This window comes from Gymnogyps californianus, chromosome 15 (assembly GCF_018139145.2).
Source record: "Gymnogyps californianus isolate 813 chromosome 15, ASM1813914v2, whole genome shotgun sequence".
In the NCBI taxonomy this organism is placed as follows: domain Eukaryota; kingdom Metazoa; phylum Chordata; class Aves; order Accipitriformes; family Cathartidae; genus Gymnogyps; species Gymnogyps californianus.
This window is the reverse complement of record NC_059485.1, coordinates 4,726,992-4,798,325: the sequence shown is the minus strand read 5'-3', so window position 1 is coordinate 4,798,325 and position 71,334 is coordinate 4,726,992. Positions and strand designations below refer to the sequence as shown.

Below are 71,334 nucleotides of genomic sequence, written 5' to 3'. Positions count from 1 at the left end.
CCTCCCTGCACCATCCCCAGGAGACGACGGGGGGATTTGGGGCCCCAGTGTCTTGTGCAAACCCCAGGACCAACGCGCAGGGACGAGCTCTTCCAGAATAAAAGATTTTGCCCTAAATCAGGTCACTGGGAAGCTGGACCATAACCCTCTCATTTTCTGATTTCTATTATTCTTCCTCTGCGGTATGTTCTTACAGCTTAACTGTTTTGCTCCATCTTAAGGTTGTACCAAGAAAGGGAGACTGTTCGCTCTTTTAGCAGAAGTTAAGCCGATATTTCTGTTTTCCAGCCCATTCCACAGAGCTGTGCAGCACTCAGTCTCAAAGAAGCAGGGCCACATCAATTCTCCTGTCTGTTCTAAAACTATTGTGTCAGAAGTTAGATCCCTATGGGGTGCTTATTTACCTCCAGTATCTATACATTTCTGTAGAAAATGACAATATTCAGGAGGGGTAGTCAGTCTGTTCTAGGAATACAGCTAGAGTTTTCTGTCCAGATTAATTAAAGGGCTGGAGAGGCTACAAATGTGATTACCTCTTCTTATCTTGTTCCAAAGGCCATGCAATATCTACAGTGTTTCAAAGTTATATATGTTTTTAAAAAAATCAATAGCAGTGGAGTTCTCATTATCACCAACCTACAAATAAAGTTGTATGAGAAGCAGAAAAGGGAAAACATTGGTGTGGAAACAGCCTTCGCCTTTATGTTTGCGAGTGGATTTTCCTCATAAGAAAAACTATTGAAAAACTCAAAAATTACTAATGCAAAACAAAACAAAAAAAACCATAACCCACCATCATCACCTCCTGTAGGTGAGGCTTTAAAAAGCAGTTGTCTGAGTACTCAGGATCAGGTTCTTGAGGTGAAACAGGTGTTGGATTTTGGCTTGGCTACCAAATTCCAGCCTGCAAATTCTTCTGTATCTTTTTCTCCATGGACAAGGACAGTTTAATAGTAGGTCCCCACAGAGGACCTGGTAGGACCTCGAGAGATAGAGACGAGTCCGTTCTTTGGCCCCAAGAGCTGAACACAGATACCTCAAATCTTCCCTTCTCCCAAGGCATGTGGGTCTAGAGTAATTGCTGCTATCCAAATCACTCTCATTAATTGGAAGTGTAGCATTTGAGATGAGGGGAGACTTTATACCTGCGAAGGATGCTTTCTCCCATCCATCTCACAGGGCACTCGCCATCGCTCCACTTGTGCCCTCCATTGCTGCCACCGCCAGCCGGACCTTCGGACCGAGGAAGGCAGCTTTATTTTACCCAAGGGCTGTGCTGATTTGGGGCATCTGTTGGTGGCTCAGCACCAGGCTGGTGGGCTGGGCTGGTACCCTCCAGCCGCAGAGGGGTTCAGGTGTTGCCTCTGCCATCGCTTCTCTTCCGAAAGCCACCGCCACAGCCCTGTCAGCTCCAGGGCTGTCACGCACTGCCATCTGCAAGCAGCAAGGTCAGCAAAGTTGCTAGTACCCCTTTAGCCTGCTGTGATAAACACACAGTCACAAAGGTTTTATAATACAGCTCAGAACAGGATCTGCCCTTTGTTATCCAAACGAGGTCAAATTTGTGCCAGCACATAGCTATGAGTCACGGCAGGTTTCGATTGGGATTTCTGATTCCTGAACAAGGACTGATGAGGCTCCCCGGTAGCTCCCATTAATCTTCTTCCCTGTGAGCTCTGCATGGCTGCAGCGGAACAGGTTTTGTGTTTGCTCTCATTCATTTGCACAAAAGGTGACGGTGCAACGGGTCTGACAGCCAGGACACAGACGGGAGGGATCTCGTCTGGGTTTCAGGCCACAGATTTCACGGCGGTCCTTTGTCATGTCTCAGCAGAGCCTTGGAGAAATGTAGCTGCAGGGAGAAGTCTCGGGCTGTGCTTGTGAGACGTGGTGGCTCAAGCCAGCTTCTCCAGGGATGAAGGGGGCTGCTTCTCACCGGTGGGGGCCAGGGCGTCCCATCCCTGGAGAATTTCTTAGCATGACAGCGGTGCAAATGACTGCCCACCACACCGATACCAGTGTCCATAAGCAGCAAAGTCAACCATGCTTCCCACCTTGGGAGGCTTCCTGCTCAAAGTTGTGTGGTTTAGGTCTCTCCTCAGTATTTCAGGAAGCTTTCAGACCAATTAAATCTTTAATGATCACCTCTCAGCTCTTTGTGCAGTGGCTTCGCTTCTGCCTTTGTTGCAGACTAGCTGCGTGCCTGTGTATAAACTGCCTTAAACACACCCGGGACAAGAAAAAAATTCATCTCCCTGCACCCCTGCTCTCCTCCCCAGACCACACTCTGCCAAGGAGAGGAGAAACCAGCAGCCCTGAGTTCAGAGTCCCGGGAAGCTGAGGGAATTAGTTTTCTGTTGAACCTTTCATTCTCCAGATATCAAAACACTTTGTGAAGTCGGGGCCTGTAGGGAAGCAGAGCTGCTATTTATGTGATCAATAAAAAGTTTTACACGGAGCCTTGGATGCTCACAAAAGATGGGAAAGAATGTAGCTGAAACAGCTCTTCACATGAAAACAAGATGTTTATTGGTATTGAAACACCCTGCTAGGCTGAAATCAGATGCCAAGCAATGTGAGTTCAAGCCAGGATGGTTCTCGTTGGGGAGGGGAGAGGAGCAGGCTGGCTTTTTGCATAGAACTAGCTAAAATTTCCCTGTCATTATGTGTAATAATAGAAGGATAAATGCACAGCATGGTGAGACGATTGAGGTTGGAGCCAAGGGGGATAGAGCCAATAACATTTTATATATTTTCCTGCCATATGAATTCTTCACACCTTGAACTACTTTTCCTTGATTTTCTTCTTTTTTTCTTTTCTTTTTTTTTTTTTTTTGAGGCAACAGCCAATAAAAGAAACTAATGGGTTAGAAACCACGTAAGCAATCTCCTACTGAGCTTTATTCCCCACAGGCTCATTGCATCAAAGGGAAGGCAGCAAAATAGGGCGACCAAATACTACGTAACAACGAAAATGAGTTGGCTGCTGCCTGCTCTGCCCCACGCTCGGGGCTGGTCACGTTGCCTGCAGGGGCTGTTGGACTCGTGGGGACCATGGCAGCCGCCTTGGCCGGGGTGAAGAGGACATTTTGGGGCTTTACACAAGGCAGCACAGCTCCTGCCTTTGCTCTGCATTCTTCCTTCCCCACTCCTTCAAATGCAAATACAGCTCTGCGGCTGCCCCACTTCTTCCTGTGCCATCTCCACGCTCCGAGAAGAGGTTTCTTGCTTGCTGCGATTCCTCTCTCGCTGCGTTTGAATCCTGTTTTCTGGCTGGGAGGTGCAGAGAGACTATTTATCCCATACATCTCCTGCCTGCCCCTTCATCAGGAAGGGTCATTTCATCCCACTCACAAAGTCTTCCTTTCCTCACCCCACCTTACTGACCTCAGCAATGTCCAATTAGCAAATCTGGGCCTCCTGTACGCAGCAGATATTACTTCCACCTCATTTCAAGTTTACCACTCCACTGGTTTTTGTTGTGCTCTTTCCAGCACTTGGTAATTTTGCTCCATAATAATGGGATCAGCATCTCATAATTAGCGCAAACCATGGTGCTACATCCTGGGAAATGAGACACGGTGGGAAAACACTGACTGTCCCCAATGCTTCCTGGGAGAACCCTGAAGTTTCCAAGCAGTCTGGAGGGGGCAAATGCTGGTTACTGTACACAAATGTAGCCTGTGGAAAGTGCGGCACTAAACCTTATGCTCTGGGTGTGAAGCCCTGCGGTCAGCACTGAGCAATAGCAGCAACATGATACACAACTTTACCGGGGGCTCTGAAAGTTGGAATATGAACTTTATGCAGGATAAACTCAAGGCTTTTTGTAAAGGCTCATCCTTCCCCTAAATCCTGCTAACTCCACAGCCGGTGCGTTTGCTCAGCGGGGTGGGCAATGCAGCTCAGCGTGTCCTGCACCCGCCGCCCAGGCACCACATCTTACCTGTGCTTCTCTCCGGAGATCTCCTCTCCCACCCTGTGCAAGCCACAGTTGTAGAGCTGCTCTTAATTTCTGCGTTACCTAGCCACAAGCAGTGCTGCCAGTAACAAGCTCTGAAAAGATATGAGGAAAGAGCACTAGGAGATAATAAGTCTTATTTACAGCTTGGAGAATCTGCATTTTAGTGCGAGACACTGTACTTAAAAATCAGGAAAGACAAAGGGGCACCTTGCAAAAGTGAGTGTTGCCTGGGCAACATCAGCATCTGCATCCCCGCATCTCCCCAGCCCTGTGCTTAGCAAATATCTTCACCATGGTGCTTCCGTGCACGCTCAGACTTACACCTCGCTCCCTCTCACTCGCGTCCGCATCGGCTTCTCCAAGGTGAATGTGCAGGGATTGGCACAAGAAGTCTACATATGCCGCTGGCAAGAAATGAATCTTCCTTCAGTCTTTCAGCTTGTCTCGCCTGCTGTGCTCTGCAAAGCCCCAGGTCTGTGCTTGCACGCAGTGCGGGCTTCACCCCACACACGTGCCTTCAGCTGGAGCCGGGTGCAGTTGTGCCCTCTCTGTTTAAAGCTGAACCATAGATCCTGTGTGTCTGGCTGTGTCTTATCTCAAAGTTACATTTATGTAGTAGTTCAGCTTGAGGACAGATGTTTTTCCCCCCCCCTGCTTTTTTTTTAACACTGTAAAGGAAAAACACACTCATCTTCCAGAGTTGGGAGTTGTCCTGACAGCAGAACAGCGTGACGGATGTGCCAGGGCATCATTTCATCAGAATATCAAGCCATGAGGTTGGCTACTGCCATTCATTCTTGTCATTTGAATCCTCTCGATGTGTAAGATCACATTAAAATCCTGTAAGAGAAAAGTGCTGCATATCTCCTTGTCAGAGAGGGCTACGCCAGTTCATCCATCCAGCCCCAGGACAGCGCAGGTGAAGGGGAGCTCTTCGTCGGACCGTTCATTGAAGGTGAAACAAAAAAGTCTGCTGGTACCTAATCCCGATCCAGCTCCATTTTCCGAAGGAAGAGAAGGACAACTGTCATTGCATTTATTGTTTGCAGTTTTTCTCATTAAAAAAGTTGGGGTTTTCCTTTCATCTTGCTAAAGGCAAAAGGAATTTGTCTTTCTTACGCCTTTTACTCTTCTCTGATTTTTTCTTTTAACATCTTGAGCAGTGGGCTGGTGGCCAGATTTCTGAAGTTGTTTAAGCATCGACAGATGCAGCTGGGTACCTGGAGGGATTTTTCAAAAGCATCTTGCTCTAATTGTTTATGATATTCTTCACTTCCCGTCATGATCTCTTTCGTAGCATCCTTATTCCTGCCAGCATTGCATCTCCTATTGCAGAACTGAGTTGGATTTTGCTTCTTTTCTTACTTTTAGTCCCAGAACTCCAGGGAACTGTACAAAGGGAGAACAAAATGGGCAAAATTTGCTGCAAATGGTTACATTTGGGTAGATTTTAGTGTCCTTATAAATACCAATGGGACGATGAGAAGGTGCACGCTTTCATTTACGGCAGCAGAACTGCAGTATGAGCAGAGTCTTTTCATAGATGTGATCTTGCACTGAGAAATGTACAGGGAAATCAACTGGCTGCTCCCTTTGAAATGCAAAATATTCCTGTGTTGCAACATCATGGCCAAGTTTGCCAGTGGATTTTGAGCATTTGTGTGTTTTCTTAGAAGCAGCAGTTAATTTGCAGCGAGCTTCCTTGTCACTTTGGCCCGCTGTAAATTCTGAGGGTCACGTTTGTGTTGTTATTAATACCCAGATAAAAAAATTGAGTGAGATTTGCAGGCAGATCTGCAGAAAGTAGTGATCTGAGGTTGGCCTCCGCCGCCGGGACAAGCTGCAGGAGCCATCGCAGCCCAGGGTTGTTTAAAGAGGGAAGGGATCTGCAATTTCCATCCTGCACTGCCATCTATAGCACAGCGCTGCGCACAGCAAACAGCACCGCAAAAATCAAACCAGAAGCCAAAAAAAACCCCAACCGAGGCAGCAGGTTGTGAGAAACCTTAGTGCAATTAATTAAATTGGCAATTTAGGGACCATGGCCCATGCTGTGTTGGACTGGACGGGAGTGGAGGAGCTTGGGGTGTGAGTCCCACTGCCCTCCTGTCTGGGCATCCCTAATTTTGGGGGGTTTGCAACACAATTTCATCCCCTCCACATCAATACAGAAATGGCCAGCTTTCTCCAGGGGACAGCTCAAGATATACTAAATCAGAGGCGTGAAACCAAAACCCATTTTGACTCTGATGAGCAAAGGGAATTGCTCTTTATTTTTGACTTTTAAACCAGATGTTGCTTTCATGCTCTGAAACCTCCGAAACAGCTGAATGGATTTTCTTCAAACTCCTCACACACACAAAAATTCACCTTTGGGCTGTGAGCAACCTTAAGAAATTGCACTGTGAAGGAGATTATTTTTTTCCCCTCCCCTCTTCCTCTTTTTGATTTGCAAAGTTAAAAGGATCCTAAAATAGAAGCTGAGAATTGGATTAAATGTCCCTCTGTTAACTCTTAGCACTGCTCCAAGTCTGCAATTATCATTTCTTAAGGTGCCTGGCTCCCATCCTTCTTACACTTCCAGCTGCCAGATTTTTTATTAAAATAACTGCTAAGATAACACTGATGACCAGCCCATCTCTGGCACAGTCTGAAGAGGGAGCTTTGCTGAGAAAACTAAGAGAAAGCCCAGGTTTGGTCCAATTTCACGTGCCTCCAAAATTGACGTGTGAAATTGGGGAAGGAGATGGAGGTCGCAGGAGCTAGGGAGCCCTAAATCAGAAGAAACCCCTCTGTGTTCCTTGTAGAACACAGCATCCTTTGGCAGGAGGGGCAGAGGAACGGCATGGCAGTGTCAAGTGCTTTGGCCTGGCCATTTGATATTGAAATATGTATCATGAGACCTGGGATGCTAACAGAGCAGAAAAATAGCACAGCCAGTTCACCACCAGCAACGGATAAATATCTCACAGGCAGCATTCCTGACCTAAGTCTAGCTAGAAAGGGACATGAGAAATAAAAGGTGTAGTTATATCATATACATGCCATATGTAGTTATCTTATAAACCTTGTAATACTGCGGAAATCTGAGGTTTGTTCCCATCAGTTCTCTGTTTTTCAAGATCAAGCTCAAGAGCAGCTTCCAAAAGAAAGGTCATGCGGAATGCCTGATCCCACCAACAGCCTTATGGTAATATTCATTAATGGTCTTGGGAAATGCATATCTAGCTTATTACAGTCCCTTTCTGTATTGTATGGGAATATGTAGGAGCGCTGGACGCTTGCAAAATGTTTTCATCGACAAAGGGTGGGCCAAAATCATCAGCTCCTGCTCTCACCATTAATTTTTAGTGACCCCCATTTGCACTGACGAAATGTCTTGCATAAGTAACTACGCCCAGTCTGAACGTGGAGCAGACGAAGCCCTGTGTGAGTACGGGAGGAAAGCTGGGTGGGCTTTCCTGAATAAGGGATTTCAGCCACCCAAGAGCACTGGAGATTGAGGGGGAGCCGTTCGTGACCTCTGGAAAGGATTTGGTGAGAGCAGCCCTTCTCACGGAGGAGCCGGACAGACTCTGTGCAGATGGATGCGTTAGTCAGCTTGGCCACTAGCTGTTTTAACAGAAAATTATATGCTAAATCAAGCACTGGGAAACAAATTGCACACTCAGCTTGACTGGAAGGCCAGCCTCTGGCACAGACAGCTCTTCTCAGCAGATGCACGTCCACCTCCTGCGGGACCCGCTGCCAGGACTCGCCTTTAGCAATGCTGGACGGATGGAGAAAAAAGCCAGAGTCACAAGGGCAGCTTCAGCACATGGGTGCTGTGTTTGCTGCCAAAGTCTGTGTATTTTTCCAGCTTTTCCACTAAGGAAAGTACAGCACGGGGCTGCCTGCTGGAGGTTTGGCTTGGGGTGGAAGCAAAGCAGGAGGCTTGCCCAGGGAAGGGCTGGAGCCTGCTCGGCTAAAGCCCTTTGGGCAAGACAAGATGCTCCTGGAGGCATGAGATGCAGATTCATGTGCCCTCATGAAGGGGCAGCATCTCCTGCTCCTGAGCTGGAGGCAGGAAGGGGTAAACCAGAAACTCCCTTTAGCCTCTTAACTAACAAAATCAGCAGTAAACCTCCCCTGTTTACACCTACAGTAATTCCTCCCCTTGTTCTTGCAAGCCTAGTTCAATTTTCATTTTATTCTTGTGCATGTATCTGCAAATAGCCGATTACTCGTGTTAGACCCTGCCAATAAATTGTATGCTTTTTATTGTTTCCCTTCCTTCCGGAGTTGGTTTGCATTAAGTACCACTGCAGCGTGCAGAAGGGGTTGAGGCAACGCCTTGGTGGCCACATAAAACAAGTTATTATTGAGCATGGCCCTCTTTCTCGCAAAAGGAGCCCTTGGAAGATGCAAGCAGCTGGAATACGGGTATTTTCCTGACCACAAAAACTTCATTTGACTTTTGTTGCTATTGAAAAGCCCTGGATAGGTGCATATCTCATCCAGCTGATTAATCTGAGGTTAGAGGCCGCTGCACCAACAATTACACAGATATGTACCTTTCTGCATGTGGAAGCAGTGTATCTCAACCTCTTTCTGAAAGAAAATCAAAGGCAAAGTGTTGCTAGCATGGAGACACAAAGAATACCCTCTCTTTTTCATCTGAGACTCCAGCGCAGGCTCGCTACGCCCACTTAGGCTCCTTTCAGCTCCCAACATGCTTCTGGGTTGCCTAGCAATCCTAACAATATTTTACGAGGCCTTATTCCAGAGGCACATTTTGCTAATGCTGAATTTTAGCTAGAAGCTCCAGGAGAAGCACAGAGGAAGCCTGAGATAGCATCACTCCAATTTATTACAGCCAGGATACAGGGGAAAAAAACCAAATTATCATGATGGGCATTTAGCAATAAGCTCTTGCATCGTCCCCCGTGAGCCAGCGCGCTGCCAGGGGTGGCCTCCGTGCCATCAGCCGGCTGTAGGAACACAAACACGTATCTGTAAATGTGCCGAGGCTCCGAACAGGCACCTCCGAAAGGAACCGGCTGCTGGTGGCCAGCGTGCCTACTGCAGGCTTCTGAGCAAACATCTAACGGAAAGAAATGATGAGGGAAAGCAACTTCGGGATGAATGGGACAGAAAGGATTCAGTACAACCAGTTGTTGCCGTCCTAATGTTGGGTCCCGCCAGGGAAGCCTGCCTCCATCGCCTGGGGTTGCGCCCCAGGGTGAGTGATGCTGGGAATTAAATGGGCTGAAGGGACCGTGGGCTCCAGCACGGCTCGGAGAGCGTGGGGGAGCTGCGACCCCTGGTCCCCCACTGCCTGGGCTGGTCGCACAGCTCCACCCTGGCAAGGCCCTTGGCACACGCGCAGCTCCCCAAAATCAGTGGGTTCAGGGTTGTGGGCTCCCAGGTCCTGCAGCAGCAGACCCTGGGGTCTGCGCTTGTCGAGGTGATGCATTAAAGACGCACGACTTGGATGGGACACCCGTGGTAAAAATCATGCCGGCTGGGCTGTGGCACTGCTGATTGCAGGGTCCCGCCTGGGTGGCTGGTTCGCATCTCTGCACAGCAGCAAAGTTCAGATGCTGAGCGGGGATGGGACGGGGACAGGTCTGCTGGCGGAGCGGCAGGCAGGTGGAAGGAGGCTGGTGGGAGATGACATCCACCAAATTGCTTTCCGCTCTGAGCTATACGGAAAATAAAGGTACCAAAATGCATAAATCTGTTTCAAATCACATTCCCTTGGTTTCTCCCTCTCTAGCCCCAAGCGAATGTATAACCCAGGCACAAACGAGCCCTTGGGGTTAGAGTCAACGTTTCTGAAAGCTACAGAGTTCCTATTTTTATCTTTTAGTTTGGCTAATGCAAACTTTGTCCAAGACCCAAACTTTCTATAAGTTACTTTTAATGGTTGGGGTTTTTAAATCCTACCTTTAAAAAGAAAAATAACACCCTTAATTTCATCAAAGATTACTCCATAATAGTAATCTCTTGCTAACATAAACTGAATTCAATTCAACCATTAAACTCTTACATGATCATTATTTTGTTGATGAAGAATGACCTTCGGTTAAATTCAGCAACTGTTTCATTTCTGTAAAACATGTATTTATAAAAAAAATCAATAGACATGTTTTCATGCCTTCTTATTTCTCTCTCCCTGTTTTTGGAGGGTTTTTATTTTTTTCAATTTCCCAGGTGCACAGGGTTTTTTTCTAAGCAGGTAAACACATCCCCTCCTGCCTACAAAGCAAGCGCATTAGCATGAGGGAACTGGTAAGTGAAAATTACTCTAAAGAAAAGTGAGATGCATTTCATTGATCTTTTCACTGGCCAAGCTGAAGGACAAGTAAATCGGATTTTTAAAATCCTTTCACTTTTCATACTGTATGGTATTATTAGTAACGTAAGTAAGTAAAACTGTTTATAGCAGATGTTTTTCTAAAGTTGACAGTGTGCCCTTAAAGTGACACGTGATTATTGTAAATCCAGGGTTTTCCAGCACTTGCAGCAAATGCCCTTATCGCACTAACGTATCTAACTAACGCAACCAACTGGAAAGGGGAGCACAGAATGGGAAAAGGAGAGAGTTTCACACTTAATCCAGGATTTGACTGGGAACCAGCGTTAGTACTGGAAATATAATCAGAGGTTAGGCTTGCTCAGTGCTTTAGAGGTGTCTGCAAAACAGCAGGACATTTGCAGGAGAGTCCCTCCCCCAGCATCTGCTCCCTGCTGAGAGGCTCCAGTGATCCCAAAGGATGCTCAGGACCCACTGAAGCAAATACGGTTTACAAGTGCCTTTGCTAGTCCCTGCTTCAAGGATAACCTGTTGACGGCCAAAGCCAAGAATAGGTCACAGCAACTTCAGATTTCCTCTACTGGGATGCTACACAGCGGCTGAAGTCCAGGGCTGTTCCCACATGGGTCCCCGGACACCTTGGCTGGGTCTGTGTCAGGGCACTGTCCTCTTCACCACTGCCCTTGGTCCCCTGTCCCTTACTTGAGAAAAACCAAAGCCACACGAAGACCAGCCACCACATCCTTCCTCTAGGTCTAGCCCGGCTGGGAGGGTGTCCACTGTGTACGTGCATCCTCGGGATGCTCCAGGCCAGGAGCCCTGAGCAGGGCGACAAGGGCTGAATCCAGACCTTTTCCTCTTTTCCTGGCATGGCTTGGCCCAGTGGGTTTTTTTCCCGTTCAGAAGGAAAGCTTTTGGTATCCAGCTGATTAAAAGAGAAAAGGAGGCTGTCCATTTCTGGAGGGGGAATTTGTTGAAGAAGCACTTGAACGCAGCCATCTCCGATGCCCACGATAATGCAGGGTCCAGGCTGCTGGGTCACGACATAGGGGTGACGTAGCAAGGAGGCTGTTTACACACATAACCTGCTGGTTATGGATCTGATTCCAGATTGCCCTGACTTCCCTCTGTGGTTTATGCCTGTGAAAATATAGGAAGGAAGTCAGGATCAGGTGTGACCACTGTGGTTTTGGCAGCACGTTACACTGGCTGTATATCATGATAGATACATCATCATAGGTGTGAATCATGATATAAGGTTTGGGACAGTAAACACGCAGGTCCTGTGGTTTTTGTTTAAATGTTACGTAATAATACAGGGAAAATTCTGTAGCTTTACTGGCTCCTCCAGCTTCTCGGGCAGGTTGTAAAGCAAGATATTTAAGATCAGCTGCTTCCAACCCTCCAGACAACGCATGGAGCTTGTTTTCAGCAGCGACAGGCAGTATATGCTACAGTTGCTCATAAAAGTCCAAAACCGTATTCCTTTTGGGCTGAAATGCTTCGTGTTTGATATCAGATTTTATACTTATTGGTTCAGTTGTTTTTAGCTGTTGAAAAGTATGTGGGTTTTTTTTCCTCTGTTCGCATTGATGGAAAGTGAGAAAATGAGATCATTCAAAAATGACTAAAGCAAATAATTCAGACCTGGCTTATGTTATGTATTTCACTGAGGTCTAAGTTTCAAGCCAAAATGAAAGTAAGTTAGCTAAGCGGGTTTAAAGCTCCAAGTGCACAGGCCAGTGTAAATTCTATGAATTATTTTAACTGCAACCCATGAAATGGTATTGCTTTTGTAAAATTATCTCGACAACAAACGGTCTTGTTCAAGGCTTTCCAAAATGGGCTATCATACATCAGACAGGCTCTGGCTTGGATTCTAGAAAAGCAACAGCATTTCTGCATGGGGAATGAGCAGATCATATAATATCTTAGGGAATGGCAGAGTCTGGGCATCAGATGTTCCTAGGTCTTTATTGTATTTCAGAGAACTTGCTGTGAAAATACATTCTTGATAAGTGTGATTTGAAAAAAAATCCCTGTGAAAGCTAAATAAAGTGTGATAGAAACATTTCTAGCATACTGGAGTTTACGGTAAACAAGATCACAGCTGATTTTAAAATGAAAAAAATTCATTACTATAGAAAGAACAATCTTTCCAGGCTGTGCTGCTCTTGGGAGGGAACTAACAGATGCAGCATCTCATTTAGCCCCAACTCGCCAGGCACCGAGGCCGCTGCTCAGCACCCAGCACAAAGCACACAGCACCTTGCAGAAGGCAGCCCTGACCGAGCAGGGTTTAAGCGATGCCCCCCTTGCGCTAGGTCCCACTGTCTGCATGCCTTTTTCTGTCTCTGATACTGCTCCCTTCAGCATAGCAGCCTATTGGCATTAGGAAAAAAAAATGGTGGGTTTGTATCTTTTGTGAGCTTTCGGGACCATGAGCGCTCCCACCACGTTTCTGACTCACTGGTGGTGTTTTCTTCAGCTTCTGCTGATTAAAAGCTGTGCGGGAGAAGAAAGAATTCTGCTATCAATGTATCACCTCCTCCACAGGCCAACCCTTTCTTATCAGGCCAGCTGGATTAAAACCTGGCTCAGAGCTGCTGTGAAAGATTTGTAAAGTTGTTCTGATTGAGGAGGGGTATTTACGGGTGTCCCAGATGGGATTATGGCTCCGCAGTGCTCCCCAGACCCTCAGCGGCAGGTCGCATCCTCGATGCCGCTGCGAGCCTCGCAGGTGCCCTCCTGGTCGGAGATCTGTGTTGTGGATGCAGCTTCTGCAGGCAGGCAGATTTATACGGGTTGCCCCAGGTCAGGACTAAGGGTTGTCACTGGAGAGACATAAGGATGGGGGTTAAAAGCACAGATCATGCAACAGAATTGAGAAAACAGGTAGAAATCCCATGGGAGGCTGAGTTAGACACTGTGAGAGTGTGTGTGTGCGTGTGTGAGACTGATACTATCATGTGCCTGAATATGTTTCAAAACAATGAATTTTATTTAACTTCTTGCAGCCGCTTGGTTAAGAAGAAAATCCTACCAGTACCAGATGTGTGTGTGTGCAAACCCCTTTTTGCTCTGGTGTCACAGCACTGTGATTTCCCTGCGACACAAAGCAGAATTAAAACCCACCCAGCTGGAGAAAGAAGTGAGGCTGCTCCCGAGCGCAGGTGCATAGGGGAAAGTAGCTCCACAGATACAGGGCATATTGTTCGTCGCTTACGTTGCTTCGAATCAGTTTGGACAAAAAACACAACAGCGTTTAAAACCTACTTGATGGCTGAGGGAAGGGAAAGGAAAAAGGGTTGCGGGGAGCTGGACAGGAATTTGAGGGAACACTGCCCTCTTCTCTTGTATTTTATCTAAGTATTTGTGGGATGCAGGTCCTGAAGTCTCTGCCCACTTGCTAATGATGCACACTTTACATCAGTGGAAGCCCTATTGCCCTTAACCCCATCAGACTGGCACTGTGCTCAGGAGAAATGCTGGACTGGGCTAGCATGGAGACAGCAGAGTCTCTTTTCCTTAGAGTAATTGCTTTCCTTCACTCTTCTCCTCCTCCTTCCCTGGGTCAGGACTGTGCGCATTAGGCTAGCTTTCATTGTGAGCATCAATGTGTTGTCTAGCTGCTGGGTAAATACATCAAGCGGCTCACACCCAGCATGCAGCTCACATCGTTCCTTTCTGTCGAAGCTGCTTTTCAATTACGCTTTGGTCTAGGGGTAGAACAGATTTCCTGCGGTGTCGAAGCCGGGCAGCTTCTTTGCTGAATTGGGGCTTGATAAATATGTATTCAGTCTCATGCATCAAAATAGTGAGCAACAGCCGTATGAAATGCTATAGAAATGTAGCATTTCACTTACAGAAACTAAGTGTTTTTAAGCAGACGCCATCCAGCAGATAAACGCAGAAATGTACCCTTTTATCACTGTTTTTGCAAGATTTGTGTTTGCCCAATGCGGTGGTATCTGGGTGACCATAACAACCCATTACATTCATTTGCCCACAACTGATAGCGCAAAACAGATTCCTGCCATATATCGCTGTATTGAGACAGTCAGCAATGACACACTGCCAAACAAATATTTGACAAAGGACAGTCAGGTTTTGCACCGCTCTCTGAGTAATGTGGACTCTATCCCAGCTACTTTCTGCTCTCGCCGTCCCCTTCCCAGCTGCTTTGTTTGAATGTTTAATTTCTCTGCCTGGTTCAGGTTGCCCTATTGCCCAGATGTGGCGGAGCAGGGCAGCATCTCGAAACGGCTCAAGGTGTCTCTAAAAAGTGCCAAGAGGGATTATTTCTGCATGTGCACAGGCAGTCATACTTGTACAGGGTCTCGGCGTCACACCATGCTAGTGCCTGAGCACAGTCCTGGCTGGAGCGAGCTCACAGCTGGCCGGTTCGGGTGGCTGGGGATGGCCAAGGTGCCATCCCCGCATCCGAGCGTTGCACCAGTGCCTGGGCACATCGCAGGGGTGGCACATGGACCGTGCTGTCCTCCCCACCCTGGCCCCAGCTCCCGCCGGGGCTGGTCCCCACCTCGGCTCCCCGCAGCTCGCGGTACCTGGCTGGCAGCTCCTGGACATCTGAATATTTTGGTAGGCAACTTGTAGAGTCAGGAAGTTTGGCCACACCTGCAGACATATCCGTCTAAAACCCTGCTGAGGAAAATGAACCACTTTAAAGTCAATCCAGCCATACGGGATGAGATTAATTTAATTCAAACAATTTTGAGTGCATTTACATCAGGCATTTACACTGGGGCAGCCAGCTTGACTTTAAGCAGGATTAGTTGACTGGAGGAGTGCAAAGCATTTCCTTGTCTGAAGGGCCCTTGGTTTGATGCTGTTGCGAGGTGGATTACAGCCGAGCAGAGCGTTGGAGGCTGCCGAGCAGAGCGCTCTGTTCCGCACAGCACAAGGAGCTTAGGCAGACGGGCTGGTGAGACACAATGCTAAGCACAACCCATCAGGCAGCTCGGAGGAATCCTGTTTCTGTACACCGCTTGATCACATTTTGCATGAAGCTGGGATTTATCTCAGTGGCGGTACTGGCTTAAGCACCAAATTCCACTCAGAAGACATTTCCAGGCGGAAAGAAAAAGACTTGTTAGAAGAAGAATCTCACCGATTCATGCAGCGGGAGTGTCTCGGTGGCTGCAGAGTGACCGTGACACATGCGGACGTGCCCATCGGCATCCCCAGCTCCGCAGCCCTGGAGCAGCAACGCTGCGCTGGGTCTGCCCCAAGCACTGGGGAAGCCTCTGAGCAGCGCGAGGATCTTCGCAGCCGGCCTCATGTGCCAGCCCTGGGGTTATTCCCCGACTGGAGCTGCAGAAATCCGTAGCCTGTATCCAATGTGGGAGAGGTAATGGGACCCAGCCCTGGCAGCGACACGCCTCTTGGCCCCACATCAGACGGGTCCGCAGGGCTGCCTGCAACTCCTGTATTTAGAACCACCGCCCCGCTCCTGCCCATGCCGGGGTTGGCTCCTGCCTTGCCAGCCAGCCTGCCCGCAACGCATTTTCCCATGCAGCTGTGGAAACATTTACTGACAAAGTCTGGTAACGGCCTCACCCTGTTTCTGATCCTTTCAGGGTCCTTCTGGTGAAATGACATGATTTTGGGTTTTAGAAAAGCCTTAGACATGAACTAAATTCTCTCTGGAGCTGCTTTCTCTTTTTTTTTGACAGGTCAAATGCTGCTCTGATACAAGGTCTCATCTCGCCTGCTCCCACACACCTGCCTACCAGCATGGGTCCATTTTTAAGCACACTTAACAGCACTCTCATCCTGGTGTGAACGGGAAAAAAGGCTTGAGCTAGCTCTCCCATCAAGCAGCGTGCGACTCTGGCTCTCAACTACCAGATGGCCACATTTTATTTTCTGGCCACGAGCGTTTGCTGATGCTGAGCAATTTGGGGCAGGAGAAGAGCTCAGGCAGATGGGTGCGAGCAGAGCAGCTCCCCACTGGGGCCCAGGTTACGCCGCTGCTGCGTGCCGTGACCCCGCTTATTCGTTCCTCGCCATCTGAGAGCACTATTTCGGCTGTAATTTAATTCCAGGTCTCCAGGATGGCCACTTCTTGTGACCACCTCCCTCCTCCCCATGCCCCCTCTGGGGATGCCTTTTCTCCCTCCCCTGCCCTGGGAACTGCAACCTTTCGCTGTGCCCAGCTTGGCCGAGTCTCGCTGGAGAGCAGACACTGCAGCATAGGAAGCAGTATTGGTGTTTTGTTAGATGGTACTTGTCTTTCTTCTTCTCGGTTGGTATTGAACTGTAGTGGCAAACAGCACTCTTACTGAAGATGATGTCTCGGGTGAGATGTCTAACTCGGGTCCCGACTGCTCAGCAGTCATTAAACATCTCAGGGAAGATGTTCCAGGAACAGGGATGTTAACCTTGTGGTCCTGGACCGATTCCAGCTCGTTTAATTACAGTCTTCATAGCTGAAATTTGCTCTGCACTTTTGACCGGTTATGGGATTTTTTTCCCCATCTCCTCTAAGCTGTTGAGAAGCCTTGCTACGAGCTGCCACATTCCCCACATGAGCCGAAGCAATAAGCAATTACGGCTGCTCCCTCTCCCAAGATTCTCAAATTCATTGTATTTTCTGGTTACTTAACAATTCGGGATTCTGCAAAGTATCACCAGCTCACCTATACAGAAAAGTTTTACCTGTTTAATCTGGATAATCTAACCAGTACAGAGTATACATGATCTAAATATATGCTATTGTTGCAAAGAGCAGGACCTTTATCATTCATGTAAGTAACTCATATAATATAAAAAATACGAAAAGTAATATTTGAAGTAAGAAATAACATAATGCAAGCTAACCAACCTACATGCACTCCCTTATAACAAAAAACTATATGAGTATAAAGCTATATGAATATAAAAACACTATATGTGTATATACATATATATGAGTGTGTATATATATATATGTACTCTGTAAGTGTATTAAGGTGTCTTAAACTCACACCTTTGTGTATCTGGGATAAATCTCCCCCTTCAGCAAGCCTTTGCAAACAGTCCAGGGATATTAAAATCGTGTTGCGATTAAATCCCCACCTAACAGCGCGGTGGGGTTTGGGTGTAACGACATGAAGAGGCAACGAAACGCCGTCTCACCCGGCCTAAGTCGGTTTGAAAACACGGCAGCTCTTTACCGAAATGGGGTGGATGTGCCCCTGCCCCACAGAAAGCCCCGAGCGGGGATGGTTTTGGGGTGGGGGCACCCCTCCAGCGCGGGGGGGGGTGGGGGGGTGGGTGTCTTTCTGAGGCGATTTAACTCACGGACCCGGCAGAAAGCCATTTTTCTGCCAGGTTCAGGGGCGAGGTGGCGGGAGTCCCCCTCAGAAGGGGTCGCTCCCTCAGCACCTGCCCGAGGAACGGGACCGGGGACCGGGGCCCCGGGCTCGGCGCCCAGCGCAGCCGGCCCGCCCGGGCCTGCAGGCGGCGCCGCGCCTCCGCCGAGCCCGGCGCTGCCAGCCCCCGCCCCGCGCCATAAATCGCGGCGGGGCGGCCGGGCCTGACGGTGCTGCCGGGCAGGCAAGGGAAGGCGGCGGCGGCGGCGGCTGCGCTGCGGCGGGCTCGGCTCCCGCTCCGCCCCGCTTCCCCCCCCACCCCCGCCCCGCCGGCTCCGCCCCGGAGGCCGGCACGCTGGCTCGCTCCCTGCCTGGGAACATGGCCGAAGTCGGGGAGGACAGCAGCGGGGCGCGGGCTCTGCTGGCGCTGCGCTCGGCGCCCTGCAGCCCCGCCGCGGCGCCCCCTCCCGGGCCGCCGCCCCCGGCCGCGCCGCCCGCCGCCGCCTCCGCCGGCCCGGTGCTGGCGCGGCTGCAGGGCCGCGAGTTCGAGTTCCTCATGCGGCAGCCGGCCGTCACCATAGGCCGCAACTCCTCGCAGGGCTCGGTGGACGTCAACATGGGGCACTCCAGCTTCATCTCCCGGCGGCACCTGCAGCTCAGCTTCCAGGAGCCGCACTTCTACCTGCGCTGCCTCGGCAAGAACGGCGTCTTCGTGGACGGCGCCTTCCAGCGCCGCGGCGGCCCGGCCCTACAGCTCCCGCCGCAGTGAGTGCCGCCGACGCGGGCCGGGCTGGGGGCGCGGGGGCGGTGGCACCGCAGGGAGGCGGCGGGGGCCCGCGGGGCTGGGCCCGCTCCGGAGGGAGAGGGAGAGCCCGCGGCCTGCGGGGAGGGACCCGGGGAAGGGCCTCAGGGGACGGAGAGGGACCCCTCCGCCCCGGGGAGGGGACGTGGGTTTGGGTGGAGGGGGGCGGAGAGGGGCCTCCTCCGAGGAAGGGGACGGGGAGGGGTCCCTCGGCCCCGCTGAGGAGACAGTGAGGTGCCTCTGCCCCACGAAGGGGACGTGGGTTTGCCAGGAGAAAGGCCTGAGGTGATGGTGAGGGGTCACTGCTGATGAAGGGGACAGTGAGGGATTCCCACCTGCCCACAGAGGGCCTGAGGGGACGGTGAGGGACTGCCTCTGAAGAAGGTGGCCTTGAGGCCCTCCCCAGACCACAGAGAGCCAGAGGGGATGGTGAGGGGCTTGAAGCTGGTCACGGTGGGTGAGAGACCCTCTGGGCAACGACAGAGTGACCTTCACCTGATGGAGGGCCCGAGGTGGCGGTAAGAGAGGTCTGCCTGGTGACCAGCCAGTGGATCCACCTCAACATCAACAAGGGACGTCCGTACTCTCCCAGCCTTGCTGCTGTCTGCAACTGAGAAAGGGGATGATGTTCATCAGGGCCGGGGCTGCTCCCTCTGAGGGAACCATGGCTGGGGAAAAAGTGTGAGCCCCTTGCCGCAGGGCGCTCCTCCAGCGGGCTGTCCGCCATGGTCGTTGTCCTCCATGCCTGCTTGCCAACAGACTCATGTTCAACTGGTGGCCCTTAAGGGGCTTCCAAAAGATACGTGAGAGAAGGACTCTTGTCAGTGGGCTAAAACTTGCTACACCCAGGGCTTGTCTTCCCTGGAAAAGATCTAGTGGAAAAAGTTGGAAAACCACTTTGCCAGAGTACTTATTTTAGGGTTGGCAAGTTGGACGACGTTCCTGGTGTCTCTCTGGGGCAACAGAAAGGAGGGAGTCGGGCCAGGCCAGGGCTGATGTTGCTCACCAGGACCCCCGGAGAGCAGGCACCCAAGGTGTCTTTGCTTCGTTGAGGAAGGGGAGAGGGCTGCAGAAGGGTTTTCTGTGCTAGCAGGGAGGTGGTTGTCTGTGCTGCGTTTTAGATAAACTCTCTTGCAGAAAGAAGAATGAGGTTGACATTAATCTATTTCTTCCTCTGAAAACATTGTTTATGGTTGCTGAGCACTGTCCAACGACTGCAGTGCTTCACCCCAGGGGTGGCAGCGTGGTAGTGGTGGGTGATGTAATTCCTGCGTGCATCTCTTCAAGTCGTACCAGACAGACTGTGTCTAATGCCATCTTTGAGTGAAAACACGCTGTAAAGGCAGGAGATTGGGGTTTTTATGATGTTCCACTAGGCTTTTTGTTGTTTGTATAAAGCATCGGTTTTCATCTGGCAGTTTTTGGCTTTGGTACCGTTTACCTCCAGCACCAAGGGTCCTGGAGTTATCCCTCTCTCGCCAGCCTGTTGCTCAGGGGAGGGTTTTTTAATTACTCATTTCCTCTGCAGGCTGCTTCATTTTGTACTTAGTAATTTAGTTATAACTCCCTAGCTACTCACTCTCTGAGGCATTTTGGTTTGTAACATGTTTCATTTTCTAAACGACATGTCCTTTAGTGTCTATTTAATTAATCTTGCTTTGTAAAACAAGACCACCCGAAGCCTAGGGCATTTCTGTTGTCACTCCCTCTGGCTCTGTGTTTATCTGTGCAAGCTCTCTCCTCCCTGTCATTCTGTTTCTTCAGTTGGTTAATCATAAGCATTGTGCTCAAAAACTGTCTCAAGCAGCGACTTGGTTGCTTATTTTTCTCCCCTTCCGTTTGCTCGTGACTCCTGGAGTGGGAATGGCAATTTTCCATCTTCATCGCTTTAAAAGGAGGAGTTTAATGTACAGTTATGAACTCTGCACAATAAGGCATCCTCTTTGGCTGCTGTTTGAGCTACATAAATAAACTTGATGCTCCTCCCTTTCTGACTTCCAGACTAGGAAAATGTTTTGCATCAATCTAAAGGAATTTGCCCCCTTGCTTCTAGCAGGTAAACAACTCCTTGCCTTCTACTGGCTAGTCAAGGGTTTGTAACCCAGACCAGGAAAAAAAAAAAATCCTGTTGAAGCTTGGTATACACAGCCTTGATTGAGGCTTTAAACTGTTCTCCTGTCCACTGTTATCTCCACTCTTGAAAAAATCAGACAATTCCCTCCCAGTCATCCCTCTCCACATGCATACACATATGTACACAAATCTCCCACCCCCTTCAATAAACAAAACAAAGCGCTGGTTGGTGCAATTTCTTTTCTGTAGAGAAGCCTGTATGCTTACTGCTAGCCAACTAATATTGTCAAAAGTAGGACAAAGTGAAGATAGGTTGTAGTACACAGACTTTACAGTACAAACCACAATTTCTTCTGAATATTATTTTATGGTAACACTACTGCCCTGTTTGATACAGCCACACCTTTTCCACGTACCAGCAGAATGTATAGCTTATGCTAAATTTCAGGAATTAACGGCCATTCCATTCAATGATTTAGATGGGAGGTCCTTGTGATGGGGGGAGCTCTTGCTGGTAATCTTCTAAGAATCAGTTGTTTGAATAGTTGTCTCCCCCCCCTTTTTTTTTCTCCACCTGTAAAGGATACAGAAATATGCAAAGTCCTGTTTCTTTTGGACCAATGCAGTCACTGCTGCTGTTGTGTTACAAGCAAGGGAGATGCTTGTGCATCATGAGATCACAAATGGAAGCAGAGGATTCCAGGAAAAAAGTGTCTTTCAGATGTAATTCATACTATTTGTTAAAAAAAAAGATCCTGGACTCAGATTCTATTTCTGAGGTTTCTTCTCACTTCACTTTTTCTGTGTAAAACTTCTCTGTTATAAGCCCTCTTCTAAGTTTAGAAGTAGTTATTCCTAAAATTTACAGAAGACTTTGTCAGGAGGGGTGGGGAAGGGAGGAAAGAGGAAGAGTTTCTGAGACCTTTCTTGAAGACTGTACGTACCTCCTAACACAATAGACCTGTTCAAAATCAAGGGCCTTTGAAAAGTTTTGTATCACTTCCTCCGTCGACATCATGTGTATGTATAATCTGCTGTAACCAGAATTTCACTGCTGGGCGGGAGTATCTCATTTCACAGCTGTGTTGTTATGGAAGATTATATTTCACAGATGTGATGACATAACTATGAAGTGTAATTAAACAATGATGACCAACAAGGAGGGCATTTCCTAGAGGTTAATGACAGTTAGAAACAAAGTGGGTAGAAGAGTGGAGGGCTCGCAGTACAGCTGAAGACCCCTTAATCTAATTAATTAACATGAATGCCACACTACAGCAGGCATTACAAATGTAAATCAAGATGAAATTATGGAAGTACTTACATCAAAAATAAGTGCTTTAAATCAAATTAAGGATTGCTAGGAACTTTTTTAGCTGTGCTAGTGGAAGCTGGAAGTCTGTGGGTAAATATCTGGGTATTTTTCTATAAAAATAGAAATTCAAGACTATCAGTAGGATATGCACTAGATTTTTAAAACTGTTCATACAATTAAAAACATGGAGCAGGAACCATTAGCTGGAGTACTTTTTCCTGCTGAAGACTGTAATTTCTTCAAATTTACAGTGTAATCAGGTGTTTACAGGATCAGAATAGTGCTGAATTATTAACTTTTTCTTTGTTATCTTCAAATTTGACTCAATTCTTAAAAGAAGTGACAATAGCAAGTTAGAGACTTCCAATAACTAAAATAAGCATTCCCCCCCCTCCCTGAACCGAAGGAACTGAAACAGTTGAAAGTTAAGCTTGCTAACCCGAATTTTAAGTAGCTATGGGTCAGGTTTTCAAATGCTCCTAAGTACAAAAGTTCTATTGACTAAAAACTGCAAATGTTGATTGAGCGTAGCGTGATAATAGCACTTGAGCTTTCTGAACTGGGAGCTCAATAGATTGGAAAATTGTGCTTGTCTGGGAATATTTCATGGGATATTTGCTTATTGCTTCTGTGACCGTTTTGTGTTTTTGCAGTAGCACTGTTAATGGAGCCTGAAGTTTGTGTTTTTCAGTGTAAATGGATACTTTCAGTACGAGATCTCGAAGTGTAAAGATAAGTTTTTTTAAACCTGTAGTTCTTTTAGCATTTAGGAAATAGAAGAAATAAATGGAGGAGTTTTTTAGTTTGAGCGTAAAATACAATGGAAATAAATATATGGATGTATGAAATTAAATTAAAACAAAAAAAATCTGTTGTGTATATAAGCCCCATTATAAATTGAAAACTTAACTGTGCATGTGAAGTTTTATTAAGAGCATGCTGCTTTATTTATAATGGAATTTTCCTAGGTACTTAATAAACTTGCCAAAAATAAGTAGTCCAATACTCTGAGCACATATCAAGGTGCTGATCCCACAAAATTTTACGCGTGCATTAATTTTCTGTATTGTGAGTACACAAGTTCATGTCGGCGTTTGGGTAGTGGAGGTGTCTCTGCAATTGGGGTTTAGTAACCGAGCGGAAAATAGAGAGCTAGATCCAACAGTCTTTTCACTTCCCTTTCTAAGGAAGATTGTACAGTCTGTTAGCCAGTAACTTAAGGCACTAAAGTAAAAAAAATTGACATAATCTAGAAAAATGGAGATATACACAATGTATCGCAGTGTTTTGATGACCTCGCTAACCACTCGGCCTCCATTCTTGTGGTTAGAATGATGCCATCATGGTGTGTATGAGTGCGGGTATCCTTACATCTCGGAGGGAACTGCAAGCTGTACGTACACATACTAAGGAAATGCTTTGACCACATAACCACGACTACAGAACTAGTTGTTTCTGAAATGCTGCATATGTATGTTGACTCTGATAACTCCTTATGTAGTTTTACTTCTTAAATATTGCATAATCTGCATTTGCAACCATTTTTTTTTGTTCTTTGTTTGAAATGCGTCGTTTGCTTTGCCACAACTTGTGGATGGTGGTTTTACTCTTGGTAGAAACTCTTTAAAGATTTGCTGTCTTAGTGCTTCATCTTACATTTTTCATGCTCTTATTTGATTTCAAAGACTGTCTTTTGAGAACAGGTTTTTTTGTTGCACAGCGAGATGGTGATAAAAGATTACTTTAATTATGGAATTTATGTCAAGTAATAATTTTTGGCTAAGGAGCTCAATTTGTCATGGGTTATATTAAATGTTTAAGGAAAGTTTGTCGTTATGTGAAACTACTGCTCGATTTGTTGATTCTAAAATAGCTGTGCAGGTTGTGAACATAAACTAACACTATGTAAAACTCAATGTATGTTCTCTTATGTATTCTTTTAAACCAAGCTTGGTTCAGTTTAGCTGATGTGTTGATTATGAAAAGATTAATCTAACCAGAACATGCCACACTTGTCTTGTACATTCTTGTGCAGAGTCTCAGCTGTAAAGGCTTAAATGTAGATTCAAGTTGTGCTGGTGTAACTTCTTTGTGTTAACATACTCTCACTCATGACATGTATGCTTAGCTGACTGTGGGATTCTTCCAGTTGGTACTGCTGTGTTTTTATATAAATCTAGGGGATGAATGAGTGTGAGAGTCTTTGCTTTTATGAAAGCAGGAATAAAAATGATGAAATCTGTAGTAATTCATATCTTAGTTATTTTGGTGCCAGCTGTGTGAGCATCCTCACTGCAGAGTGTCTGTTTTGACTTCTGGTAACAAATCAAAATAATGCTTTTTTGCCTTTTTTTTTTTTTTTCCCCTCCAGAAAATGGGACATGCAGTCTTGCACCGAATAACTGAAAGCATAAATGACAACCAGATTAATGTGATTGTTTTCTTTGTAAGCAAGCTCTTAGTAACTGTGCTCTGATAGCCATTTGGCATCAGAGCTGTTCTGTGGGATGCCAAATTCTCTTGCTCGGTGTTGCAGTTTCCTGGAGGAGTAGATGTGGCAACAGGATGTTGGTAAAGAACAGGAAACTACTTGAATTTGCTACTTATGCTATGCAAATAAAGTCTTTTTACTGGCCCATGTGTAGTAATTAGTGTCTGCTATTGACAGAAGTTTTTGCAGCAATTGCGGAGTGGAGCTTGGCGATTGTGTTTAACTGTGTGCTTTGGGGGGCTGCACTCTGATACTGCGGGGTAACAAAGGGGACACAGACTGGTTAGGTGGTTGTTAAACCACTGTTTGAGATTTGACAGTTAGCTCCAGCTGGCTTTCTTATTCAGGGTGGATCTCTACTAGCACTCAGCTCCATATCAGTTCTTCTGATGTGTGCTAGTTTACTTTGAGCTCCTTCTAGCTCTAATAAGTGTCTGAGCAGGCAACGTCTGGGTGTTCTGCGGTCAGAGCCAAGGGGCACCGTAACCAGAAATGCTTAACAGACCAAGCTTCACCTTACTGCTGGTTAGATGTGGATGAGCCAGCTTTCCCTTCCCAATCCAAGTGGAAACGTGGTTTAAAAAAGAAAAATCATGTGCTTTTGAGCTGGCGATGTTAATGAAAAGGGAGAGGAATTATCTCATTTGCTTTTAGTACAGATTCTTTCCTCCTCTTTTTCTTAATAGCAGTCCAGAGCACAGAAGCCTCTCTCACATGTAGCCATACCTAACACCAGCTTTGTTTTATGTGTCTTTGGTTCCGTCCCCATGCATCTAGGAGTTTCCTGAGGTTGCAGACTCACGGCTAGGCTATCCACTTCAGGAGTCCTACTTTAAAGAAGGAAAAGTATGAAAGCTAAATAAGCTGTAGAGCTTAGTCCATAGTGTATTGGGTGGTTAAGATCTTTGTCTTACAGTTGCATATGTATAGGACAGGCAGCAAATGCCTAAGTCCACTGAGCTTGTGCTGTACTTTCTGACTGGTAAACTTAGGTAGCTTTTTAGTGTTGGTTTATGCATCCAAAGTGGCTGGTGGGCCCAGACTGCAAGACTGACACCAAGAAACATGGGGAGTCGGAGGTCTGGGTGTCATTTTGCAGTGATTTTCTTGGACAAATCTGTAAGATGAAAAAGTTGAAGCATTGTTTTGTCTCCTGAACGTATGCTATGAAAAGATGTCTTAATGTACTTCCAGACTTGGTTAATCGACTTATTGTGAGTACAAATTATTGTGTGGTCTTAATGCATTCACTTCAGTCAATAATTCAGTTTTAATCACTGAATAGTTTTTTCAAGTATTTATAAGTCTCCCTATTTCAGTTGACTGCAGACTCCTTATAAAAGCAGACTGAGATGCTTATAGAGCAGATGAGTGTCTCAGGTAAATGTGAGTGAAAATTTCTATCCAATATTATATTCTTTATTCTCATAGTACAGATACAATTTTACTAATGTCTATTCACTCTTTTCCACAAATGTTTTTTTACTAGTAATTCACATCTTCAGTTACTTCAGAACAGCTCAATAAAATGCATGTGTGCATTCCTTCTGCATGGCACTTAATTTTTATGAAATACATATTTTATTGGACAGTAAAACATTTAAGGATCTTAATGGTCTAATTAATACTCTGTATTCACTTCTGTCTTGTGTATTTTCCTCTTTTTTTATCCTTTTTTCATGTCCTCGTGCATTTTTTATCATAAGAATTTCAAGCAGTCTTGAGAGAGCCGTCTGTTAGAAGTCTGTTCTTTGAATATTCAGCAACTCTAAGTAAGATTTGATTGATAGTCCCTTCCCTCCCTACCCAGTCTATTTTTAGTAATTTAAAAGCGAGTTTAGTTTCTTGGGTTGTCGCTTGTTGTGTATGCGCAATTTACTTTGGTGGTTTTCCTCCCTCCTTTAAATGTACCAGATATGTAATTTTCATGTTGTTTGAGGACATCTTGACAGTTTGGGAGAAATAATGTAGAAATTAATCGGGAGCTCTGCCTTAGCTGAGGGAGCAAAGATGGACAGTCTTTGGTTCTGTTAATATATACTGCGTGTTTAGGATAGGAGGGTAAGTGGAAGAAAACTTTACGCACACTGTTACCACTTATTATCCAGTTTCAAGAATCTTCCAGCATAAGAGACTATTTTCATGTACGGGTACAATCCACTCCATCTTTTAGAACAGAATGAGGAGACAAAAAACTTTGCAGAGGTCGTCTAAGCACTGTGGAAAAGGACGTCCCTCCCCTTCTCTCTGAAATATAACATTATAGCTATACCCCTTTTTTTCTGCTTCGTGCCACTTTAAAGAGAGCCTTGGGAAGTCTTCCCACACACACTGTTTTAATCTTCTATCTCCCTTAAGGCCACATACAGAAGCCACCAACATTTTGACTAAGCAGAACTGGACTCCCTGCAGAGCCAGTTTGTGCACTTGCTAAAGGAATTGTTCTTGAGCAACTTAAGGCCTTTCCTCTCTCGAGGACATAAGAACTATGGACTCTTAAACACTCAAAATCCTGATTATGTGGGAGGAGAAAAGGACTAGACACAGAAAGCAAATTTTGTTTCCACCTGATGGGTAGACCAAAAATGTTTTTTCTTTTCATATTCAGTTTGAGGTGTAGCCCAAACTAGTAAGGGTAGAGACTCTTGGTGTGGGAGATGTGCCAACTGCTATTTATTTATTGATCTTTTTCTTTTTTAATTGTTTCATGGCTTGCTTAACATGATGTACCTTGGATTGGCTGCCTGCCCACCATGTGTAAAGGGGTGTTGACTGTCAACAAGCCTGGCAATTGGGTGGCTTTGCCTCCTTCTGTCTTGTCCATTCAGCTGTATAATTACTATCTCTCTTCTACCATGTCTCCCTCAGACAGTGTCTAATGACACAAACCATAATGAAACTGTTTTAGCACTGGGAAGACCTGCAAAGGAAGTCAAAGGCTGGCATGTGCTTTGCTACTAGTGTCTTTCTTTATGGAATGTTAAGGCAAACACTGAAGTTTTCTTCAGGCATAGGAATTCTTAGGAGAAAATTCCTAATGTGTAGTGGTTCAATAAAAGTGTTGCTAGCATTTTTTGTATTATGTGTAAACAAGGCATATGCAAACCGGATGTTGGAAATAGGCACAATCAAGTAGTTTAGACTTGCACATGATCTGTTTACAATTGAGCATCCCAGATCAGCGCTTCACTGCAAACAGAGCCACAGAATGAACCTGGGAAACAAAATTGTTTTGATGGACAGTGATTCTGAATCTGAGGTCTCTTGCTGACAAGTGGGTGCATCCTCTTCTCCAAGTGGTTCACAGTTTCTTCTCAATTTCATCCTGCTTTGTGCTCCACCAGATAGTATTGCAAGTATGAGAATTCTTATTAAAAAAACGTGTAGCAGAGAAGGGCTAGAATCCCATTCCCCAAAAAGCTGATAGTGCAAACTATGAAGTTTGTATGAAGCTTCCAGGTAAGATACATCTGTTGAAGTAAAATGTTTCCCTAATTCTGTATACTATACTGAAGCAAAGGAAGGGGAGCATTAGAATATGCCAGTAGTATGACAAGTTAACTCTCTAAAATTTCCTGATTTAAAAATAATGAAACCACTGTGGCAGCAACTTACGTATGTGCTGTTGTTTTGCAAGAGTTATTGTTCACTTTAGTTGGTTAAACTCCTTTCAAGGAAGAAACCCCTCAGCACAGTCATGTATGCTGACAGGATTTAAAATACTTTAATAATCTTGGGATTGTTTTACATTGTTTGCAATCTTAGCTGTGTCCTGCTAGGTGGTCTTTCACAAGCCAGTCCAGTACATCTCCTTCTCCTGAATCTCAGTAAAATTATTTTCTTTTCCTCTTCTTTAGTAGGAAGGAAGGTTGTGCCTGGGATTCTCTTCTAACCTTTATTTTCAATGTCAGTATTGTCAGAGGCTCTAGGTGGATGTCACTTTGTAGACATTTGTGTGAGAGATGCTCTGTGTTGCCCCAAAATGTTTATTTGGCTGCGAGTCCAGAAGATGTCAGCTTTTAAAACATGTAAATTACCCTCAGAGCTGCTTTTAAAACAGTAATCCTGGCTTCCTCTACAGGGTATCGAATGGATTGTGAAATGTCTTCAGAGGGAGTGGAAAGGACTTGAGTGAACATTTTGCAAAGTCTGACTCCATATGGATTGTTTTTTATAATGTACATAAATAGTACATTAGCTCTTTCAAATCACTTTCTAAATGAACTGAACCAGCCTCAAAGGAAAATACATCATAGTCATGCTTTGCGTGCTGGAGCCCTCTTAGAGAGTCTGATTGAATTCAAAGGTTAGTAACATCCCACATGCAAGCTTTTTCTGGCATATGTATGTGGGAATTAGGATCTTTTCCTGAGCTTTACAGAGGTTATTTTGTTTTGCACAGCCTTTGCTAACGTGTTTATAGGTGGTTCCTTAGATTTGGAAGGGAAAGTCTTCTAGATGGCTTGAGACCTTTCAAGGAGATGGGCTGGCTCCTTGAAAGCAAACCCTACAATTGTGAATGGCCCATTAGAAGAAAGTTGATGGCATTGCAAACGAGATTTACATGAGAATTGAACTGCTGTAGTGTATCCAACACAGATGCTGAAACAAGTGCACCTCTCTGATGGTTATTAGGAGATTTTATGAACTGATCTTTTCAGTTAGTTTCTCCTCCTTCTCCAGGGTATAAAAATTTCCCAAGGATCTGGATACTTGTACTAATAAAGGAAGAGTCTTCCCAAGAAGATGGGAGGTAGGATGAAAATAGGGATAGAATCGAAGTTGCATGTTGCCTGTGGCAGCCGTGGCCAGATTTCTGTGGTGAAAGGGGCAGGATCTGTGGCAAGCTGGAAATTCCTCAGCAGTTGAGCAAAGTTTTAAAATGCTTGGTGTTGAGTTAGATATGGAAATGAATAACCAGTGCTACTTGTAGAGGCCAACTGTGACACTGCAGTTAGTTCCATGCTGTCACTACGTATTTAATTCTCGGTGTACTGCTTAATTTCTTATTGAAAACAGAACTCTTTGTAGAAGCTGTTATAGGGAAGTTCCCCAGAGCGTGGGTGCAGGTGGGGCTTTTTTTGGCACTGAGGTAGGTGTTAATTGTGATTTATGATTGAGGGAGAAACATACTTAGCTGAGTGTTTCTGCCAAGATGAGCAAAGAAGGAAAATAGTTAATATTGACCTTTCTCATTTTAACGAAGATCAGTGTGAGCAACAGAGGCTTGGAAAGCCTCTCAGAAGGGCTCTCGAATTTCGCAGAAGCAGGGGAGGAGTGAGAGATGCTGGTGGTGGCCGTGCTCTGCTGAGTCACTACTTGTGGTCTCTGCTGTGGTAGAATGGAAGCCAGACTTAGGGTCTTATCTTAAGGTTTGTCTTGGAGGTGGGAAAAGCTCAGCACATCATGAATGGGGGCTAGGCAGCCTTTTCTGGTGCAGAAACACTGTGGGCAAATGTGTGTGTTACAGAGCTAGTAGTCACTATTTCTGTGACATCTCTGGAAAACAAACTGAATGTCAGACTGAATGCCAGAATAGCCATGGTCCAGGGGTCCTGAAGCAGCCGGGCCTGTGTGTCGTCATTGAGGCGGAGAGCTGTGGTTTGACAGTACTCCCCTAAGACTGGGGAAAGTGGGAGGTGAGAAGTCGTACAGGAAGGTGAGATGCATCGTACCTCTGAGCCCTTGGTGAGGGCTGAGCAAAACTTACTCCTGATCCAAGGCTGTATGCAGTGTCTGCCATTTCAGTCTTACAGTGGAGAGTTTGCCACCACCTCATGAAGGATAGATGTAGGACAAGGGTAGTGACAGCAGAATATAGAAATAAGTGTCATCCTACTTTGTTTCATACAAGTTGCCTTTCATTGTGCACTTGAATTAACTTAGTGGGACAGCAAGTTAGCATGGGGGTGAATGGAATAACCTTGTTTGTCACTGTAGTGTGTATTGTATTTTTTTTAATAGCATAAAACCTTGGCTGCTGTCAGGCACACACTTGAAGAATATTTATCTCCACAGAGTGCTTTTTTTCTTTTAAGCTTCTGTTCCACTCCATAGTTCTGCCAATTTGATCTGTACATTAGCTTTGTTTAATGGGTATTATCTGGTAGGGTTGGGATTCTGTTTTGATTTGGCTTTTTTCCTTTGAAACATCACATTGGGATCTGAAATGGAACTGCTTTAAAACCAAACACTAGGATATGGTATGTACTTTTTTGCCAGTGTTGTCAGAGTGGCAACCATATAAAATGAATTTGTGTACTCTGTATATGCCCCAAAGAGTTTAAGTGCCATGCCGATGAAGAGTCCTCCAGGGCTTTGTGGAAATACTGGCTTAAGACACATCTTAGCTCTCTGTCAAAGCAGGAGTGACAAGTATGATGTTGATTCTTCTAAGATGGACACTGGCTTGACAGGACTGAAATTCCAACTTCCGTGCAGCCCATTTTAGAGGTCTGTACAGGCCAATAATGACTAGAAGGTGTTCAGAAGTATTTGAACTAGGTTTGCAAGAGCTACTTATTCTGTCACCCAGTCTAAAGAGCTATCCAGCTTCACAGTGAATGCAGTTAAAATCCCATGAGAGGTCCTGTAGGTCCTAAATATACATTTACCACATAAGCAAGGTGGGCTGCACTTGCGGAGAGAGACAATTGATCCTGCCCCAGTGTTGATTTTCGTGGAGCTAGCAGTGTGGTAAGCAGGAGGAGAGGAGTTAATTTTAGCTTGATTAGCAACACAGAAGGGAATCAAGATGACTGCATTGTAAATGGCAGTGGGATGAGATCAATGAGGGTAGTTTATTTCTATGCATCTAAGTGGGTGTTCTAAGCAACTTAATTTTTCTTTTTTTTTCTTTAACAGAACCAAGAATGTTAATGGATTTAGTCCTTGAAATCGTTCTGTGGTTGCAATTCTGGATACTTTAAAACAACCACCATGCAGCAACATTAAATGAACACCAGGTGCTTTTATTCTGTTCCTCAACAGTTCCTTGTTTCTTTGCTCTCTGTTACCTGGTTCAGCAGCAAGTGGCAAGTGATTCTTGGTATTGGACTCTCAGTTTTTCTCCTATTCACCTTTGTTTATATTCTGGAGCATGTTCAAAACTGTTTATGATTAAACATTGCTCAAACAGCCAGGTTAAGATTTATTGACATAAAGGAGGCAGGGAGGAGGGAGTGGCTGGCTGGTCATCTGTGTCTACTTCCAGCTGATAGTGATGTTATTGAAGTTGTGCACATGTCTGTGCAATGGCTGTGGTGTGTCAGACAGACTGCTCTTCAAAAGCACGGTGGCAAGGGACTGATATCTGTCAGCACAGTCTTTTTTCCTTTGTACAGTAAAAGCTCAAGCAAGGGAGTGTATGTAGGTGATGCACTCCCTCTGGAGCTTGGGATTCTGAAAACATCCCATGGCTCTTGAGTGGAGGACCACTAGGTTTCTCTTAGTGGGAGAGGTTTGCACACCACTGGGGAGAGAGATCAGGCTTTGGAACATGCTAATAGGGTTATGACCTACAGGAGTTTTAAGCAGGGATCCTTTTAAAAAAGACACATACCCCTTAAAAGATAATGCTCTTATATGGAAGGCAAGGAGGTTCAAAATGAAAGACTGGAAGGTGAGCACTATTTAGGAAAATAAATTCAAATGGAAATACAGAAATATAAGAATTGGAAAGAGAGTAAGTTCATTAAAAAAAAAGCCAACACCCCATCTTTTCTGAAGCTAAAACAATTTGTTTCCTGGCCCCTCTTAGCTACATACAAACCAGAGGTGTTAAATAGCTATTTAGCTTTTGAAGGAGTCTCTATGTAGCATGTTGGGTTTTGTTTGTTTATTTTAAAATCACAGATATTGATAATTTTCAGGCTTTAGGAAAAAAAAGCAATACTGATAATTACTAAAAAAAAATTAACAGATTGATCAGCCTAACGATTTTTGCAGTTACAAGACTTGATGATAAGTGATACACACTCCCCAAATGTTGCACATGATTTACGTTTTCTCTGAAGATCAAATATTTATTGGCTGGTGAAGAAGTGGCTAAGATAGGATCTAGACCTCTACAGGCTAGAATACCTGATTAGAGCAGCAGTGGTACACAGGCTGTTGTGTGCTATATAGAGTCTCTTAACTATCGTTATTTTTATGTATACAACCACACACACAACAAAATAACATAATAGGCTTGCTGCATGTTACAGATGATATCAGGCGTCCGCAGTGCTGATAGCGAAACTTTCTGGTGCTGGCAGCCAACCTCATTTAAATAAAAGCATCATCTGCTCTTTGTGCCAGCCTACTTCTTTGGTGGCAAACTTTGATATCAAGTTTTTGATGTCAGGCCACTCATTCTGACACTTAAAATACTTCCCTATTCCCCAGCTTCAAAATAAACAGCAGCTTTGTGGTTAATTTTAGATTTTAAGGACTACTTACTAAATGTTCTCCACAGGTAGCTAGCTGTTGACATCCCTGGGAATGCAACTGCAAAGTTTTTCCTCACTCTCATTATACTGAGAGGCATGATAAATAAGATAGACTTTAATTGACTGGTAGAGTGGTGTTGGGTTAAGACATGGCTTACCATATGACACACAGAAAAAAGTTCACTGTATCTTAACAGTTTGCTCAGAGACATGAAGTTGTTTATAGTAAGGATACACAGGGGAACAGAGCAGCTTCTGTAACGGTGTGGTAGAAGTGGGACCAGAGTTCGCCTCCAGGAGACTTTAATAAATAAAAAAATCTGACAAAGAAAAACCCCAACTAATATTGATTAAAAGATAGATGTCACTGATGCTGCAGATTAATTTATATTGATGTAAAATCGCACGTGTTTTTTTGTGGGTGTAGGTAAGACCTCCTAGGCTCAGATGTTTAGCACGTTGGCAGACTTGGGTTAGATCTTGCGATGCTTCAGACTAACTGTACTCCATGTAATCTGCCCTATGTGCTGCTGAACTGCAGCTTCCTTGTTTTTAAAGGCATAGGAGCGCTAGGGAGGGGAAGAGGAATTTGTTTTCTGATAGCGAGCCCTGTGCTCAGCACTCCGGGTTTGGAGTGAATGGCATATTTTGAAGCTGACTCCAATATTTTGAAATGTGAAGCTAAGTGAGGTACAGTTATAGCACCACCTCTGTGTTTCTCTGTGCCTGATGGATGGGCATCAAGTAACTACCATGTTGTCTTGGCCTGCATATTTAAAAGGTGGTCTTTGTGGTGGGCTTTAACAGATTCCCTGAGCGAAGTACCAAAACTCTGCCTTTATGGTATTTGTTATAAAAGCCTGTTAATATTCTTTTGATTATACCAAGGCTTGGTTTCTGAGATCATCTTACGTATTTATAATCCATCTGGAAATTGTCAGGATTTTTCTGGATTAATTTTAACATAAGTGTTTATAGTTGGGGTTTTCTATGTTTTAAATAGGTAAGTGAATTAATACCTAATCAGGTGTGGATTGACTGGTGTTCCACTGAATTTGTAAATAAGTGGTGATAATGATGGTATTTCAAGAATATCTTTCAGCTTTTTTTGCAGGCATTAAAGTGAATGAAAAGACACTATTAGCTGGCTTACAGTGGTTTCTGCTGGAAAAGTTTCAGAAAGGTCACTTGTGAAACTGCACATTCCTGGCCCTTTGCACTCTGATAGCTTTCTGGAGGAGATTGGAGCAGCTTCTGGTAGGGTTTTTTTGGCACTGGACTGAGCAGGATTACTATAAGACCCATCCTGCAAAGCTGGGGATAGTAGGATCTGGAAAAGTCATGTCCATAACGTGAATTTCCCAGGCGGGGTGGTTAGTTCGGAGGGAACCTCCTGCTGTTCCTGCTGGCTCTCCATTAGCTGATTGAAACACCCTTCTCAGCAGTTTCGGTGATTTCTTTCCTGTTCTTCTATGAGATGCTGTTTTGATACTCCGTGAATTTATTCCCTGACCTTGTTGTGGTATTTCGTTACTCTGAAAAAACGGCAACTACAATATCTTATGTGGGTTTTTTCCCTTTCCTGCACTGTGCTTTACTCCTCAAAAAGGAGAATCTGGAAGTGAAGCTGTGCTTGATGTCTCAAATAATTTTCGAAGAGTAAAATCAGAACATTATTAAAGAGATGTAAGGGCTGTAAAAATAAAAATACAGCTCTTGATTCTTCACTACTAATTCTCCAGTGTGAAACAGCCTTGAATGTTCTCACCTGAATGAAAAATCAACTGTTTCTGTCAGTGGTGTTGCTCAATTTATCAGTTTGCTCTGTGACAGCAATTAAAAGGTTTGCTAGATAAGAAATTGTAGGGAAGATGTGTAGAATAAAATGATTGTTGAAGTTTCACAGCATGGTACCGTAGTGCAAACTCTCCTGAAGGTTTTGCTTTTAACATCTAGCTGCTGGAGCCTCAAATAAAAAAGTGCTCATCTTCTCCTGTGCGCTTTTAAAGATGATGTATATGAACCAAACCAGCATTTTGATGTTCTTTGGGTTGGGCTTCTGGTATCTCTTTTCCTTTTTAGCCTTCCTGATCAGCCTAAGGGTGTTTACACTCTTCCCCCTCCACCACCTGCTTGGCTCAGTTTCACTCGCTACCTTTTCCCGGGACAGGCAGTGGCCGAGACCTTGCTGTTCATCAGCACTGTGAGGTGGGATGTCTGCGGAGACTGGAGGGGCTGAAGAAACAAAAATAACTTTTGTGTATGTCTGTGTGTGCATGGTGCTTGCCGGGAGAGGAATCTCAGAGTTTGCCCAAACTTTCCTGTGATCATTGCTGTCTTCAAAGGAGTTTGCTAAAATACCTATTTGAAAATCTGCCTGTGTGTGGAAGTGTGTCTCAGTGTGTTTGAACCTTGATGAAATGGCATAAAGGGAAGCCCTGTGCAACTGAGCTCAATAGAAACATTCATTACAGCTAATTTACTTGGTGCTTTTAAGAGACGTAGCTATTCATAAGTTGTGGTTTTGCCTGATGCTGCTGGTAGTATTTGTTTTAAATAGATACACTTGCCTGCACACGCTCTTTGCCCACCTGAAATCTTGTCTGGCTGTGTTGGAAACCTTGTTTTAAACATGGTAATAAGCAGTGTTAGGCAAATCCCAGTGTAACCTGTGGTGTCTTCTCATTGAAGGAAAAAATCCTTTATCGTGTGTACAGTTCCAGCTAAACAGTAGCAAGGAGCATAAGGAAAAGGTCTTGTCTGTGACAAAGAGAAATGGCAATTCTAATTTTTTCTGAAGCATTGTCCTTGTTCAGCCATCTTACTGCACTTGCTTTTCTCAAGGACAATCAGTGAATAAACTCTGGAAGCACAAAGGTACTGAAAAGCACTTATTTTGCAGCGTGCAGAGCCTGCGTATCCCATCTGAGACAACCACAAACCCACTCCTGCTCCTGCAGACATGACCTGCTGGTTGCTATGGGAGAATTGCCATGGGTACGGGCCTCGGGAAGCACTTGTTGGAATGCAGAAAAAATTTTCGGTCTTTGTTTGGTCCTCTTGCATACAGCTGAGTGACTTTGCATTTGAAATAATTAAGCTGAATCAAAAAAAAATTGTGACTTTTCTGTTTCAGGAACTTTTGAAAATTTCCAGCCTTAGAGCATCAGCATGGTGGCTGATGTGATTTACCTGATAGAACAGAGCTTTTCTCAAAATGAATGAATTGCATTTCCTTTTCTGAAAGGAGAAGGCGGTGTTTGGATCATGTGATGCTTAAATCTGAGACTGTGGTTACATGCTCTGTTTTTTTCTATAATCTGTTATAAATCTGCAACATTTTTGCTGGTATCTCCTCCTTTCCTTCCTCCCCTTGATAGTTGTCCCCTCTGCCTCCTCTGTGTTGGTGTTGGTGCTTGTGTTGCCATGTGGAAGGCAAGGTAAGGGGTCTGATCTGCCTGACAACTTACTCTCAACAAAAAAGAAATTAATTATTATTTCAGCTACCTGGTTGGACTTGCTGTGCAGTGGTTTGGATGGTACTATTGGCACGAGGGTGACATTGAGAGAAAACGGCTGAGGGGAAGAAATGGTGGTGGGGCTAAAGGAAATGCCTCTTACAGCAGAGAAACAGGTTTAGATTGTGTTAAAATAAATCTGCATGAGATTAAGTGGCATAATTGAGATCTCTTTGGGGAGAAGATTATTTTTAAGGCAGAGGAAACCAGTGGGCCATCCACGTGAATCACAGAATTTTACCCAGTTGTCCAGTTACTCATCCCAGAGAGTCCAGGGTGACCATGGGAAGAGGAGGATTTCCAGCTAACTCGGATGCATTTCAGGGAAAGGACAGAAAATCCTTCCAGTAGTCTGGAATTTCAGGCTAGTCAATACGAATTCTACTGGAACTGGGTATGAGGAATTCTTAATTACTTCAGTGTGAGTTTGCCTTTACTAAAACCAGGTTTACATTAGCTCTAGTACAGGAACGATGCCTAAGTGGTTAATGCCAGGGACCCCAGTACACTGAAGTTGAGCTACTTGTGCATCTGGCATAACAGGGCAATGGAAATAGTTGCTGGTACTTTTTTCTGGAAAAAGTTCCCAACAGAAGAAAATTAAAATTCATGAAGTAGAAGTAAGACCACTCTCTCTTGAATTCAACTAATCATTTTAAACCTGAGCTCACTCACATATGCACGCAGACAATTTTAGTTCAGTCTCAGCTGATACATGTACTTCTCTGTATATCTGCAGTGTGAGGCATGACAGTGTATATTAAAGTGATTGTGTTACAAAGCATGCAAGGCAAGTGATTTGTGAGCTCAGGGTAACTGTGAGGTTAGAAACCAGTCCTCCTGATCTAAAGTCATGTTGTGACTTACAGAATAATTATGACCAAACATTTGAATGGGTTGCTCTGTCTTTTCCATAGCGACAGAGATCACTATAGTCCTTTCTTTGCAGATAATCTCAGTACTTTGTAAATCTAGTTTTCCTTCAGTTATGTTAAAAAAAGTCACCATTAGTGTTTTTATAGCTTTTCCTCTAGTTAAACAATAGTGGATAATACCAGAGGCGTTTTTGCAGGGAGCTCTGCAGTTTATTTCCTTGTCCTGCTGCTGTCTGGCAACGTGCTTGTCTTGCTTGTCTTCAGACTGAGTGATTCATTACAGGAAGAACAAATGTGCATTCTGGGCTTCACCATTTATTTGCAGACCCTTTGCTTATCTCTTCATGAATGCAACAAATGATTTTACTGACCATCATGTTACAGATATTTCTCTGATGTATGTTTGATAAAGGAGTTTATGCTTAGGCCTTCAATAGGATTTCTATGTTAAATCTGGTCAGATCAGTAGAGGAATTGAAAGGGAAATAGCAAATGCTGAAAACTCATTACTTTAAGACTGCGGTAGCCTCCAAAATGAACCAAGCACTCTTAAAAACCTGGCAGTTATGCTGCCTGTGTCCCTTAGCCTAAAGAGATGTGTAAAGAAGAGAGTTATAATGACTCTTAAATTGCCATGGTGATAGGTACATGCTTGTTTTGTAATGTGTATTTAGACTTGAGAATCAAATGTATTTGTCTTCGTTCCTCCAGAACTCTTCCTATAGTCTCAGTGCAATTAACTTTTTCATTTGGAATGCAGATAGCACTAGCCAAGTGGATGATATAATTGGTTTCTTATTGATATTGCTTACAAAGTGTTATTTAGGGGGAAAAAAATTCTAGGGTAGAGAGTGGAACAGGAAATGTTGGGTGATTTTATTATTATTATTTTATTATAAAGGAGGAGTGAATAGTACCTAATCTCCTGTGACAGCTTTCAGGCAGCTTTCAGAGCTTGTTGTATGGTTTTATGACATTCATTCAAACTAATATTCATCTTAATTCACTTGTGATTGAAAGGTGGTTTTGTTACTCATGTTTTTGCCCACCTTGCTGCTTCAGACGGCTGTAGTTCCAGCAAAGTAATGATTTTGAGCACAATACTTCTGATGATTATTCCCATCGGGGAGTAAGGGTCTAGTTTATTTTTGTGAAGATGGAGGAAATTGATTTGGTTATTTTAGTTACTGAAATGGGGGGAAACCCTTCTAAGTATTTTGCAGTTGAAGTGTTTTGGTTTATGCTGGTAATGCAGTGAGGCTTGCTGTAGAAAAGCTGAAGTTTGGAAGAGTGTTGCTCTCGCTGGGCAGAGTGCAGCATCACAAAGCAACAAATCTTGGTCAATAAATGTCCCCAGCTCAGCTGTTTTGCAGTGGCTACAGCAATTATCACAGCCTTGTTTTTGAAGAAGTGTGAATCTGAGGTGGTAGTTCTTGTCTCAGTTTGCTTATCTCTGGGCAGACCTTCAGGGCTTAGATATATGTTAAGTGAAGCAAACTCTTACCTATTTCTAACCAAATTTAGTTTGATATTGAGTGCACTGGTGCCTAAACTTTCCCAGTTAGTCTTTTATGTTGTCCAAGGCACCTCCTTTCAGACTGCTTCAAAGTATTATGGGAATCGGGAGTGGATTTACGACTTAATGGGAACTTGATTTTCATAGATGCAGGCATGTGGTTCTTCCCTTAGCTGATTACAGAAGATGAAGAAAATTAGTTACAGGAGGTAATTGAGGCACTTGTCTGTAACGGCTGCTCCGTACAGTACCTGCACATTGATCGTGCCTGAAATGCTGGTATTTATCCTACACCTTGACTGAAAGGGTCAGAAGTATCCACCTGGCCCTCTGGTAAAATCATGTCAGGTACCTTGAAATAACTGGTAATGGTAATAGCCTGACAGAGATGACTGACAGCAAATTCTCCCTTGTGCTGAGAAACCCAACATGTTTTTGGAACTTTGTGCATGGGAATAATACTGTATTCTTCTGGGTGAAGTATATGTAATTGACACAAAACAAACTGGTTTCAGAGAAGTTACATGGGACAGAGAAACAGCTGTTGTGTGGGACTTGTTTGGGATTTTTTCTTTTACAAGGGTCTTTGTGGGCATCCTTGGTCAAACTTTAGCTAGTAATGACATAGTTCTGTTTCATCATGACGTGCTGCTGTAATTAGAGCTCTGGCTGCCCACCTTTGCTGAATCCAAGGTATTTACTGATTGTAGAGATAACTGCCTCACCCTTAAGAGCTGGGCTACTGTCTCCTCGCATCATAGAATCACAGAATCTTTTATGTTGGAAAAGACTTTTAAGATCAAGTCCAACCGTAAACCTGACACTGCCAAGTCCAACCGTAAACCTGACACTGCCAGGTCCACCACTAAACCATGTCCCTAAGCTCCACATCTACACGTCATTTAAATACCTCCAGGGATGGTGACTAAACCACTTCCCTGGGCAGCCTGTTCCAATGCTTGACAACCCTTTCGGTGAAGAAATTTTTCCTAATAGCCAATCTAAACTTCCCCTGGTGCAACTTGAGGCCATTTCCTCTTGTCCTACTGCTTGTTACTTGGGAGAAGAGACCAATGCCCACCTCGCTACAACCTCCTTTCAGGTAGTTGTAGAGAGCAATAAGGTCTCCCCTGAGCCTCCTTTCCTCCAGGCTAAACAATCCCAGTTCCTTCAGCCGCTCCTCATCTGACTTGTGCTCTAGACCCTTCACCAGCTTCGTCGCTCTTCTTTGGACACACTCCAGCACCTCAATGGCTTTCTTGCAGTGAGGGGCCCAAAACTGAACACAGTGTTTGAGGTGCGGCCTCACCAGTGCCGAGTACAGGGGGACGATCGCTTCCCTAGTCCTGCTGGCCACACTATTGCTGATACAAAGTCAGAGTGGCAGAGGGAAAGATTTAGATACTGAGAGTCAGTGGTGTGGAAAAAGTGGCAGTTGCAGCAAAGGGAGACAATCGTGCTTAACTATGGGTTTTTTGAATGAAACCTCAGGTCTGTGTTACTGTTTTGATTCAAATTGCAAAAAGTGTTATTTTTAACGAAGCACTTCCTACAATGTTTCTCACTTGACCTGCATCTCGGCACTGTTTGTAACACAGATGCTACTGGTGCATTTATACCTGCAACATTCAGGAATAACAGGGTTTCATAAATTATGGCAAGATAAAGACATAGACAAAGATGGTACCGACTTGCTGATGACAACGCATGTGTAACAGTCTTCCAACTTACTTTTCTGGTTATTCGCTTTTGCATAATAAACTGGAATAATGTTTATATGTAACATAAACATAATACATAACATCATATATTATATATATTACATAATATATAAATATATCATTCCAGGTTTTATATATATTTTTTCATATATATTTTATATATATGTTTCACCTTGGCTTTTTCATTATTTGTCTTCTCCATTTTGTCACTGTGCTTTTCCACAGTGTAAATGTAAAAACATAAATCTAGCACAGCTTCGTGTCTCCTTTTAAAACCTTTAAATAGCCTTTTCTTGCTCTTATGCAGCAGATCTTAGCAGAAGTCATTCGGTGTTGAACAGCACTCAGGGTGCTCTAACAAAGAAGTCGGTGACTGTAATAGCTTCTGTTGAACCTGGTACTATGTTTTGGCAGATGTGTCTCTGTTTCCTTTGCATCTGTGAGTAAAAGGCGCTTTGAGGAGCGGGAGAGTATGTCTGCTGCTTATAGAGTCATGCAGGGTATGGAGTCATTTACTTGGGTTTTTTACCTAACCATTTTTCCTGAAGTCTGCTTTAGGGGTGACTGTTTATGTAAAGTCTAGTGTTTCTTAGCACTTTATTTTCAGACCTTATGTAGATGAAATGCTTGTGGTCCCTGTCACTGGTTCACCACATGAAGGATGCCTAATAGCATGGGTGCTGTGTTGTCAGTGTGAGGAGCTCATCCAGGAAACCTTTGGAAAATCTGTCTTGTTTAAAACAAACAAAATTCTAGCAATGTCTTTTATATCACTGTAACCATGTGTGGCATGTGCACTCCTCTTCCCCTTGGTCTCCAATGTATATATAGCATGCATTCAGTGAGTGCTGTGGAGTCTGTGAACTCAAGCATGCAGCAGGGAGCCAGCAGTCCATTTTCTTTTACTTTCTGCTGCCTGTAATCTAATAAGGCAAGAATGGTTCCTATGCAGTTTATGGAGGTTGGGGGATGTGTATTTGTGTGGTTTTAGTTTTAACACAAACTAAAAAGCTTTCTATTCTGACTGTCTTGCAGGGCATCCTAGAGAAATGGGAATCCTTTCCCACAAGGAATTCATGTATGCCGCATATTATAACTCTGTATGAGTAGAAGACATGGTTTATATGGCCAGGGATTGCAGGATGTACCTGTCTGTAACAGGTTACCGAGTAAAACTGAGCAGTTCTAGAACTGAAGCAGGTTGCTTCTTGCCTGTACCAAGACCAAGTGATTTTGCAGACCATTAATTTACCCCTCTAATCAGCTGGAAATTTCAAAGGTGCTTAAAAGAGTTGCCTCTTGGGCATCCTTGGAAATACCAGTTAACTTCATTATGCTTTTTATGTTGAGTCTAATCTGTGCTTTCAGATTGATCTTCTTCTCATGATGGAAATGTTAAGCAGTAGTAGTAATTGCTGTGCATCTTTGATAGAAATCATGCAACCTGGATCAAATAGTATAACTCAGTTTAAATAACTTGAAATATATACAGTAATCTTAAGGAATGCATGCTCAGTTCTGCTTGGGCTGTCTGTCTTGTCCTGCTTATCTTCTGTAGAAGTATAATTCTCATAGGCTTAAATCCTGTGCTAATGTGCCTCACTCCTAAATTGGACTACCTGATATAATTTGAGTTTATCCTCTTTTGGTTGGAAAGAGGTTAATTAAGGGAACAATTAGAAAAGCTCATTAAAACTGCATTCAGGTTCAGTGTAATGAAAAGTGAGCTTCCTGTGACAAGATGATTCAGAAATCATGCTCTTCTGATTTCTCATTGACACAGTTCCCCAGTATTAGTGCATGTATGCTGATTTGAAGCAGCGTCTTGGGCTGTGCTGTTGTCACTGTTTGCATTACTGTGGTGGTTGTGATAGAGACTGGAACAATAACGTTAATCCCAGGCACCTTCTCACCCCTGAGGGAGGGGAGGAGTTCTGCAGGAATTTACAATCTATTTTACATTGCATTTCCATTTCTTGGGTCCCAGGTTTTTACAGCAGTAAAAGGATAAATTCAGATAAATTACTCCACCTTGGCTTTGCAGGCAGTGTCAATACTGGAAGCCAGCACATACCAGGCTGCAGAAGCCTTCTAAAGCTGTGTGAGCACCCTTGCATATATCCACTCTCTGATTTTTCTGGGACTGGTTCCTCACAAAATGGCCATGTACTTGCTAGCTAGCATAATCTGTGAAAGCTAGTTGTATGTCCTGGGTTCTGCTTCAGTGGATTGGGAAGCCTGTCTTTCTAAAAACGAAATCACAGCAGCCAACAAATTGTTTGCTTGTGTAGTCAGCCCAGCCCAGCCTCTCTTTCTCTCCCCTTGTTCCAGTCTGAGATTGCGGGTAAGTCACGTGGCTGAATCGGATAGCTTTGGGGAGGCTCTCAAGGAAAAGCAATGTTAGAGGAGCCTTTTTCAGCACACATTTACTGGGTTAGTTTAGACTTCGTATTTCAGGTTGACTCATGATTTTGGAAAAGTGACAGATTTTCTTAAGATTGCCTATACTCGCAGACTCACGGGACTGCCTCACAGTGTTTTGGGTGCAGGTATCACCTTATCTACCATTGTTACAGCATCAGGAAGTACGGTAGAGTTGAGTTACTTGCACCATCACCTGGAAGCAGTAACGTGTAGCAGATGTGGATCTTGCATTACTGGGTCCTTCTGAAAAGGAAGACTTAAGTGGCAGTAGGATAGAGCTCCTTACTGGTATGAAGCTGCAGTGGGGATCTTCTGGCTTCAACAGTGCTGCAAAACTGCCTTAGGGCTCTGTGCAGTCAGGCCTATTGAGATCAACAGCAGGTTGGAATTGCACTGAACACTGTTAGATGAGGACTGATTTGTCCTTGACTCAGATGTTGAAAAATGCTGAGCACCTGGCATTACAGCAGAGAATTCCATTGCTCTGTGAAAGAAAGCTCAGCTTTTCCCTGGTAAGGGCTTGAGAAATGATGAAGCTTTACTCATACTGGTATTGAGCCTTAGTCCATGTGATGCTCATTGCAAACTTATGTATTCTCTGCTTTTTTTCTGTAAGCAAATCCATGTAGCAGTATGAAAGCTTAAAATCCAGAGTAGTGGCTCAACAGCCTTGCTTCAGGTTCATCTCAGTAAGCTGTGTGCCTGCTGCTGGCAGACGTTGCAAGGCACAGACACTCTGCTGTTTTGAATTGTGCATTTGTATTGAGTCTGCAGGGAACCATGTTTAGAAGGGTTAGATAAACACAATTAGGCTGCATTGTCAGCAATGATGTTCTTATTTAATGCATTAATAAGTGCAGGTGGCAGGACCTCTGAAGTGAATTAAATGCAATGCAAACTCCTGCTGTATGTAGCAGAGTCATTGTGAGTCCAAGCTGCTGAATGCTGAGCCAGCTCATTTGAGAGATGAGGTGGGAGATGGGAATGAGCTTCCCATGCCTGAATGATAATTTTGCACTCTTCATGGCAGGTTTCTGAACGTTACCTTATAGCAGAACTAGCTTGTGTGGAAGAACCAAGAGCAAGAGAGTATGTTTTTAGAGCTGTAATAGGATGTTTCTCTGCATTTCTATCAATAGCAGCATTAAGATAAGGTGGTCACAAATATGGATTTACTTGCTTGCTGCAGTGTTCTGTGACCTGGCAGGATTCAATAATGCACTGGTTAAAAGAATTATGTTCAGCCTACACCAGCACTTACAGTGCTAGAACAACACTGTCCAAGTCCCTTTATTTCCTGCTATAGGCAAGATGCTGGAAGCCAGCACAATTACTGTGCTCTGCTGGCCTTTCCCACAGTGAAACCTGGTTTTTATTTCCTGCTGCTTTAACCTTAGTATCAGTGAAATGATCCCTGGAAAGCTTGTATTGATTGCACATTATTGTCTAATTAAAGCACAATAAGAAGAATTGCAGAACACTCGCTCTTACAGCCCTGTGCCTGTTGTAGACACTATAAATTAGAAAGCTTTCTGTTCAAATATGGAAAATGTCAGTGTTTATTTCCTTTTTGAATTTCCCAGCATCTCCTGAAGGCTACACTTGTAGATGTGTGATTTATTTTTTTTTCCCTAAATAACAGTTGGAAAGAAGTGTTATTTGGAGAAGAAATGAGGCCCTATAGGCTTGCAGGGGCCCTGTTCTGACCCTGCTAGCTATAACCCATGTTGTCTAAAGGGAGGTACTTTGAAACGAATGTATTTTAATCTGAAACCTGCTAGATGATCCTTTAGCATCATGTGCAGAGATATAAATGGGTATTAGTTAAACACTTGCCTCTACATATTGTATAAATAGTGCTGTCTGGTCTTACCTGGAGGCTGTTTGTTGCTCTGTTTTGGACTTTATGGCTCTCTTGCTCCATGTTACTTGTGGTTTGATACTTTCTAGTAACTTGTATCTTCCTTAGTTATGTGCACGGAGCTAATAAAAGATAAATCCTAGTCCTTGATATAGCAGGAACCCAAGAGTTTGTCATTATAGTTCTGCATCTTGCTTAGTCGTTGATTGAATACATGGCCTTGGGGAAATCACTTAACTTACCCAGACCTTCAGCTTGCATCTAATCCCTAGGTGATACATGGTACATGTACACTATGGTACATTTACAGAGATTTATGAATGATCAGTAATTCTGCCCAGGACACTGGGCAGAAAGATGCTATAGAGAATGGTGGACTTCTGTGCTATGAATGAATTAATGATTCACCAGTTGCATACAAAAACACTTAAATATGTTTAGTATCATGTGTGAAACTGACTTTTCCCTTTCTTACCCTTACAGATGTACTTTCCGATTCCCTAGCACGGTTATAAAGATTCAGTTCACATCTTTATACCATAAAGAGGAAGCAAAAGAGGAAGCCTCATCGCCTCCCCTTCGGCCACTTTACCCTCAAATATCGCCTCTGAAGATCCACATCCCGGAGCCGGATCTCCGGAGCGTGGTCAGTCCCCTCCCATCCCCCACAGGCACTATCAGGTAAGATGTTAACTATCCAAAGTGTGCTTTCTGGAAACTCCATCTGTGTTCTCTGACCTCAGTCTGTCAGCCCTGTTTTGTTTGGTATACTTGTGCATGAAATGCCCCATTAAAAATAACTAGTTAAATATCTTGTGTTCAAAATGAGGGAAGACTGCTAAAAACTGTGTTATGGTGGCTGGAAGTAGGGCACCAGGGTTTTGTTTAAGAGCTCAAAGGATTCAGGGAGGAAATTGAGTGTTAGTTTCACATTATACAGTTACTAGTCTATCTTTGGCAGTGGAATTAGAAATATCAAGAGCTACCTATATGCATGGAGAAAAGAAAGCAGGCAAATACTTTCTATGTTAGGACTGCCTGTTTTATTTTTATCTCAATAATATTCTGTTGTTGCTGGGTGGTGCCAGTGTTATCTGAAGTTAGGGACAAGGGTGGCCATTGGCACGTGGTTTCCTGGGAATAGAAGGAAATGGGGGTAGGATGCTGACCATGTGCTGAGGGGCTGTAGCAATCTGAATGTACATCTGTCCGAGTATCCTGTTTTGTAAATTATCTGATTCATGAATGCACAGTAGAAATAACCTGAATATCAAGTTACTGTCTAGAGTATTTTCTTTCTTTCTTTCTCAGCAAAGAGTTGATGTTACGGAGTTGCAGTGTCATCTCTTTCAACATTGAAGCTGTTATTTGAAGTAGAATAGATTTTATAGAGTAAAGTAGACTCATGGATGATGTATTAGAGTTTTAAAACGTGCGGGCCTCAGAGTAGCAAGAGTGTACCTGGTAATAGTAGTAGCCTTTGGTTTGTTTTCTTGTCTGTACATTTGTAAAAAGGTATAATACACAAACATCTTGTGACAGTTAGCACTAATTCAGTGAGTAGTATTCAAATTTATGTGGCTGAGAACGACTTCAGTGTCACAATGAAGCCAGTTTGGTTTTGCATAGATCTGGAGGCGCTTGCTTGTTTGGGTTTTTCCACCGGTCTTGCAGAGCTGCACAGATGTGCAGTGCAGATATTCTAGAAAGAGGGGGCTGGAGGTAGTTGTGGTTTTAGTCCTCTGTTCAGGCACTGCTTTTAGTTTATATTTAACCTTCTCTTTTTAGATGAAGCTTGTTGCTGGGAGGGGAGGGGGATGGTTTCTTTGCCAACATATGGTAGTTAGTTTCCATTCAGTCATCTTGCGCAAAGCAGCAAGCACAGTGTGGTTTGTGTTACTAACAGAGGCTGTATCTTTTGACTCTGGCATATGCCTGCAACTGATATTTGACTCCTGGAGAATGTTTCTTTTGCATAAGGAGAAAGTGGAAATAGTAGTGTTGAATTGTGCTCAGCCCCTAACGGAGTGTTTACTAAGGATGATTAATGATTGCATCCGTTTGTCTTGAGCAGAAGCTAATCCAGCCAAGTCTTCAGAAAACCTCAAAAGACATCTGAGGTTTCACTTGCCAAACCCCTTTTGTTTCCGAGTTCCTCTTACAGAGGAGGGGCTGACACGTTTGTAAACATCCCTGCTCAGCCCCTTCAACCTTCCCCTCTCCCCTGGCAGGGTCTTGCAGCTCTCATACCCTGTGGGCCAGGCTTTGGGAAGTGATTCTGGTGTTTCTGTCCGAGAAAGGGAATGCTCTTTGGGGAGCATTTAGCTATGCATTCTGGCCATCTGGCTTTCAGGGCAGCTCACTGCTACCTTGGAGGCTTCACAGTGGTGGGTGAGGCTGGCACAGTGTCCTCTCCCTCTTCCCAAGGGGAGGGCTGGCGGGGGCTCAGCGTGGGACCCACACCCCTGTGCCATCGCTGGCTTTGGGAGGCGGTTGCATGAGCTGGGCTCTCCTCCTCCTCCTCCCTCTCCCCCTTCTAGTATTTACTTGCCTAATTTGGTGCGTTTGCCTCGCTCCTCCCTGATTGGCCCATGGAAAATTATTGCAGTTTGGAAATCCTGGGCAGGGTGAAATTTCCTTTTTGGAAAGTGGCTCTTGGCCCCCTTTTCCTGCCTCCGCCCCAGTGCGGGGCAGGGGCTGTACCTGTGCTCCCACTGCCAGATCCAGCTCTGCCCTCCTGACCCCCGGCCCTGCTCTGCCTCCCTGTTTACATTGCAGCTTGCTTCCCTGAAGGTTCCCCCCTGCAAGTTTCTGGATTTTTTCCAGCCTATTTATTTTCCCTCTGCAAAGTGCACCACCTAGAGAGGGAATGAACTTTACTTAAACAAAACCAGACCTGCCACCCTCAGCAGCTTTGCACGGCAAGATTCCTGCTTACTCCTAGGGAGAAATGTGTCCACTGGTTTCTTAGCTAGGTGTTTTATCTCCAGGAAGGACCATTTGTAGATGTATTTTGAATGCTGTTGTACAGCTTTAAGGGAAGACGTTGGTTGGCAGCATGCTGTGAGGCTTGCACACAGGCATGGCTTATTTCTTCCTGCTCTGAGTTCAAAATTCCTTTTTAAAAAAGTCAGACTTGCATGTTCCAAAAAGGAAAAGGCCACTGTGGTTGTAAGAAATTTGTAGAAGCAGCCTGCCATTTTACACAACATAAGAAAGGGCAGAGTAGCACCAAATCCCTTCTCAGGAGATTCAAGACATTGAAAAGCTGTATGAAAACCACGTGTAGTTTGGTTAAATTCAGCTCTGCCTGTTGGGAGATATAACTGATGCACAGTTTTAGGGGTTAAGGGATGGTCTTGCAGTACATGGCTTTAAGGTTCTGCAGCTTATGTTTGAAGGATCCTCTTTGGGTGACACTGATGACATGAAGTTCCTCCCCTATGCTACAAACACTTAGCTTTACCTGGTTTTGCTGTAAGTCCATGATATCTACATGAATGTGACTCCATATATGTGTTGCAGTCTAGTCCTCAGAGTGGCTTGTGCTTGGATTATAAACAGATCCACAGAGACAAGGTGTGATGTAGGAGCCTATTCCTGGTCTCAGTCATGCTGAGTTGGAGTTTAGATTTACAATGTTTAGTTTTCCTTTTATTATCTTCCAGTTGGTGTTAATGACCCTGTAGTAGTAACTTAACTCATTTTTCCAAATAGCATCTCTCTCCAGCGCTGCCCCTCAGGGTTGGGTTTTTTTAGTATTTATGAAAATGAAATTATTTCTCTGTATATGCTTCCCTATTCTAAACAGCAATTATGTGCTCACTGATATATATATATATATATATATATATATATATATATATTAAAAAACCCCTACAATAAAAGAATACTGAATGCTGTACTATGGAGGTCAGTATTGTTATTCATATTTTACAGCTGCTACTTCTGGCTTATCTCTGCACCAGAACGACTGTGGGCTTGAACACTTTGTCTTGTACTTGTTTGTTTTTTCACTGAAAGGGCATGGATAGTTAGCTCACATACACAGTCTTTATCAGTAAAAAAAAATTCTTTCACATGTAGGAGGAAGAGCCCTTAGAGCCCTGTGAGAACCACTGCTTGAGAAGTGTCTGGTGAGGTTCTGTGCTAATAGCTAAACTGGTACATATTCGTGTGTGGACCCAAATTTGTATTTTAATTGTTAGTACTTAATGTGCCTGCTCACGTTTGGCTGTTGCTAGAAGGGTCGATACCTAGTTTACAATGAAATTAATGGTATGAATAATGAAAGATCAGCTGGTATCCTTCTGCATCTTTTGTTTTATAAGCTTGATTAGTAAACCAGAGGATGTGAGCTGAATTGCCATGGTTTCATAAGCTGTATTCTTTAAACCTTATTTTGTTTTTTCGTTATTTTCACTAGGCAAAAGTAGTTCAGTAACACGTTGCATGCTCTGATAGTGGATTACTCAGAGGCCTGTACTCCAGGAACTGCAGTGAACTTGGCTTAGCCACCAACTTGTTTTGTGGCCTTTAACAGGTCATTTAAATTCATTGTCTGATTTTTATGCCTGTATAGTGTAATTACTACTTTCCAAGAGCATGTAGTAGATAAATTATGTATTGAGCTTTTATTGCATAAAGCATGACAGAAGAGTGTGTGTGTGTGAGCCACGTTATGGTAGACGTGCAAATGCTGGCCATTCTTTGATTCAGACTTGGCTTGGGAAGAGGGAGTGCTTTTTAATAGGCTCTAGGACAGCCATACAACACTGTTTCAGAACACTTGGGATTTAATCTGAACTTGCACGTTTCCTCTAGAGGTGTGTAGTGGGAAGCTGAATGAATCCTGACTTCAGTGGATGCATTCACTCACTGGAACAGGATGCATAAATATTGCCTGCTCCATTTCATTCAGGCTTTCCTTCTTCCTATAGCACTATTAGCCATTTAACTGAAAAGCCGGTGCAGAGCTCCAAGGCAGGCTTTTTGCAGGCTCTTTTGCATTGTCTTGGTTATCCATTACTTCCTGCACTCAGGCAGAATATACAGCTCAGGTAACTCCCACAATTGGACAGGCTGGTGATTATTTTTAATCACCCTTGTCTCCAAACCACAAGCCAACTAGTGTGATGCATATACATCATGTAAGAAAAGCAACAATCTGTACTGGGCTTGGGAGTTCCTACGCATGTTTATTTCAGATAATTGACCATGTGCTGGAAGAGATGTGCCAAGCCATGTGCTGGAGGAGAGGTTGCAGATGTCACCAGCTACATGAGCACTTCCTCTTCCCCTGATCAGTATAAAATGTTCACTGAATCCACGATCGGAGTGAGCTCACTTCCTTTTGAAGAGGGGAACCACTGGAGCACAGACAAGTAATAAGAATTTCAACTTTTGTGAATAGCTAACTTTCTCTCACTGTGGCTTGTTCGACAGCTTTGTTTTTCTTCAGTGTTAAGCAGGCAGGGTAGCTCTCAAATTTCTCCTTTCACATCAAAATCCAGCTTGGTTTGGCAGTCTCACCACTTGTGATTGTTTCTGAAACCTGTCTGAAACATGCAACGTGCACGGACTTGCCTTTGTTTGAGTTACGATTTTTGGGGCTAGGCCGGGGAAGGAGAGAGCGGCAGAGGATTCTCACACATTATTGCTGATTGGTGTGTCGTGGAAATGCTCGTTTCGCAAGCCGAAGTGCTGTACTTTGACCTGATTCTTGCTTATTGCACGTAAAAAGTGTCCCTGTATCTTTTGGTGCCCCTTTTTGCAGGCTCATGAAATGGAATATAGGGGTAGTCTGAGGTTTGTGGCATTTCTCTAACCATAGTCCTTGTGTGTAGAGCAACACACCTCCAATTTGCATTTGAGGAGACTGGGGAAGATTTCAAGAAACAGATTCTCGCTTTGTACTCAATAGCGGCTTAAAAAAAATTGCCTATTCAGACAGTAATCTGTATATTGGCAGTGTTGCCAAGGTTGTAACTCTTATCGCTGATGTGTCTCTTGTACCTGCTTCACAAATGTGCACTTAGGCATTTTTCAAAGGCACTGCCCGTGTGCATACCATATCCTAAACCACGAAGCTGAAGAGATGGGTTTTTTCCTCCTTAGCAAGTCAGGTGAACAATTTTATGTGGGATCCCAGGTGATCTTTCCTCTTTGTAATAGAGGATAGGTGCTTTATCCATATATCTGGCTTAAATTAAGCCTCTATAGCTTGATCCCTACAGATATCTTTCTTGCAGAAAAGAATGAAATTAAGTAATAGGGCAACTTTCCTGCATTCTCGTACTGCCTTTCCTTCTGGGGGAATTGGCACTGGAGTTTGGGAGTGTTTCTATTCCCAGCTTGTTCATAGACTTGTAATATGACTGTAAATAAATCATTTAACCACTTGTTGTTTCACTTTTGTTTTTTCTCTCCCCCAGTTGTGAAATGTGGCTAGTATTGAGAGAATCTGGAGATTTTTACATGTGCTCAGGCAACAGATCCCTCTAGCCCGGTATTCTGCCTCAGATGGGTATCTTTAGGGTAATATAAAAACACAGAAAATACAGAGTAATGCTAACTTACGTGCAGTCTGCCTCCCCCATTTCCTTGGATCAGGGACTGCCTCGGAGCAGGGACTTCCTGACCATCTGTCTAATAAAGCCCCTGATGGATTCCCTGTCTTCCTCCTTTCCCTAAGAACTTGTATAATGGCCTTTTGCATTCACATAGACTTTTAGCATCAGCCCTGTCTTACAGCATGTCATTCCACACTGTAACTACAAATGTAGAAGCACTTTCTCTTGTTTTGGCCATGTTGCTTAATTTCATTTTGTGTTCACCCTCTCTTCTATTGGAAGAGGCCAGGAGCTGAACACCTCCTCTTGGCTTTGTTTTTATAGGCTCTGTCACCTTGCACTTCAGCTTCTGTCTTAAACTATTTGTTTCCTGTATGGAATCCATTCCATATCTCTCATCATCCTAGTTATCCCCGTCAGTACCTTCTCTGGGTCTGCTGTATCCTTCTCTTTTTGAAATGAGAAGGGACAAGCAACACACAGCGTCCTGGGTGTTGGACACACCATGCACACAGTGGTACATCCTGGTTTTGCACTCTGATTCTTTAGTTAAAGCAGACTGATTTTGGACATTCCAGCAGAAATGCAGTAAGTTGTACATATTCTCCAATAGCTGGCATTCAAAGACTTAATTGTTGCTAGAAAGTGCTGTGAACTTAAGAGGCTAGATTCTTGTTGGCAGGAGTTGAAAGTGAATCATGATGCTACAAAGACCTGTTAGGTTCTCAATAGCCAGAAGTTAAGCCCTGTGTTTAAAAGGCATTCTGCCTGTTACATGGGTAAATGTATTGTAGACTCTGTGTTCAGCCCTCATCTTTCTGGCCTTCCAGCTGAAGAAGGGTTAAGTATTAAATGGAAAACATGCTGCAAAGGACCGATGTGATTCAGCACGTGGTTGTAGTCTGATTCTAAAGCTGAGTTTCAGCGTGGTATTTGGGGAACTGCGGCTCAATGGCTGCCTGCAGTCAGTGTTTCAAGTTGAGATGCTGAATCCTCAGTGGATATCCAAGATCTCTGGGACTTGGGGCATTAACCATGGTGCCGTGGGATTAAGACTGGGTAACTGCAGCTGGCTTGCTTACGTGCTCTGTGTGTCTTTCAATAGTATAAAACACTTGCTTCCTCTCAAATGCTCTCTTCCGTAACAGGCAAGCTTAACCTAAATTAGCTTGGGTTGCTTGTAAGCTAAGATTGCCTGCATGGACAGTAAGCATGGATCACAGTGGTAAGTTAGGATGTCTGAGAGCTGGGTGAAATTGCAGACCTAGCTATACTTTTCTCAGTAAAAGGTTATAGTATCAAAATGGATCAAGTTATTGCCAAGTATTGATGCAATATTAATATCCAACAAGTCGGAATCGCTGTCCCCACACTTGATTTTTGTTTTATAGCACAAACAGGTGTTTGTAGGGAAAAGTCTTTTTTGTTCCACAATATTTTTAAAGGGGGTGTGAGTGCATGCAAGCATCCCCAGCCAGCCCCCGGCTCTGGCAAGGAGAATTCCAGGAACTCCAGGAAACTGATGTCAGTGCATTGTGTTTGCTTGTTTTCTTTTGCCTGCACTAATGTTTAATTTTAACTTAACCCTCAGAGGGGTATTTTTAGTAAAACTGTTTCTTCACTCCTTCTGTCCCATGCTGTGGGGAGAACAGATTATGTCTCCTTGTTTTTTCCAGTAGTCAGCTCTTTGTCCCTTCCATCTAAAGAGCTCTCTGATGATTGACTGAGAGCTTGAACGCTCTGCAGCATGTGTTACTGTGTCTCTTTGCATGGAGCAGCTAAAAGTTCATGTTGTTTGTTCTGTACCCATGTCTCTTGATTTGATCATTGATCCAGGCTGAAAGAAAGCAGGTCTACCTGGACAAAAGTGCTCCATTCTGGTAAAAGAATAATACCTTTTCCAAATCTTTGGTTACTGCTGTGGCTGTCCCAAGGGACAGCTGCTGCTTTAGGGGACTATCATGTTCTTCAGTGACTATCAACTGGGAGAGGCTGGCTTTTCTAAAAGTTAACAACATTTTAGTTTGGAGGGGCTTTGTCAGCACTCAAAAGAATCACAGCCCTGCAGGGTAAGGGTTTCTCCCTTGGTTTGTTTGTTTTTTTAAAAAAGCAAGAGAGCATACTTAAAACTCATCAGCCTCAGAATCTAAAATCTGAACAGCAAAAACTGGACTACTTGCTCTGCTGATCTTGAAGAAATGAATCAATTCTTGTATATGAACTGAATGGGACAATCTTTGAAGCCATACTAGTTTTACTTATTTAAAAAAGAAAAGCAAAGAAACACAGCTCTGTGCAGAGCATGGATTTACTGGAGAACTTTTCTCTCTTCCATGTCTTTGACCTGAGTTTTGGCTGCTGTCTCTGTTATTTGCTGTTCGTGTATTTCTGCAGACGAAGAACAAAATCAGAAAACTGTTTCATCCTATTCCATTCCTAGTCCATGTGTTACAATAATTGCTCGGGTGCCAAACACAAAGATAAAAAGAATTGCTGTGTTTTTTGTTTGTCATTGTTTCATGTATGAAAATGGCTTTCACTTGTAATTATCTACACATTATAAGAAGTGTGTATGTGGAGAAGCTATTGAAAAATGACAGCGGAATAATTAAATTCACACCAGCTCCCCATGTGAATACGAAGACATCAAGAGTGTTTTCTGTGGTTTAGCTTTATCCACTTCCAAAGCAGGCTCAAAGCGTGGAATTGCGAACTTTGATTCATTTTCCTGCACAAACAGGTCTCTGCTTTTTGAAAGACTAGGTAAGAAATGCCTTTATCTCTAGCAAAGGGAGATTTATATGTATGGACTCATCAACATATTATATACCTTGCACCTCCTGAAAGCTTCACCTCCTGCTGTGCTTCTGAACAGCATCACCCATTAATGCCAAGGACTATCGATGGGTGCTGAAAGGGTTACCAGGTGCTGTGCAGCACTTTGTATGACTAGTATATGGGAGATGGGTGAGGTTGGGCTTCCTATTGCAAAGGTTTGTTGTGGCTGAATATTTCTGTTGCCTTTTCCCTCTCCCCCGGCCCCCCTATCCTGTAATTCACTTTTAGAAGAAACCAGTCTCAGTTGTGCTGAGTTCAGCACTGCAGCCATTTGCAAAGACTCCACAAGGAGAAGCAGTGCTTCTCAGTTTACAGGCTGGACTGTGGTAGGAAACAGTCATTCCTTACGCTGTCAGATTGCTTATGTACCGAAGGTATCGCCCATTGAGCAAACAAGGGTTGTCGCGCTGTTTCCTCTCCATCCGCATGTGTACATGTGTGCGGGGGAAGCTATTTAGACAGTCACCTTTTTGAGGAAGGGACTGTGTTTTTTCATGCAGCATTTAGCACAGTGCTCTGAGTGTCATTTATCTGTGTCGCGGTTAGCACTGCTATTGGGCATTTGACTGCTAAGAGGATTGTTTATGCCAGTCTTACTGAATTCTAGTTCCCAGCTGTGGGCTTCAGTTTGCATCTTTTTGAACTGCTTGTTTTGCTATGTAAGTCTTCTGTGTATTGTTTTGCTTTCTTGTTCACTGTTTCTCTGCTTTTGTGTAGAAGACATATGTAATCCTGGGGTTTGGCTATGCATCATGCTGATCTGGCATTGCACCCCTTGATGCTGGACAGCACAGAATGGAGGAGAGACAGAAAAAGGGAACTTCAGATTCCCAGACTCATCCCTCTCCTCCTGTCCTTCCAGCCCCACAAATCAAGGATGTGTGATCCCTAGACAAGCCTTTCTGATTAGTTCTCATCTTGTAGCACTCAATTCTGTGTGCCTGAGTGGTGCTGCAAATTATAGCCACCTTTTATTTGTTTGTAGCTTTTTATCAGCTTTAGCATGGCTTTCCTGCTCAGCAGTGTTCCTGTAATGCCATCTTGTGGTGGCCCTGGGACTCTCAACGTGTCTTTTCCCATGCTAGCCAAAGCTAAATGAGTGAGCTACCTTCTGTGTTGTATACTAGTGATTGCAGCTCCCTTTTGTTAGCTGTATTTGTGTGCTGGTGAATCAAGGAAATACCTGTCTCTAGCTGTGTGGCACTACTCAGGGTATGATCTGAAGGTCGGGTGTTGTGTTAGACAGGGACCTTCATAGCAGATCCCTGCACTGGGTGCTTTATCTATGATACTGTAAAAGAACATAGCCTGTATCTGTTAGAAGGCTTAAGTATTACCTGTGTTATGGAGAGTCGTGTGTTGTTCATTCACAAGTTATAATAGCAAGCTATTTATTTAGTTAAGTATTCATCCCTGATACAGTGTATGTTAAGTCTTACATTGTTTTAAGTGCTTTTCTAAACACAGAGGAGTTGTTTAATACTTTGAGACTCTGCTGTCTTGTGACTGCAGAAAGGGGGGGGGGGGGGTGTCAGGATTTTGTAGAAATCCCAATTTTATCTCTGATGGTTTTTTTCTCAGTCTGTCTGGGCTTTGGATAAGCCACAGGGGCAAAAATAAGTCCAGTGTATATCTGCTTCTCAGTGACCTGGGAGCTTTACTGTACCGTAGACAGTAAGAACTATGTGTCTTGTTAATAAATGAAGTAACAAATAACTGTATTTCCTTTTTGCTTCTTCAGTGTTCCCAACTCTTGCCCAGCCAGTCCACGTGGTGCTGGATCCTCAGGATATCGTTTTGTTCACAACATTACCTCGGATCTGCAGCTGGCAGCAGAGTATGCCGCGAAAGCAGCATCAGAACAGCAGGCAGATGCATCTGGCGGGGACAGCCCAAAGGTTCAGAGAAACATTACTTGCCCAGCAGTGCTCACTGGAAGGCTTATTAAGACCTGGCAGTTTATTGCCAGTGCTGGATATAGTTAAAAGGGGTCTAAGAATACCCTGGCCATAAGGGCGCTGTGTACAGTATCCTCCAGGGTTTTGAGACCATGCCTTCAAACCAGCGTCTTATTAGCAGTAGATGATAAATCTGCTTAGCTGCCCAAAATGTATTCAAGTCATTCACTAAAATGGTTAAACGAGAAGAATTTTTTTGCTTGTTTGATAAATTAAGAACCCATAAAGAAGAGGTGCATTAAAATTCAGTTTTCTCCTTTTAATTAATGGTATTTTGCAAAACACAGTTGGAGAAAGAGGAAGCAGAGAAAGAAACCAGATCCTTGCCATGAGAAATCTGTAGTCTGACTGTAAAACAAACACGAAGGCCTGTCAAGCAAGCGTTAAATGAGAGTAACAAGTGGAATTTAGATTTAAAAAAAAAAACTTAGTTATAATGATAAAATTTAATTTTGGTGAGCTGATCTTCAGATCAAAGTTAAAGGTCTAGATCCAAAACCACCTGATTTGGGATTGGGTGGAGGAGCACAACACTAGATGGGTTTTTTTCGTAGATTGAATTCTCCCTTGAGACAAGGGCTGTTCTTGATGGAGTAATATGAAGAGCTGGGAATATGAGATCTGGCAAACAAATTAAAGTTCCTAGAATGAAACAAATCCTGCTGGAGAGGGGAAGGGACAGGATCAAGTTTCATATTGGGCCTGTTGCTGGGAGGAGAGCTGATAGCATACTTGCATGAGACCTTTCTAACGAAGTGTAGTTGTAGCTGGGCAGAATTGAAGGCTTTAGTTTCGTGAACACTGAAAGCAGTGAATGTACCCTACACCCTCTAACTCTTTGCTTCCAATTGCTTGTCCTGATCCTGTTCCTTATGCCTGGTGTAAGCATGTGTGGTAAATTCAGTGGGGAATGGAATCAGATTAAAGTTAGCTTCTTGTGTGTGTGGGGAGAGGGAAGGAGATGCTTTAATCTGGCTCAGTCCTATAGTCCTGTTTGCACACAAATGCTTGTGCTAAATTGGGAGATGGCAGTATAAAACAGGAGTGAAAGGAAAGAGGATGCTGCTGCTCTTAGTTGCCCCTGATGCTCTCTTAGCATCTGTGAAAACTACAGCCCAATGTGCTTTTTTTAGTGTGGGTTGTCGGTACACTCTAGTGTAGGAATTCTTTGTTAGTGACTAAATTTCTGTTTCTTTTTTTTCCTTAGGATGAGTCCAAGCCACCCTATTCTTATGCTCAGCTAATTGTGCAGGCTATATCTTCAGCACAGGACAGGCAATTAACACTAAGTGGGATCTATGCCCACATTACCAAGCATTATCCATATTACAGGACTGCTGACAAAGGCTGGCAGGTGAGTTCTTGACACTGACAAGCTTTTAAACTATTTTGACAGCGCTTATCTGCTTTGAAATGCATTTATTAAAGATTTGGGGTGCTGGGAATAGAGCTGCTTTGATTATTCCCAGAGTGAATTTGTTTAACATAAGCTAACTAGTTTGTTTGTGGGTGATAAGTTCTTTTGAAATACTTTCTAGGGCAATGTAGTGTGTTACTATTGGGCTCTCTGGTTTCTGACACCCTTTTAATGCTGTAGTTGTGTGTCGTTCACTTTTGTTTTTTTTTTTATTCTTTCACATCCTTGCTATCAGTCACTCCTCTGCCCAGACACTTGCCTGAGCCTTGCTTAATCCTTCACCTTGTCTTTGTTTGGCATGATCTGTCCAAGCAGAAGGTGTCCAGCCTAAAACTCAACTCCCAGTTTTTAATCATAATACCTTAAATCATCACAGATGTTTTGTTTTCCCAGTGTATCAACTGCATTGCCTAAGTCACAGTTTGCAAGTTTTGAATCTCAGACTGGGAACTTGGGGAACTTCGAGTCTGTGCCTTCCTTGTGGTATTAAAGGAAATCTGACCAGCTTCATAGGAGAGTTTGGATATGGTTAACACATGCTAAATCAACCTTAAATGTTCACTTGAGGGCTGCTTTCAAAGTTCCAGAAACCTCAGCTCCACCTGCTTTCAGACTTTTTCTTGGCATCGCACCTCTGAAATGGGTGTTGTCATTTGAATATAATACACTAATATAGCTGGAAAGACTCTTGCAGCTGCTGATTTCATTGTATTCAACTGGCAGGAGCAGTACTGCTTGGTGCACTTTGAGTACAGTTGGAATAAATACATTTCTGCCTCCCTGGCTTTTCCCTGCAGTTCTAATTAATTGTGGAATTCACTTCCTGCCTTAACCTGCTCGGCAGAGTTGTGCTTTGTGAACCAGTTGCTGCGTCCTGCTTCAAAGAGAGCTGTATTTCAGTGGAGGCTGAAGTTGCCTTTTCCCCTCCCCTACCAGTGGCATTGTAAGGCTTCACTTGTTAAGAGCTCATCTAAAGCTGCTACAAAAGCTCTGGTTTTGTTTTGTAAGTGGAAGAGGAATGAGCTTGTGCACACCTGGGCTTACTGAGCCTTTCCCCTAGCCCAAAAGACACAGCTACACCCAGTAAGAGGTGGGCTTTTGCAATGAAAAGGATAAATAGTCTTGTCAACATCTGGAGAGCCGTACAGTGCTAGACTAGTGCCACAGATAATGGATTCTTCTCAGAGACAGCTGTCTGAGGGCATGTTGGCTGGCTTGCATTATGATTACCATGAGATGCAGTGTCCTTTAGGGCATGTTTGGGCACCACGGTGATCATTTGGCAGGTAAGCAGTTAGCACAGGCTCAGGCAATTTTTTCCGCTTGCCTAGAAAAAAGCCTGTCTTTTGAGAGAGTTCTGATGTGGTTTATGGTGATTTCCCCCTGCCTCAGCAAAAGCTCTGCTTTCATTGCTTTCCACAGAAAAGTCACTGCGCTGCCTGGCTCCAGATGTATTTAAGTGATGGTGTAGTACCAAGCAAACCCATCTTTCGGCATGGTTCGTAGAAACTCTGACACGTTTCCCCAGGTTTTCTCTTGCAGTTCTCCTGTGACTTTGGAGCTGTGTGAAATGAGTGACTTGTTTCTGTCTTCAACCCTGATTCTGGCAGTGTGGATCTTATTTTTCCAAGCTGTGTGGCGAAACCCATTCGTCTTTGTTATATGCTTCCTCTTGGCAAAATAATCATCTCATTCCTCTGCTTCCTGCAGAATTCCATTCGGCACAACCTTTCCTTGAACCGTTACTTTATTAAAGTCCCACGCTCCCAGGAGGAGCCTGGAAAAGGCTCCTTTTGGCGAATTGACCCTGCCTCTGAAGCCAAACTAGTAGAGCAAGCATTTAGAAAACGAAGGCAGAGAGGAGTGTCCTGCTTCCGAACACCTTTTGGGCCTCTCTCCTCCAGGTAACTTCAACTTCCTCTAATCTCTGTGCCAAACTCATTACAAAGAAAACAAACAAACTTCTCCTGAAGTACAGTGAGCAAACTTTTACTTCTGTTTATAGTTTGAGAGGTAATATAGCTAGATAGTCCTGAGGCATAATCTGAAAATTGTTCTGACTTCTTAAGTGTTTACCAAAAAAAAAAAATCCAGAACCAAACTACAAAAATGCATCAAATAACATATCTGTTTTGGCATCATTTCAAAGAAATTCAAAGCAGTTATCACTGGAGTAAGTGTTTTCAGATGCCAGTCTCTCATTTCAGGAAAGCTGTGTTTAGATGTGGATTAGATCATAGTGGGAATAATTTTTGCGGTATTTAAAACACTCTCCTATAGGGAAGATCAAGCGGATCGTGGTTGTCAGCAGTGAAGCAATGGGGGGTGTTCTGTGTAGCTGCTTCAGTCAGTGGTGTAACTGCAAAAGAGGAGCTGTGTGCAGTGACAGCTTTCTCTGAGCCCTGTAGCTGTGAGGATAAGACTTGTAATTCAACACTAGCTGGAGCAGTTTAATGTAACGTTCCTCCCACACCTCTTCTTTTCTGTCTGTTAAAACTGGGGGCGAAACAGGAGGAGAGGTTTTGAGCTGATCAGCTTCTCTATCTTGTTTGTCATTAAAGAAATGTTCAATTCCTCATGTGTTTGGTGGTCACATAGGACCAGAGGTGGGAACCAAGTGGCTGGGGAGGGAGGCAATGGGGAGGAGGAGGAGCAACTGCTCTGTAAGCATATGTGGGGCCAGACATTTCTATCTACATTGCATCTTTCTTCCCCTTCCTCTCCCCATCGCTCTCAAACACTGACAAAGATCATTTGAGAATGGCCTGAAATTATAAAACTGATCTCAACATGAGGCACTTACAGCTTCTCTGTCAGCAGTGGGTCTTAAAATGAAATGTTAAGCATACTCTGAAGGGTTCAGTTTCCTTCAGCAAAGAATAGTATGATAGTATTTGGTGCTAGAGCATTTGTGAGGTTGCTGTGTACCTTTCAACTCCTCCCAGCAAGACTATAGTGGGTAGTGTGGAAGAAAGGCTGCCCTTCTGCTAGAGAATTCTGTACTGGAGATAACTCTTGGTCTCTGCTGCTGTCTTGTGGTCGAAATGCATCTACACTTGCCAACACTGTGTTCTGGTGTTTCAGGAGTGCTCCTGCCTCCCCCACTCACCCTGGCCTGCTGTCCCCTCACTCTAGTGGCCTACAGACTCCAGAGTGCCTGTCACGGGAGGGCTCACCCATTCCACATGATCATGACTTTGGGTCAAAGTTAGCCTCAGTTCCAGAGTATCGGTATTCACAGAGTGCACCTGGTGAGTAGCTCTTGTTTCAGAGGGAGACTGTTCAGTTGCACCAAGTGCCGTGCTGAGGACACTGCAGGAATGCTTCTGCCAGTGTGTTACAGGAGGATCTAGGTCTCTCTTTCCACTTAGTTGTTAAGAGACTGATGATGCATATGCAACTTCAGACCATTTTTCTTACTAGTCTTTGGATGAGGGGGCAGGAGATAAAGGAATGTGTAGAAGCACATGAGCTAACCTTGAACTAGGTGGCTCTAAAAAACTGACAGCAGAGTAGCCATGGCAGTGCGTAGCTCACACTAATTTACCGGCTTTCTGGATAAGATTGGCTTGGCTACACAGAACTCTGTGGTGCTGTGGCCAGGGCCTTGGTAATTTGTTAAGGCCTAGTAAGTATCTGCTTGTCAGCTGTGCTGTAACTGGCCTGATGTATAGGTTGTTCCTGGTGAAGTTGGAAGGCAAAGCTCATTAAGTAAAGCTTCATTTTTTTTGTGCTTATTGTGGCTTTTGTTCACAGAAATGTGCTCAGATGGCAAGTAAGGTTTTTATAAGTTAGGAAAGAGAAGATTGAAGGTGGTATTTTTGAAGCATTATTTTTTTGTTCCCTACCGCCACTTCTGCCAGTGCTGAGGGACTGAGTACTGCAGGTTAGAAGTGCATAGGTGAAATGAATCGAGACCTTTTTGCCTCTCCTATTAATGTATGCTTCTCTCTTCTGTTTAGGATCTCCAGTCAGTGCCCAGCCAGTGATTATGGCTGTTCCTCCCCGACCATCTACTCTGGTGGCAAAACCAGTTGCGTACATGCCAGCTTCAATAGTGACTTCTCAACAGCCTTCATGTCATGCAATTCACGTAGTTCAACAAGCTCCTACTGTTACAATGGTTCGAGTTGTGACCTCCTCTGCAAACTCTGCAAATGGATACATCCTCACAAATCAGGGCACAGCAGGAGGAGCTCATGAAGCTGCAGGAGCAGTGTTGGACTTAGCTGGTGACCACCGAGGTAGCTTTTCACCTCCCTTGCTACTCTGCTAATAAGTCTTGAGCAGGCTTGGGGGCGGAGGGCAAACACTATTTCACTCACTGGGTGCTTAGCCCTTAATAAAAGATGTTTCTCCAGGTAAAACTTAAACCAAATAAGAGCTCATCTATTTGATGTTTCTACCAGTGAGCAGGACAACTGTGCTGCCTTGTCTCCTGTGGCGAACAAATCCAACAGACTTTGGAGGCTGAAAAAATATGCAGTGCTTTAAATATTTATATTATCCCCAATACCAATATTATGCCTGTGTATTGGTCAGCTGGATGTGCTATGGAAATGTGGGCTTTTTCTAGCCAAAAGAGATGGCCTGGGAAAGGATGAAACTCTCTGCTTCAGTATGGCCTTATAAATAAATGATTGAGCCCTTCTTTTCCACAGGCCTGGATTCCTAGAGGAAGGCATGTGCTTCTGGAAGTGCAGGCAGTGCCCCATTAAAGCAATCTTCAAAAACCAGTTACAAGAAAGACCTTTCTTTCTAAGCTTGGAAATTCCAGCCTTGGGGGATTTAGTGAGTTAAATGTTCTCTTGCTGTGATCTAGACAACACCTTGTCTACTTGCCATTTCAGAAGGGCTTAGTGCTACAAGACAGATGTGTGTTGTACCAGCAGCAAGACTGGTTACTCTGATTGCTTTTATGTGGGCAGTGGGGCAATGGTTATTCTCTAAGGGAAAGAAAAAAAAATGAAGAAGACCTTCCCCTACTGCAGTAGCAGGACCACTGGCATTTTCAGTTCAGCGCTGGTTATCCTGCTTGAGTTTCACTTGCATTCTCTAGAAATTCCTGTCTGGATCCCATACATGTTCCTGAAGTGCTAACAGTTGCAGCTGCCTATCTGTCACCTGCTCCCTTCTTTCATTCACTAGTTCTTGCTGTCACTTGTTCTTTCCCTACTTGTCCCTCTCATTCCCACTCATCCTTTTCTAGTCTCTGCCTTCCCTTTGTTTTTCCTGGTTGCTCCATTTTCCTAATCTCCCTACTTTCCTTGCCTTTTCTCTCCTCACTTCCCATCAGCCTGCCTGCCTGCAGGTCTCAGCTCAAGGCTTATGTCCCATCTAACTCCACTCTTGTTGTCTACTAATGTTAAAATGGGAGAAGTCTTCTCTTCCTACAGGACTAATGAGTTTGTGCTTCCTGCCTGCATTCTCTGCTTTAAGACGCACAAAGCCCCTGGAAGAGAAGAGTGGCTCTCCTTTCCTGTGTGCCCAGCAGGAGACTGTCCTGTATCTGTTGTATACCTGCTGAATTGACCCTTTACTTGTCCTGGCAAGTGAGATAAGTGGTTGAGTGCTCTCAAACAGTTATCTCTATCCAGGAGCTCAGCCCTCTTTTTTTCTTTCTTTTTTTTTTTCTTTCCCCCTCCCTCCTGGTTTTTTCCTATACTTCCATAGCTGGCAAAAGCTTGCGGTTGTGGGAAGACCTCCCTGTGCAGGCCTGACAGCAAGCTGTTGCAGACTTTTGACTCCAGGCATTGTTTAAGATCTTAATGCCTTCTCCTGCTGTGTGGCATTGAGAGTCAGGCCAATTTGCCTGTAATTGCAAAGTAAGCTATGAGATTTGCAGTGACTGCTGTCCATATCACAGCTATAATGTGCCAATAAGGGAGATGATGCCTTTTTAGGACAAAGGGTCAAGTTTATAATCTTGACTAGGTTTTCTTGGCTAAGTGGCTTATGCTATAAGAAAAATGTTCTTAATATTGATAGAGTATACGTGCAGTAGAGAATATTTTAGTGTTTTCAAATGTTCATCCCTGACCTTCTGTAGCGCTGAGGTATTTTCACGTCTGTAAGCCTGGTGTATGTATCGCTGCTAAAATGTTAATGAGAATAAAGCCTGCTCCTAAGCCAGGGTAGTAAATGATTGTTGTCTGTTCTGCTCTTAAGCAGGCATGGATGAAAAACCAACGATCGCCTTTGCCACGATACCTACAGCCAGCCGTGTTATTCAGACAGTCGCCAGTCAAATGGCACAGGGTGTTCCAGGACAGACGGTCACGATCCTTCAGCAGGCAGCTCCAGTGACCATTGGACAGCATCAGCTACCCGTGCGGGCAGTCACTCAGAACGGGAAACATGCTGTCCCCACCAACAGCATCACCGGCAGCGCTTATGGTAGGCTCTGTTTCTGTTGCTTTCTGGTTTTTGATTGCTCTCTGAACTTAGCAGTTAGGTTATAAAGCTGTAAGGGTTTTCTCTTCTTGGTTAGTATATGTCAAGTTATTCCATGTGTCCAATTCCAAAAGTATTCCAATTCTTCAACTTCTGTGGCTGTAAATGTCAGTGGTAGATTCCTTCTGTCCACCTCTGTTAGCAAAACTTTTCCACTAGGGAAAGGGAGCAATCTAGCATTGCTCCTGAAAATCCAATGTCTTTCCTTTGTCCTTGGCTATGCATTTATTACTACTTATACTCTCTACCTTTTGAGGGTTACTTGTTGAAAGTGTTAGTGATTCTTGTGTAGAGCCTGTTTTCATTTGTTTTCTTCTGCCAAACAGCCTTTGCTTTCAGCATGCCCAATAATAAAATTTCCATGGTGCTCTTTAGATCTTGTGAAATATGACTCCATAGAGTATTAAGAAAATAACATACTTTCCCATCTTAAGGTCTTAGAGCCTGAGAGAAATAAGATCTATTTCATCAGGTGGATGAATGTAGGATTATATATAGGATGTGTTCTGTAGTCATTTGTCAAGCCTGATTTTTAAAATCCCATACTAGCTATGTCTTGGCAGCCTCTTCTTATTGCTTGCTCAGCACCTCAGGTTTTGTTCGGTTAAGGATATGACTGGGGATGGTAATATCCAGGTTTCTTACAGCCCTCTTCAATGAGATGCTAAGCACCTCTGCTGTCCCAGGCTGGTGCTTATGGGGAGTTTGAAATGAAGGGCACTGGTGGGATTTTGATGGCTTTCACGAAGGGAGGAAAGTTTCTACAGAATTTTCTGCCATGTCTATTTGTAGTATCACCTGGCTTGCACTTGAATTGCAAGAATCTGACTGGAGCAATGAAAAAATGATAGCAATAAGGTTTTTATGCAACTAGGATATTAAGACATTAAATAGATCAGATAGGTGGAGTTGCTGCTACCCAGCAGTAGTGTTTGTCTAATGTAGAATCAGACAGTTTTTTATTTAACATTTTTATGTTAAGATATTCTAATCTCACCAAAATTTTTCTAGCTCTCTCATCAAACTGGAAAGTATTCCAGTTGCATCTGAGTTTTTTTTGTAAGTGGTAGTGAATTTTCTTGTTCACAAAACGGAGCCTGAGTCTCTTGACTCTTGTCTGTATGAAGTTAACTTCTCTTCAACTGCATGGTTTAGGTTCAGTTTAGTCACTAAACTGTAATTGGTGACTGCCCTCATCCTTACCCTATTTTTTTTCCTTCGTCCTCTTGATAGTCTATAGCCTCCTTCCCATGCCTTGGTAGAAGTTGCTGGCCTTTGAGGGCCTTTGTTCTGTTTGCTTTGTTTATTTATCCTAGGGCTCCTTTTTTGATGCACTCAGTAGTGAACACACCACTAATGTTTTGTCATTCCATTCTTTGCAAATCAGTCTGGAGGGCAGAGGATGTGCTGTCTCCTGAGTCCCCTTTGGCTGCCTCTCTGATGCAGAGTCCAGAAACTGCATGTGTTTTGTTTTCCAAGCAGTGTTGTATGCCAAAGCCAGTATGTAAGCACATTCTCTGTCTGGAACTAGGAATTGTAGACATTTTTACAGAGGGTTGCTACTTAAATCGTCTTTTTTTCTTACCACTTTTATTAATGGGAGGGTGAGATCTTTTGTCAGTACTGGAATACAAGATTGGGAACCAGAAATTCCTGCATTTGGATCCCAGTTCTGATGGGAACACATTTGGTTGTCTAGGGTAAGCTCTTTCCTGCCGCTTTTACAAGTGAGATGTCAGCACACACAATGTTTGGATTCTAATCTAGTTTCCCAACAGACTGGCTGTTCTTACTGTGCAAGCAGGGCTAAAGAGAGCCCTCTAAACTGAAGGCACAGCGCACAGATGTTGTAGCTTGCAAGAAGTTCTGATTGTAGGTGGCCAGAGAACTACCTCGCAAAGAGGTGGTGTGCTGTAATTTTAACAGGGGATTGATCCTCCACTTCTGGAGATGAATGCTTTTAGCTGGCAATGCCCTGTTTGACAACGGATAGGAAGAAGGAATTTCTCCTATGAAAGGGGTTATTACCAGTTTGGTAAACTTGAACAAAGCTGAGATTGTGGGGGGAGAGGGAGAGACAAGGCTAGCAAGCCTTTCAAAATGGACTTGAAAACAACACTTGAATATGTGCTAGCTATCGCATTTGACTGTGTGTTTTGTTTTCTTACTTTCTGGAATAGCAACACTTGTGCTACTTCATCACATTAATTCTCTTTCTCTCTCTTGTTCTGCTTCCCAGCTCTTACAAATCCATTGCAGCTTCTTGCAGCCCAGGCCAGCTCGTCCACTCCTGTTGTAGTCAGCCGGGTATGCGAGACAGGGACCGAAGAGACAGCAGCAACCTCTTCCAGTGAACCTGAAGTCAAAAGACCCCGGATAGAAGAGTCTGGTGGAGCGGTCCCAGCCCAAACTGGAGTCATCACGTCTACAGTGCCACAAGGACAGGCAACCAGTGAATGAAGAACCGGTGGGAGGAGCTGGAGTGATGCGGGGTGGGCATGGGATGGCAGGAGCCCTAAAGCAGCTTTCAAAGAAAACAAACCACAACTATAACAGCTCAAAACATAGCAGATAAAGAGCTCTTTTTAAAGTCAGATTTTTAAATGGGAGGACAACAGCTGTTAGAATCACAAGGTGCCAAAAAGAATGGAAAATCCCTCCCAAGAACCCATATCTGGAACTCTGTTCTGTCTTTACCTATGGGATATTTTTTCCTTTTTTTTTTTTAAATATTCAAAAAAAAATACAGACAACTGATTGTATGACTGCTGGGATATTTTTAATTGTCTTTTCCCCTTTTGGCTCCAAGGGGATGGGATTTGCAGTTCAGCATCTAAAGGAATGTAACACAAATACAGTCTGCTCCCTGGAAAGAAAACTCCTCATTTTCTATGCCTTAATACTGTGCTTCTCAGAGCTTTGAACCATAGGACCATTTTAAAAAGGCCACCTAAGGCAATCAAATGCTGAAAGATGGGTGCAGTATCTCACAACAACAACATTAAAGAAACATGGTACCAAGCTTAAAGAAAAAGGCAAATGATTTTGTTTTTTAAAACAGAAAAAATCTGAATATGAACGAATGTTTATTTATGTGGGGATTCAGGAGGAAGAGTTACAGGGCTCAGCCACCTGGATTTCCAGATGCAATTTCTCTCCATTCCCTCTGAGGGAGAATAGGATGACAGAGGAACTGTATTAATTTGGTTCCTGTAAAGATATTAAAAACAAAGGGTTTTGTACCTTCAGTGATTTCTTACAATTATTCATCCCTTGCTCTGGACAACAGCCAAAGTATCTTGATGACTGAGGATCGCATGGGGAAGGGTATCTCCAAAAGGTTCTGTGTGCATCTGATTGATCACATCCTGTGCTGGAGTACCAGGTTTTGTTCAAAATAGCACTGTATGTGAAGACATTGCCACTCTCTCTGAACTTGAGAAAATACTGGTTCATCTTCTGCACTAAAGCAAGTCCGCCTTCACCTCCTGTTGGTAGTGTGGTCCTCAACTAGGTGGACAATGGTCAGGAGGCCAGGGCTGGGTAGGAGTCTGTCACTGACCCTCTGCCATGGCTAACAGCAAAGCGCCTGTGTTATTCTTCTGAGAGGGAAGTTGAGAGCTGGGGTGAGAGGCACCAGAGTTCATACAGTGTTTATTACAAATTCTGTAAGGGTGTAGAGACCAAGGCAAAAGAGACTTTTATTTTCCATGTGGCAAGTGTCACTGGAGGTCTTAAACAGGTTTTCAAAAAGGAATTTGGAGGTTTCCTTTCATTGCGTGGCTCCCTCTCCTGTCTCTCCTCCCTTGAGGATCATTTGGGTTGGCCAGTAGGAGGAGGCTTTTACTCAAACTGTATTTCACACTCTTCATGTAGTACAAGTATGTCTTAGGAGTAAACCAGATTTGAGTCACTTCAGCCACATGGAACAGTGGGTGCATGTGACGCCTTGTGACTGGCAAAGACTTGTGACTGCGTAGCGTCCAGCTAACCCCTTTGGTTTTACGCCTGTTTGCAATCCCCTTGGCTAATGTGTCTTCTGGCAGTGCAGCAGAGATCTTTTAATTTAGAAAATGTTATGGGTTTGGTAATGGCAAAGGAGACTTAAGAGGGATGGGATGTGCCTTTGGTAGGTTATCCCCCTGTCTGTACTGATTTATTGTCAGGTTGCTGTCTTGTACAGTCTGACAATGCTATCGCGGAGCAGAGAGGCAAGCCCACTGCATAAACATGTTGCAAAAAGATTTCCCCAATGTGCAGTAAATGATACTGTCAGTGTGTCCGTGGGGATTAGAGGGTAAGGCACAACTGTTCAATGTCTGCTGGAATCTGGGGAGAGGGAGGAAATCAGCAAGGTAACAGCTGGCATCACTTGTTCCCTTCTAGGTTTCCTTTCTTTTTGCCAAATCCTATTCAACAGCCAAGTCCCACCGCTTGACTAAAACCCAGCCATGTTTTATTCTCAAGCCAGTTGTTTTGTGAGAAATATTTCTGAAAGAAGGAAAGAATTTCTTGGTCTCGTGATTTGCGATTACTTTCTGCAGTTAGAGGCACACAAAATATTCAGGACAGTTCATTTATCTGCAGCTAGGCTTTCATAATTTAGACGTGTGCCTTTAGTGACAAGTTATTAGATTGGGTTTTAGTACTTTGAAAGATTTTGTGAAGGAGGATTGTTACAGACCACAAAGTAATTGAAGCAGGCCAGCCTCCAGCTGTCACTTTTCCTGCTAGGAAGGCTAGGTGTGGCATAGTGGAAAAGCACGCGGATTAGCTCTATTTTCTGTAGTCTTTTCAAAGCCAGAATTCAATAAAATGGACTTCAAGGAAGAATGCACAAGTGAGAGTGCAGCATAGTTTATCTGTGATTAATCAGTACTTTCGGGTGACTGCTGGTTTAGATACAGGCACGCCTCTGAAACAGCCCTGAGGGTAGGGAGCTTTCCTGAAGCAGAGGAGTTTTTAGGTTTCCAGTATGTTGGGTGAGTCAGCACAAGGTGAGCAACCAGCAGAATACTGTTCAGGATGTGAAGCTGCCAAAGTTTTGTGTCTTTTTCTTTACTGCTGCTTTTCTGTTGAAGAGTCTAAATAATTAGGCCCTAAACTTCTGTAAACTAGTCCAGCACCATAGAAATACATCAGCTGAATGACAGTGTTTTCATACACCAGCTGCTGCTTTATAGTTACCTCTTGAAAGTCCATCCTCAGGTTGCATGTATAGGTCTGCCTCTTAAGTATTTAGAACAGATTAACACTTTCTCACTCTTGCTCTTGGGCTCACAATGCCTGCGGGTTAAAATGTGAGTTGAGGATAAGCAACTATCTTTGATCTGTTCACCCATTCTGCTTGAGGTGTCTGGAGCTTGTCAGTTCATCCTATAAGGGGATTTTTGCTTTATCAGTCTGTTGCATCCCCCTGCTACTGTAGGAAGCAGCCAGGCCACTTGAAAACTTTTTTTTTGTAGGTTTGCCTATACATTGCCTATATCATTGCCTGATACTAGGTAAAATAGCAGTTCTTACTAAATCCTGTTGAGCTGTGGAAAAATGTCGTCCTCATTGGGAACACATGAGATGGGGACATCTTGTTTCAGGCCTCCGTTATTCTTTCAACACACTGCTCAGTCTGGAAGACAGCACCACTCTTTTTACGTATCAGTCCTGATTCCGCAGGCTTTCAGTTTTGAGCACTGCAGAGGAATGAAAATTAATGTGATGGTAGAATTAAGTCTTCAACTAGAAAGAAAATGTTTACCTTAATGGTTATATGCAGTATTCGGATTATTTTAAATTGATCATCTAACTTGTTTTTATTGTCTAAAAAGTTGCATCTCATGTCCTCAATTAATTATATTAGCTGAGGGAGGTTTGAGGGCGAGAGGAGTAGGAGGATTCACTGCATCTTCTGCTGTCTGTATAACAAAGGTCAAGGCATGTTGAATATTTAACCTGCTATAACTTAGACCTGGGAAAACTCTGAAACAGAGTTGTTAATGTGTGAATTCACTTTTTACCATTCCCTATTGATTTTTTTTTTCGTCTTAGGCAATGACAAAGACTAATTTTTTTTGCTCAGTTTATAGCGACTTTTGTTGCCTCAGTTTGCAAAAACTGAATGCAATTGTTCTTGGTTTTATTCCACTGGAATTCCTTAGTTATTGTTTTGTCTTGACCTTGGCTCTTGTGATACAGGAAGCTTTTTACAGTGAGATCAATTTAATCTGATTTAGTGATAACACAGTGCTGAGCACAAAATTGAAGTTCATGATTAGCTCATATATTCTTTTCAACTCCTTTTTCTTCCCATATTCCTCCCTCCCCCATACCATTAATGCTGTCCCCTGTAGCATATCCAGTCATTTTTATCTACTGACGGGAGCAGCACCTTGCATTAAGCTCTGCCCAAGGACTCAAGGATGAAAATACCCGTGGGTACACGGAGCTCCAGAGCAGGTTGAGAAAGGTCAACTTGGTCACCCTGTATTTAATTTTCATGCTGTTTTTTAGACATGTTACTGTTGGGCACAGCTTGTTCAGGAGTGTGTTTTCAGACACATGTTAAAGCTTTATAAGAGGAAAGAAATAGTTAACTAACAGCTGAAGCCTTTACAGTGCTTCTGCAGTCAATGTCATGGTCTGGCTTCAGGTTTTGGGGGAGTAAACTTGGTTTTGCATGTTTTAGACATCTGTCTTGTGTACTGACTTAGAACTGTCATTCAGAGTTAACTTCCATATTTTTTCCCCTTTTTCAGTAGGGAAATGCCAGCAGTAAAATGAAACTTGAAGCACAGAAGGCTAGGGACCTATATCTAAGGAAGTGAGAGCATCTGACCTGAGCTTTCATATAGTGTGCTGTGGAACACTTTTCACTGACCACTGGGGAAGTTAAATTGACGTTTTCATTTGTGTTAGCAAGGGGGTTTCCCAGTGAGATATTTGGTATCACTCTGATGTGTGTTAGTGTGTAAATGAATGTCAAAATGTAGGGTGAAAGGAGAAACGTTTCCCTGCTATATACCTAGATTTGGGGGTCTTGGATGACAAGGATTGAATCTAGCAATAGTTCTGTACCTTTCCATAGAGGATCAAAAGCTGTTTCTTCAAGCTTATTGCATTTAAGGATTAAATTCCAACTGGTTGGTTGTTCCATCTTTGTCTCTGAGGTTTAAACTATGACTTATAAATTATAGTTTATCACTGTGATAAACATAGATCACATAAAACTGTAGTATTAGGGAAGATCAAATCTGTTTGTTGTTTCTGCCGTTGGCCAGTTGTAGCTGTGTAGAAATATAGAATAACTTGGGTTGGAAGAAACCTTTGGAGGTCTCTGCTGTAACCTCCTGCTGAGAGCAGGTCCAACTAGATCACATTGCTGTGACCTTGTCCTGCTGAGGTTTGAATGTGTCTAGAGATAGAGGTTCCATGACTCTGGTGCCTGTTCCACTCTGACCACCCATGAGGTGAAAACTCTTTCTCAGCTATCTGAG

General features: G+C 43.8%; 1 protein-coding gene across 2 annotated transcripts; it reads left to right on the top strand.

The window, feature by feature from the left end:
• The first annotated feature begins 17,902 nt into the window (after positions 1-17,902).
• FOXK1 (forkhead box K1) lies at positions 17,903-67,555 on the top strand. 2 transcript variants are annotated; one of them, XM_050905876.1, is made up of 9 exons: positions 17,903-18,343; positions 45,090-45,287; positions 55,758-55,914; positions 57,182-57,328; positions 59,102-59,295; positions 60,476-60,642; positions 61,354-61,635; positions 63,563-63,787; positions 66,084-67,555. In XM_050905876.1, the coding sequence occupies exons 1-9, from the start codon at positions 17,958-17,960 to the stop codon at positions 66,302-66,304; spliced, it is 1,977 nt and encodes a 658-aa protein (XP_050761833.1). In that variant the 5' UTR covers positions 17,903-17,957; the 3' UTR covers positions 66,305-67,555. The 2 variants fall into 2 exon arrangements, with proteins under 2 accessions (XP_050761833.1, XP_050761832.1); XM_050905875.1 differs by having other exon boundaries at positions 63,560-63,787.
• The last annotated feature ends 3,779 nt before the right edge of the window (positions 67,556-71,334 follow it).

What these genes read in the sequence shown, in the direction of transcription:
- FOXK1 (XM_050905875.1), top strand. Translation starts at nt 17,958, where the DNA reads ATGGCCGAAGTCGGGGAGGACAGCAGCGGGGCGCGGGCTCTGCTGGCG. An exon ending in CTGCTGACAAAGGCTGGCAG is followed by an intron (nt 57,329 to 59,101) that starts GTGAGTTCTTGA and finishes TGCTTCCTGCAG; the next exon opens with AATTCCATTCGGCACAACCT. An exon ending in GTATTCACAGAGTGCACCTG is followed by an intron (nt 60,643 to 61,353) that starts GTGAGTAGCTCT and finishes TCTTCTGTTTAG; the next exon opens with GATCTCCAGTCAGTGCCCAG.